Below are 64,061 nucleotides of genomic sequence, written 5' to 3' on the forward strand. Positions count from 1 at the left end.
AAAAGTAATTTTTTTTTCTCAAGCACAACATTGATTGGTAAGACGTTCTCTTTGAAATATGATGAGGACGAAACTTTAACGGTGTGTATTTATTTACTGTTCTATCATGAGTCTGGCAGTAATATCAGAGAATGCAACATAGGAAAAGTAAATTACACACAGACACATAAAGTTAGTATTTATCCTCACTGGAACGTGAATGTTCTTGTTAGAACAGACTATACTGTGGTAGATACCATGAGAGAAACTCTATACTGGCTTTTGGTGCTGAATGCATTCATATTTATATCGCTAGTGAATAGTGAATTCGAAATTAATGTTCGAATTTCTAAAGAGGAAAGTGTGTCTATGTTCCCTCCACCGCTTTCAATATGCTTTAAATGAGTTGATAGTAGACGCATTTTATCTCCAGTTAGAAATAAAAGTTTGTGTGAGTAAGTTTGATAGGGGACAATTAAGGATCTTTTCGGTTTGAACGGCAGTTTTTTCTAGTGGTGTCATATGAAATTGTCACCCATAATTATGACCCTAGTATCGATCTATTGCATTTCAATCTGTTTTAGGATTAGGGTTAGTTAGGGTTAGGGGTGGGGGGGAAGGGTATATTTTTTTCTTCACAAATGTAAATAAACCCAATTTGTTTCTTAAACGAGGGACAGGATCTTTTCGGTTTGAACGGCAGTTTTTAACATAATTTCCAGGTAACTAAAAATTTTAAACTTCGTATACTGATAGAATGTGTTTATAAAACATCTTTTTCTCTTGGCTTTATTGAGAAAATTCTATAGTTTGTAAGATATTTGTTGTTTTTTTTCTTCAATTTCTGCAATTTCAACCAATCAATGACTTCTATTGAGGTAAAAAAAACATTCTGTGCCGTATGAGTATGTCCCTCGGGATCTTTTCGGTTTGAACGGCAGTTTTTTCTAGAGTTTATCTATTAATTATAGTTATAGAATTTGCCACATTAAATATGGAAGCAGAGGTGAGAGAACGAAATTTTCTTAGAAGGTACAAACCCAGGTTCAAAATTTTTATTAACGAGGCTGATTTTTTTTCTGTCTTAATATCAAAACAAACACAGGAATCTCTTACTCTTTTACTCTTTTACTTGTTTCAGTCGTTTGACTGCGGCCATGCTGGAGCACCGCCTTTTAATCAAGTAAATCGATCCCAGGACTTATTCTTTGTAAGCCTAGTACTTATTCTGTCGGTCTCTTTTGCCGAACCGCTAAGTGACGGGGACGTAAACATACCAGCATCGGTTGTCAAGCAATGCTAGGGGGACAAACACAGACACATAAACACACACAGACACACAAACACACGCATATATATATATATATATATATATATATAATATATATATATATATACATATCTACGACAGGTTTCTTTCAGTTTCCGTCTACCAAATCCACTCACAAAGCATTGGTCGGCCCGGGGCTATAGTAGAAGACACTTGCTGCCCAAGATGCCACGCAGTGGGACTGAACCCGGAACCATGCGGTTGGTTAGCAAGCTACTTACCACACAGCCATATTTGTACATTAATCAAATCAGATAAATCCAATAATGAAAAATTAATGTATCAAATCAATCCAAAAATGTTTATACGCTCGTTCGTTTTTTAGGAGGATGTTCAAAGCGTTTTCATTGCCCCACGGAAATTTTAGTGGGTGCGCTTGCACCCCACTTTCTGAGCTTATATATGGAAACACTAATTTCAATGACATAATATTTATATACATATACATATATTTTTTTCTTTCTGTTGTTTCAGTCATTAGACTGCGGCCATGCTGGGGCACCGCCTCGAAGAATTTTAATCAAATAAATCGACCTCAGTACATTTTTTTCTAAAGACTGGCACTTATTCTGTCGGATCACTTTTGCCGAACAGCTAGGTTACGGGGATGTAAACATACCAACACTGGTTGTCAAGCGGTGATGGGGGACAAATGACACATACGCACACACACACACACACACACACACACACACACACACACACACACACACACACATGACGAGCTTCTTTCAGTTTCCGTCTAACAAATCCGTTTACAAGGCTTTGGTTGGACTGAGATTATAGTGGAAGGCACTTGTCCCAGGTATCACGTATGGGACTGAACCCGGTACCATGTGGTTGGGAAGAAAACCTTTATACACACCCATACCTGCGCTTATAGATGTGTGTATTGCGCGTGCGTGTGTGTATATATATACATATATATATATGTGTATTCGGATCTTTTCGGTTTGAACGGCAGTTTTTTCTAGCGGTGTCATATGAAATTGTCACCCATAATTATGACCCTAGTATCGATCTATTACATTTCAATCTGTTTTAGGGTTAGGGTTAGTTAAGGTTAGTCAGGGTTAGGGTTAGGTGTGGGGGGAAGGGTATCTTTTTTTTCTTCACAAATGTAAATAAACCCAATCTGTTTCTTAAACGAGGGACATATGCATACGGCACATAATGTTTTCACCTCAATAGACGTCATAGATTGGTTGAAATTGCAGAAATTGAAGAAAAATAACAACAAATACCTTACAAACCATAGAGTTTTCTCAATAAAGCCAAGACAAAAAGATGTTTTATAAACACATTCTACCAGTATACGAAGTTTAAAAGTGTTTAGTTACGTGGAAATTATTAAAAAAAACTGCCGGTCAAACCGAAAAGATCCATGTATTCATACTCACATTCATATACGTACATATGTAGATCGTACTTTCGATTCTCGTACGCGGATTTTTTCCCACGAGAGTTCCGGACCCCAGTAACGAACTCATTTGCATACAGCCAATCAGAGCTCACCTTGACCTTGCTGTCAAGCTAACAAACACACTACCAAGTAAACTGAAGACGAAGAACGGTGTTGTAAATCAACCGATCGTCAGGTTATGCCTGATTTTAGAAGGAGACTAGCAATAAGATAGGTTTGCATCTATGCCTATTATCGGATTTTGTTAGGGCTTCATATGGTAAAGATGTGGATGGGAAACATGTGGGCAGAGAGTGATGTGCTAGCAACCCTCTCCCCTTACTACTTTACAAAATAAACAACAACACAAATAACTACGCAGGGGCAGCCAAGGTTGAAACAGGAACAAGAACGACAAGCATTCTTAAAAGAGAAAAGAAGCATGGTCATTCCTTATCCAAGTGACCTTATCACTTATACGCTCATAAATTAGTTTGGTAGTTGAGCTCTGATTGGTTATATGCAAATGAATTCATAACTGGGGTCCGGAACTATCGTGGAGAAAATATATATATATATATATATCATATAAATGCATGAACATTTAAACACAAAAGAGGTATCCAGAAGGATAGATATATCATTGAGAACAATAGATTTAGTTGGTGGTCTTCCTATCTTTATTCCAGCTTTTGGTGAAGCAGAAAAGGTTAGAAAGGGTCAAGTGGTGAAAACATTATTTCGGCCTAGCTAAAGGCATCTGGAAAATGTAAAACTGCTGTCAGAGGAAAACCATTGTTCCACCATGGGAACAGTTCTGCTAGTTTAAATTTGGCCATGGTGGATCGAATCCACTTCATGCATGCAAGATTCACTACATATATATATATATATTATATATATATATATATAATATATATATATATATATAATATATATATATATATATATATATATATAAAGCTAGGCCGAAATAATACTTTCACTTCTTGACCCTTTCTAACCTCTTCTACTTCACCAAAAGCTAGAATAAAGATAAGAAGACCACCAACTAAATCTATTGTTCTCAATGATATATCTATCCTTCTGGATGGTTATATAAGCAAGCACATCCCAATCTTTTGTGGTATGCGTTTCAAAATTTTATTTATTCTATATGTTCACCCATAACCATTTCCCTAGGTTTTCAGTACCAATTTTATAAAAAATTAATCTAAACAAGTGCAAATGAAAGAAATTATCTTGAAAATTATATTCGGTTTGCATCTGTGTTGCACTAGAAACCTGATGTAGAAGCACTCCGATGCGTAATAATTCATAAGACTCTGAGCAATGATGTAATGCGGCTCCATTCACCCAGAACGTCAGCTGACATCCTGCTTTAACTGGTAAAACTAATGAACTCTTTTAATCGAAAGTTCCTTCATTTAGACGTTACTGAGATGGACAGAAGTTGATTATTTCATCAAAACTTGTTGCAGTATTGTTTTATGTACAAGCACAAAGTCTGAAATATTGCGGGAAGGAAGCTAGTCAGTACAGCGATTCCACCACTTGATTGATAACGTTACATTTGTTGTTTGGGGTTGGTAAAACGAAATTATATTTCGTTGGCTGCGTGAATAATAACAAAAGCAAAACCTACGAACATTTAACTGAAATATTTATTTATCATGAAATATTTATTTAACAGACACAAGAGTATTTGTTGTTGGCCATTTACAATTAACAATATTAATAATTACGTTGTGGGAGAGAGACAATCGCTCTGAAATTACAGAACGCTATCTGTGTGGTAATATGCAGTCGGGTCAAAATATACGAATTACACGGTGCAAATCTCCGTGGCAACAGAGGTCCTTAGCTGCCTGTCTTAGGCCGTCTGCGTTGGCCTTCTGTAAAAATGTCTGGAACCCTTAGATGGCAAGAGTAGAGGAAAATATCGCTCAACCGCCTTTCAACACTCTGCAAAGACTTCAGGCACCAAAACTGCTTTTTATAGGGTACAAGAACAGTCTAGAAAACAACATTTTCACGCTGATTGGTTGCTTAAGAGACCGATCACGTGAAACTATAGAGGTTCGCTCGTGGTATCCGACCGGTTAACTAGAGGTTAGGTTTCGAATCTCAACGTCAATGCTTTATTTCATTGCCTCTACCACCCACTGGAGATGAAAGGCAAGGTTGACTTCAATTAGATCTGAACTCAGAATGTAAAGAGCCGGAAAAAATACAGCAAAGCATTTTCCCAGCACTCTGGCGATTTTACCCGCTCACTGCCTTTGTCGAAGCATATTATGAACTGATCTTGTTGATTGCAAGGAGCCCTAATGAAAGTCATGATACAGGAGTAACTCTCATCTAGCCGAGTTTATTGCCAGCATCGGAACTAGTTTTTGGTTAGGATTGTGCAAATACACTTTCGCACATTACTCTGTCAAACAACACGGCCCAGGACAGGATTGTCGAATTGTTTCTCGACATCGAAAAGGAAGTTCTTGATCAAGTAAGAGCTGCTCCTGTGTTTGCCATTCAACTGTATGAAACCATTGATATCGCCCAGAGCTCGAAGCTAATAATCTTTGTTCGTTTCAGGCAATTGTCCAACTGGTACACCGTCTGTTACGACGACTAGGGTTCCAGCTGATTCGACCAACGGAACAGCCTACTCGTAAAATTAACGTGCAAGTGGCTCAGCGATCCACAGACACGCCTACATTTAACATAGTCTCGGACAGATTCAGTGTGACACAGAATGTGACCAGGCTGGCCCTTGGAAATATAGGAAATTTTGCCAGCTGAGTGGACTGGATCAACGAGAAATAAAGTGCTCATGGACACAAAGTGCCACCAGGTATCAAACCGACGACCTTACGAGTGTGAGCTGAATACCCCTAACCACTAAGCCACGTGCCTTCACTAGACAATAATCATAAAGCTGAAAGACAATTTTGTAATTCCGTAGACCGTTTTGCAAATTTTTCAGGCAGCTACAATTCTTTTTCAGGAAAATTAGTTTGCATGTGACTCGTTTGTAGAGGTCTGTACAGTCGAAAATACACTCTTCATTCTTCATGGTGAAGCACTTGCACCCAGAACTCTTCCTGATGAATTATATGTCGTGAATATTAAACTGGTCAACTTTATTAAAGTTGTATCCTGAAGAAACAATCATCTCTTTCAAAAATTGTGTAAAGACATGGAATGTGAGCGTCAAACACTGCGTTTTAACACAAGCATACGAAGTTAATATGCTTAGACAAATGTATCAAAAATGAAAAGCGGTGGCAACATTCCTAGATGATAAGATAATTATAACAACAACAACAACAGCATGAGGTCTCGCAGGTCAGATAAAATTCATTGGATCAGAATCTCCACGGCTGGATGCGCATCCTGCCCCCAACACTCACCTGTTTCCAAGTAGAAAATATTTAACTTGGTCTTTCAAACACGAACGGCACAATGGCCAGTGATAATTTCACCAATGAACAACAGCAACATTTGTATGAGGCTGACATCCGTTTACAATAAGCGTGCTAAGTCAAGACAAGGAAGCAGGAACACACACACCAAAGCACACATACACTCATATATACACATACATGCATACAAAGTGCATTCCAGAAATTTTCAGATTTTTTTCAGGGGAAAAGTAGATTACTTTAATCTCCTTCGGAATAAAATCCTCTGATTTCAATACTCTTCTTATAGCGCTCCAGTCACTCCGTGACAGCTCCGTCGAAGCCTTCCAAAGTGAAGATGTCCAGGACCCTTGTCACAACCTCTTTCATCTTCAAAACAACTGCCTCTGAGGTTCTCCTTCAGCCTGGGGGACAATTAAAAGTCACAGGGAGCAAGGTCTGGGCTGTAGGAAGATTGAGGGACAGTTTTGATGCCTTACTCTGTCAAATAGTTGGTTACACAGATACTCGTCATTTAGGACCTAGTAAACAAACTTTGCATAGATTTTTGCACATGTTCAAATCTTCAGGAGTAATTCTGTGTACTGTTACCACACCGACTCCAGGCTGTATGCTAATTGTTCTTTATAGGCATATGACAATCTTCATTCAGAAAATTGCGAATTTTTTCAACCAGTTCTGATATTCTGACATTTCTCTCTCTCTCTCTCTCTCTCTCTCTCTCTCTCTCTCTCTCTCTCTCTCTCTCTCTCTTTCTCTCTCTCTCTTTCTCCTACACCTCTCATAATTTCCTCTCTACCGTCCTTAAACCTCTTGTGCCAGCAAAAATACATAGGCGCAGGAGTGGTTGTGTGGTAAGTAGCTTGCTTACCAACCACAGGGTTCCGGGTTCAGTCCCACTACGTGGCACCTTGGGCATGTGTCTTCTACTATAGCCTTGAGCCGACCAAACCCTTGTGACGGAAACTGAAAGAAACCAGTCGTATATATGTATATATATATATATATATATATATATATATATATATATATATTATATATATATATATATATATATATATATATATATATATATATATATATGCATGTGTGTGTGTATACGTTTGTGTGTCTGTGTCTCTCTCCTCAACATCGCTTGACAACCGATGCTGGTGTGTTAACGTCCCCGTAACTTAGCGGTTCGGCAAAAGAGACCGATAGAATAAGTACTAGGCTTACAAAGAATAAGTCCTGGGGTCGATTTCCTCGACTAAAGGCGGTGCTCAAGCATGGCCACAGTCAAATGACTGAAACAAGTAAAAGGGTAAAAAGTATGTATGTGTATGTTTGTATGTATGTGTATATGTACATATATAAATAGTATAGGACAGAATATAACGTGAAGTGATTTACCTAGAACATATTTACTCGTGCTTCAGTGACAATTACATCATGATATTGTAAAATCAATTTTGTGTTATTTTTTTAAAAATTAGCTGTTCCTTCAAGACACTATTTATCCTTACTCTATGACCATTATAGCATAAACACCTGTAACATTAAGTTATCCGCATAATAACACCATTTCTCAATCCTACCATCGTCATGTATTTTGGAGTGCAATAGAATTGCTGGATTTCTAACTCATTGATTATATGCCGTACCTTTAATAGCACACACACACACACATACACATACATGCATGCACACACTCACAAATATACACATACACGTACATATACACATACGCGCACGCTCATAGATTCCTAGCGGTTTGCGACGTGGCAGTACTTGTTTGACCGACTGAGCTATCTACTTACCGAAATAAAGTGGATGTGGGGAGTATTCCTCTGACACGTGTACTCTTAACAACAAGGGAGACAAGATTGACTTCTAAATTACTGGTATAATCCATCCGACGGACTTCCGAACAGTTTCCGTCTACCTGACTTAACTCACAAAGATTGGATTGGCTCGAGACCATGGTAAAAAAACATTAACAATGCAACACGTGGTAGACATACTCCAAAAATCCTTAAGTATTTTAAAAACATTTTATTTTCTGGTAAAACCTTAATGCGATTGATTGATAATTAGTCGAGAGATAAATCGGTAGGTTTTTTTTTCTGTTCTAAGAATTCTTGTACGGTTGTTTAATTGATTGATTTACAAAATTATCGATTTGTTGACTTGTTGGTTAGCTGATTGGTTTACTGATTATTCATTTATTGGCTTGTTTAATTGTTTGTTTTACTAATCGATCGGTTCACCGGCTTGTTGGTTAATTGGTTCGTTCACTTATTGGTCGATTGACACTCGATTGACTTACTGATTGATCGATTTATCGGCTTGTTGTCTAATTGATTAGTTTACTGGTTGATCGATATATCGGCTTATTGGTTAATTGATTGGCTTACAGATTGGTCGGTATATCGGCTTATTGGTTGGTTACTGCCTATGGGATTGGTCATGGTCTGTATCACCAAAAATTAGTCAAAATAATAGTTCCAAGAATATCAATGTTTGACTACTTTACTGCAACCAAACTTATAGCTATTTTACGAAGTGCTATCTGATATTTTGATCCCTTAATTTTCAACAGAGAATTGAAGACGAAAGAGTTGTTAACCTTGTTAAACTTTTCACAACTGATCTTATCGATTATCTTCGAAGTCTTCTTTACTTCATTTGTTGCCTGATTGTTTGGTTTGATAGTTGATTGGTCGTATGGTTAACTGCTTAATGTGTTGCTTTAGCGATATCTGGGACGGCTAGTTGGTTGGTTGGTAGATATTTTTGATGATGAATTAGTTTAGTAATTGGTCGATGTATTTGACTGTCTGGTTGATTGGTTGGCTGGGGGCATGGATGTTTGATTAGTATATTGACTGGTACATATTTTGGTAGGTTGTCTGGTTTATTCGCACATAGTTGTGTTGGTTGGTACATTGGTTAGTCAATTGGCTGGTTAGTTCATTGACTATTACACGTGTCGGTTAGTTCATTAGATGATACAGTTGTTTGGTTGATTGTCCGTTTGTTTCGTTGGTTAGCTGGTTGATTGATCGGCTGTTTGGCTGGTTGGTTGATTGCCTGGATGGGTGATTGGTTGGTTGGTTGATTGGCTGGTTGGTTGATTGGTTGGTTGTTATATAGGTTGGTGGTTGATTGGTTAGTTGATCGGCTCGTTGCTTAGTTCGTTCACTGGTACATATTTTGATTGTTTGTCTGATTAGTTCATTAAATATATTTGTTGGCTGGTTACGCGGTGCTTATGCATTGGTTAGTTGGTTGATTGGTTCGTTCATTGACTAGTAGATATTTTGGTTGGTTCATTGGATGTTACATTCGCTGGTTGGCTGGCGTGTACATTGGTTGATTGGTAGATTGATCCATTGATTGGTTGGTCGGTCAGTTTGTTTGAGTGCCACATACTTTGTTTGGTTGACCGGTTGGCCCATTGAATATTAACATTTGAGGGTTCGTTGCCTTGTACATTGGTTGACTGGTTCTCTAATTGGCTAGCTAGTTCATTAGATGATACCTATTTTGAGTTCGTATCTAACAGGTTCATTAACTGGCATATAAATCAATTGGTTGCTTGGTTGATAATTTGGTACATTCCCTAGTTAGTTCGTTGGCTAGTAATATTCTGATTGGTTATTTGATTATATAATAGGTTGGGACATAAGCAAGTTGAATGGTGGGTCGGTTAGTTTGTTGATTGGTTAATTAGTTGGCTTTTTAACTCATTGGCTTGTTGATCTGCTAATTCTTTGATTGGTTCATATACTGGTTTGTTGATTGGCCGATTGTTTAGCTCATTGACAGATACATATATTACTTATTGAATGATTCTCTGAATACGCTTCTGAACGTGTCCTGGACAATTAGAAAAAATATACCGTAAATCCTCGAGTATAGTCCGCCCTAGAGTATAATACACAGGGGATTTTTAGGGGGCTGTACTTCTGAAAAACCTAAACCTTGTGTATAATACGCACCCCTTCTCTAACTTGAGTCGTGCGTAATTAAGCCAGCAGCACCTAGTCGAACAAACACTTCCGCGCATGCGTAATACAATAATGGTGATGTTCTTAACTGTTATATGGGAATGTAAATATGTTTGCAAATTGTTTTTGTTACATGTTATTCTGTGTTCTGAATACTTTTATTTTAATAAATGTTGCTTACTGCAAGTTATGGATGATTCTTTTATGACTTCATTGCTTTTAGGCTTAGCTTAAGGTATTTTCGCACCCGACATCACAAAATGCATCTGAATAAACATTGCCAGACTGCAAATAGAGTCTCGGACATTGCTTAGAAAATATTTTTCATTTTTAACCTCGTATATAGTACACACTAGGAATTTTGACGTTTAAATTTTGGGAAAAAAATGCGGATTATACTCGAGGATTCACGGTATGTAAATTAACCATTGGATTGCTGATAGCATATTACTTTCTTACATAAACACAAAGACTTGCATTTACTGGAGTTCAGCACTTGTAGTATAATTTATTAAATTCGGAAGAGAGAACGAATGGGGTTTGACATTAGATCGAAAAGACATTTTCACCGACACTACCAATTCTGGAAATTTGTTGTCCTTGATAGTTAACGTATTGGATATATATTAGAATTATACAAACGCAATAAAAAAGTGAGATAAAAGTGAGAAAAAAGAAGGAATAAGAGAGGGGAAAGAAGGAGGGACAGGAAAAGAAGAGAGGGTAGAGAGAATGGAGAGGAAAGAGGAGAGAGGGAAAAGATGAGGAGAGGGAAGAGAAAGATGGTAGCGAGGGGTAGAGAGGGAAGAGATAGAGGAAAGGGAAGAGAGAGAAGGAAAGTGAAAGGGTAAGAGGGACGGGGTCAGAGAAGAAGAGCGAGGGAAAGAAAGAGGGAGGAAAAGAGAATGTGAGAAAGAGTGATAGAGAGAGGGAGGGAGGGAAAGAGAGATAGAAGAAAAGAGAGAGAAAGGGAAAGAAAGAGAAAGAGTGAGAGAGAGAGAAGAGAGAGAGAGAAGAAAGTGAAAGGGTAAGAGGGACGGGGTCAGAGAAGAAGAGCGAGGGAAAGAAAGAGAGAGAAAGGGAAAGAAAGAGAAGAGTGAGAGAGAGAGAATGAGAGAGAGAAGAAAGTGAAAGGGTAAGAGGGACGGGGTCAGAGAAGAAGAGCGAGGGAAAGAAAGAGACAGGAAAGAAAGAGGGAGGAAAGAGAGATAGAAGAAAAGAGAGAGAAAGGGAAAGAAAGAGAAAGAGTGAGAGAGAGAAGGAGAGAGAGAGAGAAGGAGAGAGAGAGAGAGAGAGAGATATTTAAAACATTCATATAGAATACCTGATTCACATGGTCGAGAAAACTTTCTTCCGTGACCGGTCCTCGTCTTTTACTCTCGTCCAGGTAATAAATAGCCAGAGTGATGAAATTGTTCCATCGCTGTTTCCAGTCCTCCAGAGCTATTTCTCGTTCAGCAGCTGGAAGGGAACTAAATCTAAAAAGACCCAAGTATAATAGCATTAATGAGGCCCTGCTGGGGTACCTCTTTGAACAGTTTTCCTTGAACAAATCAACCCCAGCAGCTGGAAGGGAACTAAATCTAAAAAGACCCAAGTATAATAGCATTAATGAGGCCCTGCTGGGGTACCTCTTTGAACAGTTTTCCTTGAACAAATCAACCCCAGCAGCTGGAAGGGAACTAAATCTAAAAAGACCCAAGTATAATAGCATTAATGAGGCCCTGCTGGGGTACCTCTTTGAACAGTTTTCCTCGAACAAATCAACCCCAGTATTTATTTTTAAAGACTCGTATTTATTCTACTCTTTTTTGCCGAACGGCTAGGTTACGGAGACATAAACAAACTGACATCGATTGTCAAGCGGTGATGCGGGACAAACACAAAGATACATAAACATACATACATGCATACATACGTACACACGCACACGCACACACACACACACATAACACGCACGCATGCACACGCACCCCACATATACATGCACACACGATACGATGGACTTCCATGCAGTTTCCGTCTATAATAGAAGGTACTTTGCCAAAGCGTCGCGCAGTGGGACTGAACCCAAATTCACGTGATTGCAAAGCAGGCTTCTTAACCACACAACCGCACCTCTTATATCGACTTTAATATAATATATTGATAGTGATATATTGATTATAATATATTGATTTCTTTAAAGTGAACATGTTGGTTAATCTTCCAAATCCACTCACAAGGGTTTAATTGGCCCGAGACTATAGTAGAAGACACTTGCGCAGGGTGCCATGCAGAGGGACTGAACCCGGAACCATGGGATTAGGAAGTAAAAGTTTTACTACAAAGCTACGACTGCACCTATATATTCGTTGGCTGTATAACATTTGCAATCTGACCATCTGTCACCCCCTTTTACCCTCTATTCGTATTCACTCTCATACTTACCTTCTTGTACCTTAAGAGTACACACTGACGCCCTATCACCTTATCTCTGCCCTCATTTCTCTCTTTGCTGCTGGAGTAGCCATCTTTCTCTTCTCCAGCAAGATCCTCTATTATCCTGTTCTTGATCCTCTATTATCCTTTAACCTCTCAACGTCGGACTCAAAGCCACCTGCTTTAATACGAGAGCCCCACTCATTTGAGGTGCCGTGTCTTGCGAGTTACTAAGTGACCGCATAAGTTTCGTGTATTGACACTTATCAAACACGAATTTGTCCATTGTCACTCTGTAACTTCTGACGAAATAACTTCTAAAATGCAAAATTTTGTCAAAAACGTTAAGGGTAAACCCTGTTCTATATGAAACATTCTACCAGTATCGGAAGTTTGAAAGTGTTTAGTTAAAAAAAAAATAAAATAATCTGTACGTCTAATTGAATAGATCCGAAATGGATGGAAGGCAAAGTCGACCTCAACAGAATTTGAACTCAGAACGTAAAGACAGACGAAATACCGCTTCTAAAATACAAAATTTTGCAAAAAACGTTACGAATAAACCCTGTTCTATGTGACAAATTCTACCAGTATCTGAATTGTTCAAGTGTTTAGTTAAAAAGAAATAAAATAATTGAATAATCTGTTCATCAAATTCGACCTCGGCGATTTTGAACTCAAAGCATAATGACAGACGAAATACCTATTTCTTTACTGCCCACAAGGGGCTAAACACAGAGAGGACAAACAATCGGATTAAGTCGATTACATCGACTCCAGTGCGTAACTGGTACTTAATTTAAGGATGAAAGGTACAGTCGACCTCGGCGGAATTTGAACTCAGAACGTAGCAGCAGACGAAATAACTCTAAGCATTTCGCCCGGTGCGCTAACGTTTCTGCTAGCTCACCGTCTTCGAATAAAAACATTCATTTTAGAAATATATTCTTTATTCTTATTGCCTTAGCGTTACTTCTTACTTCCTTACTTACTGACATTAAATTTCGTAACATTTTACCTCATAACTGTTTTTCTGCTGATTTTTGTTCAATGCGACTAATGATTCTGAATTTCTCATGCATTTTCTATCATTTGAGCCTAAGAAAAATACACTTTTAATTTAAAGTTAAAAAAATTATGTTAATTGAAGATGAATATCTGCCTTACTTTACTTATTCGAGACAACGAATAAGTAAAGAAACTCTCTTTATTGCAAAATACAGGCCACTTCTTAACGGGTCTACGACAAACAATTAATATACCTCAACTTTAGAATAAAAGAAATATTCACACACAAATATTACATTCCAAAGAATCCATTACTAATCACAGCTAAAATCACAGCTATAATCCATAACATGCCAACTTCAAATCATACAACACCTCACTACTTTAACCCATTCATATTCTCCCCTCTCTGTTTTTTTCTTCTTCTTCCTCTTCTTCTTCATCATCATCATTATCATCATCATCGTCGTCATAATCATCACCACCATCACCATCATCGTCATCTTCTCCTTCTCCTTCTTCTTCTTCTTCTTCTTCTTCTTCTTCTTCTTCTTCTTCTTCTTCTTCTTCTTCTTCTTCTCCATCGTCATCATCATCATCAACATCGTCATCTTCTTCTTTTTCTTCTTTTTCTTCTTCTTCTTCTTCTTCTTCTTCTTCTTCTTCTTCTTCTTCTTCTTCTTCTTCTTCTTCTTCTTCTACCTCCCCACCTTCTACCCCTTAACTTTGTCACTAATGTTTTTTAGTATAACACCTACGCAAATTCTATAAACAAGCCTTTCAATAGAAATATTCTCCTGAATTGAACTGCGACTGCCAGCCGCCACTGACCATTCAAAATACGACCATCAGGGCACTCCCAGATTCTCCCACCCCCTTTCCTCATCAGCTTTCTTCCTCCACTACCCTACCAAGAACTCACAACGACCTCCAACACACAAGTGCAAACAAGGGAGTCAGAGAAAGGCAGAATGCCACCTATATCTGAACACTACTATAGAAATATTCCTTTAAAAAAACTTTTCTTCTAATTTTTCTAAATTTAATTATTTAATCGTTACAGTTGAAAAGGTCTCAAAATGACCGAAACCGGTACTGAAATGTTCACTATAAAATTATTTTAGCATTTTCTATTTTCGACTTGTTTTTTCATATATATATATATATATATATATATATATATATATATATATATATATATATATATATATATATATATATATATATATCTAATATATATATATATATATATATGTATATCTATATCTGTCTGTCTATCTATCAATCAATCTATCTATCTATCTATCTATCTATCTATCTATCTATCTATCTATCTATCTATCTATCTATCTATCTATCTATCTATCTATCTGTGTGTGTGTGTATTACATAGACACTGCTACAATTAGCTATATATATGCTCCTTACACTTTTCTACCTGTATCGCCTCTCCTTTGCCTACCCCTTTCTCTTTTTTGCTCTATTTCCTTCTCTCTCCTTGCTCTCCATGTCTTACTCTCCCATATTTTTCATTTTTTCGTTCATATTTTCCCTTTTCTCTCTTTCCTTATTTTCTTTCCTTCTGTTTTTCTCTCTCTCCCTACATCTCTCACCCTCCCTCTCCCTATGTGTGTGTGTATGTGTGTACATCTATCTATATATTTATATTTACACACTCGCATACATATGTATGTATGTATGTATGTATGTATGTATGTAACTATCTATCTATTTATCTCTCCACCTACATTGTGTTTGTGTGTATGTATATATATAATACATATGTATCAGTGCGGATAAGCATGCATTCATATATGTATATATGTCTATGTATAAGAATATGCATACATATGTGCATGCGAATGTGTGTGTGTGTGTGTGTGTGTCTGTGCAATGTAGGAGTACACAAACACTCACATACAGATAACTAATGTTTCAACTGCATTTACTTCACGAATATATTTTTAATGGAAACGAACCAGTGTCATAAAATAGCAACGGTAAAAAGGAAATTATGCATATTACTTCCTCACAAATAATTAAATAGGTTCTAACAAATACACAAAAGTACTATTTTTGGAACTAAGCCAAATAAATGTATTCGTTTTGATGGATATAATTGCATATTGCTTTGCTCTCCCCCTCCGTTACAGCTTATCACTTCTGACATATAACTGCGTAAATGTTATCACGTGGTTCAAACAGTTGAGATTTGCAAATACTTTCATGATAGGGTATCAGCAGCCATTTTGGAATTTTTGAAATCATCGTTAGTGTTGATCTGAACACCACAACACTTTTCATCCGCTGAAACTATAGAATTTTTTTAATCCTTTCATCAAAAAGAAATCAGTAGTTTCCTCTTCTGCTATGTCTTTGCGTCTCTCTCCAACACTTCCTACCACTGGCCATAATTATGCATTCAAACAGAGGCTCATTTTTTGATGTCATCCAATCAGCGCTTTCTCCCCTCCTTATTTCCTATTCACTCCAAGACGTGTGTACTGAAGTTCTGGGCTCTGAAAACATGCCCAAAATACTGAAGCTTTCTCTTCCCGATGGTTGTCAAAAAATTTCTTTCTGTTCTCATTTCCTCAAGTATTGTCTGGAACTCCCATCTTGTCCAGAATATTGATCTATTGGAAGCTATCCAGAGACTTGCAAACAGACGAATACCTTCTGTCAGTCACCACATCTTGAATGTATTGTTTCTTTGAGCATCGACACGCTAAAGCGTCTAGCAGCTGAATAAACTGGTTACGTTGGTTGTTAGCTGTGAGAACATTGCATCCTTCGAAAATTCCTCCATCATCATCTGGTCAAACTTGTCTTTCGATTGCTAATTTCTCTCTATGGTCACAGGTCCTATAGACGATTGCAGTGCCAGTCAAACTGACGGGTTTCCCAGACCAAGTAATTTGTTCTGCAAAGTGGGAAGAAATCCAAAGACAAAGTATTTTGTCTCTTGCATTCCATTCCCTACTACAATCGTATATTCCATTGATAGGGTGGCTTGCGAGTGCTATGCCTTACCAAAGGGCAACCTATGATCTTGTTGCCTTTTGGTAAGGCTTATTGAGTATTCACAGCTAACCTGTGTATCTACAAGCCATTTCCCAATTCGCAATCTGGGAACCCAATGCATGAAAGTTTTCCTCACCACACCATGAAAAATTCCATGCTTCCTGAAATTCACCAACACGACGTGCCTATGTACATTTTCCTCATTACGACGCTTTTTCTGTTCATTGTTCGGTCTTTTTGTGTTCTATTCTGTGTTTTGTACTTCTAGCTCTACGTCTATAGAGTTTAGAAATCAGCACGCAGATCTCAGTTTAAATTTTTAATTCTGAAAATTATTTGAGCAGTCGTAATATACTTCAAAGTGGCAGTGTGGGGAGCTGACAGAATCGTTAACACGCCGGGCGAAATGCTTAGCGGTATTTCGTCTGTCGTTACGTTCTGAGTTCAAATTCCGCCGAGGTCAACTCTGCCTGTCATCCTTTCGGGATCGATTAAATAAGTACCAGTTACGCACTGGGGACGATGTAATCGATTTAATTCCTTTGTCTGTCCTTGTTTGTCCCCTCTATGTATAGCCCCCTGTGGGCAATAAAGAAATAAATATACTTCGAAGTGGTTGTGTGATTTAAGCCATTCGCTTGAAGTGTAGTAAGTTCGATATAGGCTGCAGGTGTGTTGGGACGGGAAACCTTATTTTTCGCTATTTCGTTCATCTTTGTAACCTTATTTTGTAAAGATTAGCGTTCTAAACAGGGAGAGCTGTTCTTTTTTTATGGGTATTACATTCTCCATATCAGAATAACAACTCTCTTAAGATTTCTATGATTCATTAAATGATAAACATAGTACAAAGAAAGAAAGAAAGAAAGAAGCAAACAAACTAATAAACGGAAAACTTACTTGATGGAGTTGATTGCAAGTTGCTTTAGGACTCGAAGATCCGCTTTCATGGAAACCATCCCCATAAAAGTTAAATAAAAGTCGTGAGACAATCCAGATGCTTGCCAGACAGCTGGGTCGTCACTACTGATGACCACCGGGTAATTATTTGCAATTAAATAATTCGCTGGGTGGTTCCTCAGATCATGCACGAAACCTAATACCTAACAAGAAAACAAAATAAAATAAACACAAATTTGTACACATATACATACATACATACATACATACATGCATGCATACATACATACATACATACATACATACATACATACATACATACATGCATACATACATACATGCATACATACATGCATACATACATGCATACATACATACATACATACATAAATACATACACACGCACACACACACACACACACACACACACACACACACACATACATAGCCGTCTAAGAATCCGTAAGTCAGGAAAAATGCACTCGTATATTTGTCAGTTGAGCGGGTATATTAATTGAAGTGTATAGCATTATATATCCATTACAGACGGTCTTATCGATCGGTTTCGCACTAAGGGTTCAACGGAGTGTTAGGTAACAGTCCAATTATGTAACCTTGCGCTTTTCAGAGAAGGCACTCTGAAAAACGCAGGATTGCATAATTGGACTGCTACCTTACACTCCGTTGAACCCTTAGTGTGAAACCAATCGATAAGACCGTCTGTAATGGATATATAATACTGTACACTTCGATTAATATATATATATATATATTAGGGTGGAAAGAAAAATACAACTTTCGAAATTGGTAACCAAAAATCGATATTTTGTTGCGAATAGGAGTTAAAAGTACGGTGTAGAAAAAACTTTTGCGGTTAAATATATTTTCATGTTCTGCAACGCAACTGAAAATTTAAAAAATCGCTACTTTTGGTTGAATTTTGGATTTCATGGATTATAAGTCGTAACGAATACATATTTCTATATAGTAGAATGCTAAACAGTAAATATAGTATTCTCAAGAGGTTGCATATTAAGTTCCAATAGAATTGATTAATATCTTGAGATTCCGTATTGACTATAAAGAGAACGGGAATGTGAACGCGTCTCCAGTGCCGCTGCAATGGTCGTTGCGCGTGGACGTAAGTCGTACGTGTGTGAAGTTTTCTGCTCTGTACCTAGACTTTAGGCCAGTGTATTAAAATTAGTGATCGTGTTAAATTTAGTGTTGTATACATTTAGTGATGACTCATAAATCAATAGCACGTTATGATAATGAATGCCCAGCATTTGGTACTCCACGTAATCTTAGCGAGAGAGTTTTGCCAACTTACAAGGACATACTAAAATGTTTTATTTCAACGAGAAAAAGAAAAGTATGTAGTTAAGAAAGATCCTTCAATTAAACAAATTGTCAAGATTGTAGATAATTCTTCTTTGGCAAAAGGCATCCAACCCTTGTGTTACGATTGAGTTAGTTAAACTGAAAATCTTAAACTTTTATCTTTTAAAGACTCCGCCGGTTACGACGACGAGGGTCCCAGCTGATACGATCAACGGAACAGCTTGCTCGTGAAATTAACGTGCAAATGGCTGAGCATTCCACAGACACGTGTACCCTTAACGTAGTTCTCGGGGATAATCAGCGTGACACAGAGAGTGACAAGGCTGACCCTTTGAAATACAAGTACAACTCATTTTTGCCAGCTGAGTGGACTGGAGCAACGTGAAATAAAGTGTCTTGCTCAAGGACACAACGCGTCGCCGGGAATCGAACTCACAACCTTACGATCATGAGCCGAATGCCCTAACCACTAAGCCACGCGCCCTCACAAACTTTTATCTAAAGTACCAAACATTACTAAAATCTGTGAAAAATAGAAAAGGCCCGGTATATGTATATATATATATATATATATATATATATATATATATATATATAATATATATATATATATATATATATATATATATGTATATATGTATATATTATATATTAGTTAAACCGAAAATCTTAAACTTTTATATATATATATACTGGGCCTTTTCTATTTTTCACAGATTTTAGTAACGCTTGGTACTTTAGATAAAAGTTTAAGATTTTCGGTTTAATTAACTCAATCGTAACACAAGGGTTGGATGCCTTTTGCCAAAGAAGAATTATCTACAATCTTGACAATTTGTTTAATTGAAGGATCTTTCTTAACTTTCTGCCGCTATGTTCCGAGTTCAAATTCCGCCGAGGTCGACTTTGCCTTTCATCCTTTCGGGATCGATAGAAATAAGTACCAGTTACGCACTGGGGTCGATATAATCGACTTAATCCGTTTGTCTGTCCTTGTTTGTCCTCTCTGTGTTTAGCCCCTTGTGGGTAGTAAAGAAATAGGTATTTCGTCTGCCGCTACGTTCTGAGTTCAAATTCCGCCGAGGTCGACTCTACCTCTTATCCTTTCGGGGTCGATAAATAAAGTACCAGATGTGTACTGGGTCGATCTAATCGACTGCCCCCCCCCCCTCAAAAAATTCGGGCCTTGTGCCTAGAGCAGAAATGAATAATAATATACCCACTCTGTTACCAATGATACGTGTTTCTTTTTCTGTTTCTGATTTCTTAAAACTTATAGGACAAATCTTTCTCTCGCTCCTTCAACCTCTCTCCCTCCTTCCCCCTCTCTCTCCCTCCTTCCCCTCTTTCTCTATCTACATTCTTGCTTGTCAAAGAGGGTATGACCATGGCTATCGTATACATAATCAATATCTGTGCGGCGCCTTGAAAAGACTATAGATACTGACGTTTGTATTAGGAAAATACATTCCACAAAATCATTTTATCTTTACAATGAGAGAATGAAATTCATGTATCACTGACCCCCCACCCTTCAAAAAATGAAGCACAGGTTACGTACCTGGTTGGATATAGGGCAAACTTCAATCGGAAGATTTCGTTTCTGTACTAATTTTAAGAGTGCTGGATGTTTTACTAAGGCATAGCCATGACCTATTCTCTTTGTTCCAAGAAGAATAGCATCCACAAGATTTTCATCAATAGGTGATCCTTGTTCATCTGAAATCATATAAAAATAATTGAACAACTATCAAACAAAAAACAAAAACCACAACTGAAGTTTTCTGCCTGGCTTACTTTTCAAACTGATGAAATTGAAAAAGCCAACGTTTGATTTCAACGTCTGGTAATTGACATCTACAGAAAAACAACATGGACAGAGAATTGTAGTGTCATGACGAAAAGATTTAGTACATTGGTCAGTTTGGAACCCGGAGTGGGGCAAGACACAGTGAAAGTTATAAGATGTATCACCATTCTCAGGTGGAGGTGATATGTTAATAGCTAGGATTTTTGTGTTTTTGGTGAGCAGGACATGTTTACCTCTATATGTTAGTAATTACAGGATTTAAATGAGAGTAATTCACACTGGTAAAAAGTAAAAAACGAATTCAATAAAAACATTGTTAATTAAAAACACAATGACATGTTCTTTCATTAAAGTTCTTTTTGAATTTCATGTGAAGTAGTATGAAAAAAAATACCGCTGTGGTAAAATTTAAGAGAATATACGTAACCCGACAGAAATGATAGAGAGCAACTTGACATCTTGCTGCAATAAAAATACTTTATGCGTTGAAACGAACAGAACCATTTCTGTTATGATTCAATAATGTTTGAAGAAAGCGCAAGAACAGCTTACTCCAGTAATGATTGTTGAAAGAGTAAACAGTTGTGGTTTCTGCTTAAATACTCAATGTCTAGTTGAGGGGTAGCGTCCTCAAATTGGTCCAATCAAAGGATGAACACCAAAACTTCACTTTCTTGGGAAGCACAAAGTTTGTTGTAGATGCAATCAAAAGGATTTTCAAAATGATAAAAGAGAACGTTGTGAGCTAGATTGAGGCTGGAGAGCGAATATTTGGTGAGTGAATATTTGCCAATCAAATGATGAGTTTCTTTTGGACGTCGGATTAGTACCATATCAGATGTAGGTGTGGTAGTTCTGAAGAAGAATAGTCTTTGGGGCATAATTATTTCCTATGTGTGAATCTCCAGGAGATTTTTATCGGCGATTGTGAGGTCTAACCTTCGTAGCAAATCTGAGGATTGTAAGTGCGTGACGTCCAAGATTGCGAAGAGTGAGACAGACAATTTGCTGGACAGAAATGAAATGATTGCATATTTGTACTGTTGAAGGAGTCCCATTAAAGAAAACATCTGGGAGAATGTTTCCGAGGTTGCTGTTCAAGAAGGTTGAATAAATTTGATGCAAAGGTTCTAGGTTGCATGTGCATGACGTCGATGTGTGGAAGGTTAGGGAGGAGCATGGGATTGCATTATGTGAATACGAGACGGCATTCTTACAAGTGACAATAGAATGGTCGGTAATGTACAAGAAGAAAGTATTTGGGTGAAAAAGGTGAATCTTGAGAAACAACAGAGTTGATATAGCAGGTATTCAGAGAGTGAAAGAGAGAGAGAGAGAGAGAGAGAGAGAGAGAGAGAGAGAGAGAGAGAGAGAGAGAGAGAGAGAGAGAGAGAGAGAGACAGACAGACAGACTCAGTTGTGCGTGCTATATTAGTGCGATCTGGCTAGAAGCTTCTCATCCAATAGACGTGAGATGACCAGAGCCCATAGATGTCCAGTGTAACCAGAAGGTTCTTATGTTGACATGATCAGAGGTTTTGCCGGTATCATGTGTAATGACATTGATTTTAGTAAATTTGGGAGGAATTTGGAGAGTGGTAAAAGAAGTAGATGAATTTAGATAAGACTTGGTTTTAGGAAAACGGAGACATTGTTGTTAATGAACAATATTATGAACAACATAATGAATAACGAGAAAAATGGATTGTACATACGCGCAGATACCTCCTTTCAAAGCAAAGTTGGAATGTAAAATATGTACAACGGAGATATCCAGTAGATAAGAGGAAAACTCACAATTTAGAGAGTAGCATGGATAGTTTGTGTGTTAGTAGAGCTAATAGGCAGCCTCAAGGCCGAACGGGAGTCCACGAAATATTTTATTTTATATATAATAATATATAAATTAAAATATTTCGTGGACTCCGGTTCGGCCTTGAGGCTGCCTATTAGCTCTACTAACACACAAACTATCCATGCTACTCTCTAAATCGTGAGTTTTAAGGCGGCGAACTGGCAGAAACGTTAGCACGCCGGGCAAAATGCTTAGTGGCATTTCGACCGTCTCTACGTTCTGAATTAAAATTCCGCCGTGGTCGACTTTGCCTTTCATTCCTTTGGAGTCGATAAAATAAGTGCCAGTTGAGCCCTGGGGTCGATGTAATCGACTTGCCCCCACTCCTGAAATTGCTGGCCTTATGACAAAATTTTTAACCAATATTAATACCAACGGAAAGGTGCTGGGATGGCAGAATCGTTAGCATGCTGAAAAAAATGCTTAGCAGTATTTCATTCGTCTTTACGTTCAAATTTCGCTGAAGCCGACTTTGCCTTTCATTCCTTTGCGGTTGGTAAAATAAGTACCAGTTGGACACTGGGGTCGATGTAATCGACTTATTCCTCCTCCGAACTTGTCGACCTTGTGTCAAACTTTGATATCATTATTTTATACATTATTTATATTTTAAGTATCAATTCCATTCTGGAAATGAAACAGTCGAAGACAAACAAATTAATGGTGTGTTGTAAGTACAAATAGTTCACGAATGAAATACGTTTGTTTGCAATGAAGCATTCTTTCCTTACGGTAAACTAACATTCCACTTTGTGAATAGTATATATTCTTAAATTAGATGTTTGTCTGAGTAATCGATTCGCCTATATATTGATTCTGCTCGAGAACGTCTGTGATTTTGTTAGCTTGTATCTTTTCTCTAAATATATAAATACAAATGGCCGAGAGAATTCTAAGATAGCTTTATGTGTGTGTGTGTGTGTGTGTGTGTGTGTGTGTGTGTGTGTGTGCGTGTGCGTGCGCGTTTATGTGTGAGTGTGTGTGTGTATGTGTGAGTGTGTGTGTGGATGTACGCGCGTGCGTTTGTGTATGCGTGTGCGTGTGTGTTTGTTTACGTGTATGTGAGTGTTGTGTTGACCTCCTCTATAATTTTCCTTAATTTTGCAGTGTGATAGTTTTCTTCTAAACATATTCTACACGAAATTGATCCTTTATAAAGTGTGATTACCAACTATTTATTTCCTTGTTTGCTGTATAAATATCCTTTTCAAAGACTAATTTCCAACAGATTTAAGCTGGAGAGAAGATAGCTGCCCCCATTTCAAATATTTCATTCAAATATTATTGAATGTTTGTACTGTGTTGAAACTAACGCAAAATATTTACAAGCTGATTGTATTTGAGAATTGGTATAAGGAATTCAAACATTGTCGTTGTTGTCATTAACGTCCGTCTTTCATCCTGGTATAGGTTGGACAGTTTGATATATATATATATATATATATATATATATATATATATATATATATCTTTGTGTGTGTGTATGTATATATATATGTGCGTGTATACATACACGCACACGCATATATGCATATATATATAATTATAAGTCGTGTTATGAGCATTTACAGAACACGTATACTATAAAAACTCAACAAACAATTAAAGATGGAGAAGAGAAGGTGTTAAAATGTTTATAAAATTTTAATCCGTGCATACGATCGTTTCGAACGGTAATATTAACATGGAAGAAACATGGAAAAAATTAAAAGTTATTTTAATTATAATTATAATTAAATTAATTACATATTACCGTTCTCCTCAGTGCGACAAAAGAATACATCAAAAAGAATACATCAGAAGAATATTATATTGCAACAGAAGACTAGATGGAGTGAGTGTCATATAATATATTCGGATATACATAATATTATTATGAAAGATGAAATATAAAAATATGCTTAGGTAGTGTTGAGTCTAGTTGTGTAAGAACTATAACTGATGTAGCTAACGGATATTTGGAAATATAAGTGAAAAATTGTTTAAGAAACATTCTCTCTTTATGAAGGTAAGTAATTAAGTGATATACATTCCCTATAAAACATTTATCATAAGAAGTAAAATATTATACAATATAACATTATATATGTGTGTGTGTGTATATATATTTAAATAAATAAGCGTCCAGTGGGACAGCATAGTTATATTTAAATTTATATATGATTTGACAGTTATAAGTAGCATACAATGGAAATAATGAAAATAAATTATGATGTATATTAAAAAGAAACGGTTTAAAAAAATTCTTAGAATAGGAAATACAAGTAGTTAGTATAATTATATATAAAGTACTTGAAATTCAAATGACCAAAAAAATTAGGGTTGTGAGGGAGTAATTATTAGGTTAATATAATGGGGAAAAAGATTTATTATTAGTTAAAAAGCATTATATGTATTTGTGTGAAATAAGTCTTAGGGGAAGGACTAAAAAAAGAATAGTTGTTAATATTACAGAATCTAGAAAGAAAGAAAAAGAGTCTTTTTCTCTCTCTTCTCTTCTCATGTGACCGCTGGCCAACTGTAGCCCTTTCACTTCGGACCGCCGTCACGATAACACCGCTTTCTTCGTCTGCCGGAAGGCCTTATTTTTCAAATACGGTAGCTGAGTTCAATTCGTCTCTGGTCGAAAGACGCCTGTTGTTATGTCCTGTTATTATTATTATTATTATTATTATTATTATTATTATTATTATTATTATTATTATTATTATTATTATTATTATTATTGTTTTTTGTATTTATATTCGTATTTTTTTTGTATTCATATTCGTGTAACATCGTCCGTTTTTCTGTCCTTGTTTCGTATACATTCGATCCTTTTTCCAAGAAATCTAATGCTCGTAGCTTAGTTTTTCCTTGGGGCTGGCCAGATTGGAGCAATCTCAAGATTAATCAGCCGAAATTGCGAGGATGATCCGGTTCTTGACTGAAGATTAGAGGCTTCGAATGATCAGTCCGTGTTTTTTGTATCGTCTATTTGAATGTTTTGCGATCTTGTCCCATTTTATATTTATATATATATATAGCAGCGTACGTACACCTTGTTTATATATATATATATATATATATATATATAATATATATATATATATATTAACAAAAACTACCTCTCTTAACTATCCCAATTTTTATTTCTTAAATTTTTAAAACTATTTTGTTACAAATCTACCTCTATTAACCAAAATCTTACAGATCATATACGATTATACTTACAGTATTTCAAGTGCACAAAAATCACTTCCATAAAATGCACACACCCTCATAGATATAATTTTAAAAATCTTTTTGGTTATGCATATAAATAGATTTATAGTATTTCCACCATTTTTCTCTTTTTTTTGTATTAATATCATTTTTATTTACCTATCATAATAATTATTATCACTACTAGGCGCAGGAGTGGCCGTGTGGTAAGTAGCTTGCTAACCAACCACATGGATCCGGGTTCAGTCCCACTGCGTGGCATCTTGGGCAAGTGTCTTCTGCTATAGCTCCGGGCCGGCCAATGCCTTGAAACTGAAAGAAGCCTGTCGTATATATGTATGTGTGTGTGTGTGTGTGGGTTTGTATGTCTGTGTTTGTCCCCCTAGCATTGCTTGACAACCGATGCTGGTGTGTTTACGTCCCCGTCACTTAGCGGTTCGGCAAAAGAGACCGATAGAATAAGTACTGGGCTTACAAAGAATAAGTCCCGGGGTCGATTTGATCGACTAAAGGCGGTGCTCCAGCATGGCCGCAGTCAAATGACTGAAACAAGTAAAAGAGTAAAAGAGTAAAAGAGTACTTCTAACGTTTTTTCATTATACATTATATTCTAAACATTATATTCTATATTTTACTTATAAAACTTATAACATTTATACATATACGTATGTCATATATTATACATATTATTATACAAAGGTATGTGGATGTATAAATTTCACTTAACAGTTCAACAGCACTTTTCTCATGGTAAAACAATAGTTTTTCTGTGAGTGACAGCAGTTATAGAGCCACAAGACCATTTCTCCCTCCACTTCGAAGAGAGTCGGTAGGCCACCGGGCATTAGGGTCTGACGAGACGTATGTAAAGCCAAGCGCTTTATAGATGCGTAAGTTATGAGGAAATAAGCAGACAATCTTCCAAACTGCAGTGGCCAAAAGTTAAGGGTCACTCGGAAAAAAAACCGAACTATTAACCGAGGTATTTGTTGTTTAGAAGACTGTTAATGGGCTAACAGTTATTTCTTATGATCTTACATTACTGGAACATTCAACTGTCAACATGGAGGCTTGTGAGAGACGACTGGTGTCCTGTGATGAAAAACAAAGGATTGTGTGTCTTCACCAAGAGGGCAAGTCAAATTCTGTGATAGCAACTACTCTAGGAAGGTCTAGAAGTGTTGTGCAACGAACTGTAGCTCGTTTTAAGTCATCAGGATCGACAGATGCTAAACCCAAAACCAGCAAAGAAACCCCTGATCTCCAAGAAGAATCAAAGAAGCCGTCTTCGTTTCGCTCATGAACATGTCGTTTGGACAGAAAAACAGTGGCCACAGGTTCATCTTACTGATGAATCGAAGTTTAATGTGATTGGTTCCGATGACGGGATGTACGTCTGACGAAGAAGTGCCGAAAGGTTATCTCGTGCATGTGTGAAGAAGACAGTGAAATATGGAGGAGGCAGTGTAATGGTATGGGGAATGATCTCTGCTGCTGGTTCACTTGTTCGCCTACAAGGGACTGTCAATGCTGAAATCTATAAGCAGATTCTTGACACCATACATTTCCACATCTCCGGACCTCGTCTTTTTAACCGCCTATCTTCAAGCAGGAAACGCTCCCTGTTACACTGCGAAGAGAGTCAAAGATTTTTTAGTGATGAAGGGGTTGATCTCATGGACTGGCCACCTCAAAGTGCTGATATCAACCCTATAGAAAACGCTATTTATAATTTCTGCGACTCTACTCTCTGTTTCCCTTCTTTCTTTCTTTCTTTCTTTCTTTCTTTCTTTCTACCCCTCTACAACCCTCTTTATTTTCCGTTTCTCCCTCTCCTTCTTTGCTGTCCCCTGTCTATCTTTCTTCCGCCCCTTACTATCTTTCGTTCCTTATCCCTTCTCACTCCCTTTGTCTCTTTCCTTCATCCTCTCTCTCGTCTCCCTTCTCCTCTGCCTGTTTGTTCCCACGTGACTACAGGCCATTTTTTTCTCACCTATGTCCTTTCAGGACGCGATGCGTACTTAGCTAGACGTCATTTTTCTCGCTTCCAGACATTTTTTCTCTCTTTTTTCTATTCTACTGTTTTCTTCACTTGTATCTATTCTATATTCTTTCAAATTTCTCCCAAGCTTTACCCATTACAATGCGTCGTGGCCTAACGGTCCTTAATATTTGTCTTCGTCGATAGTTTACTCTGTACTTTCACTCTGTCGTTGTTTGTTCGTTCAAAGCTCTAACACTCCATGAATTTTATATTAAAAAAATTTCTGGATGCTGTTGTTTTATGAAGTTTTCCTACATTGTCGTTAAAAGCTCGAAATAAGGAGTAATTAACAGTCGACAACAGAGGAACGGTTAGACCTATTTTGGTATTTTGTCTCGTACTTGTCTCTTATTATTATTTTTCGCTCGTTGGTGATGTCCTGTTCTTTGCTCATGCAGTTTTTGGACAGCAGCCATGCTGAAGTACCGCCTTGAAGGATTCAGTCGAACAAATCAACTCCAGTACTTATTTCAAGTTTAGTACTGACCCATTTGGTCTCTTTTAATAGAACTGTTAGGTTACAGGGACGTTAACAAACCAGCAGCGGTTATCAAGCAGTATGGAGAGGAGAAATACAAGCACAAAGACACATATACATAATACATACATACATACATACATACATACATACATGCAAACTTACATACATTTAAGGGGAGAGGATAAGTCAATTCCATCAACCACAGAGCTCAACTGGTACTTGTATTATCGACCCCAAAAAAATGAAAGGCAAAGTCGACCTCAGCGGAATTTGAACTCAGAAAGCATAGACGGACGAAATGCCGCTAGGTATTTCTCTGGGCGTGTTAACGATTCTGCCAGCTTGCAGTCTTCATGTCTGCATATATTAACGTCAAAAAAATTTCACATCTTATAAAACCCTTAAAAAATAAATGATTTTTAAAATTTTGTTTTTGCTTTTCAGTCTTGTGAATTATAATAAATTTACAGAACCTTCAGATACGCTTCTCAACTAAATTAGGGAGGAAACGACAAATTTATTACTTACTGGTTTCTCCGGCATGAAAGAAGAATGATATATTTTTGTTTTTCAGTATATTCATTAAAGTCTTCAGAGTTTTTCCCGTATCTTCTTGACCCACTAAATCAAAACCAGCAAAGTATTTTGGGTACTTTTGGCTGATGCTTATTGCGTCTTCTAACCTCTGCGAGATGACCGAGTCTGGTGCATTTCTAAGCGTGAAATATACAATATAAATAGAAAGAAAACATCGATTTAGGCAAATTTCAGTCAAAGTTTTTGCTTGTAGTTATGTCTTGTTCAGAATTCATACAGATTTCCCACCTATTTATCTGTCAGTCAGTCTGTCTGTTTTTCTGCTTGTCTGCCTGCCTGTCTGTCTGCTTTACTGTCTGTACACACACCACATACAATATAATTTTTGTAGAAATACATGATTTCATTGAGCCATGGATATTACATTTTTTGATCAGCAACAAAGGAGAGCATAACATACAACCAGCCTTCACATTCATGAACATAAATATAGCACAGAGTGAGAGGGAGAGAGAGGGAGAGAGAAAGTGAGTGAGAGAGAAACAGAAATACTTGGAGTCAGTGGCGGCTCGTGTATAGGAACTGCGGAACTGCAGCACCCGCTATTTCCTCTCGATATCATCGATAACATCCAATATAACGAGTCCTTTTTTCTTTAACTCTTTCTTTATACTTGTACATTATATAATCCTTAAGCTTAATGTCAGTAGCCATCCCCTAGTTTATGAAAAAAGATACAAAAATCCTTGTATAAAACCGTGCGCTTCACTTTTGCTTGGCTGTTGTGCGCATGCTCACATGTCCGAGATAGGAATCTTCACACTAGGGAGAGAGAGCACTGCGTGAACGACAGTGCCGGGTGAAAGGAAGTGTTTCTTTTTGACTCCGCGTGTGTTGTGCTTAAAAACGTGTTTATATTCTTGAATGTGATAAGGTATAGAATTAGATTATTATCCTGCTTCCAGCTTCAGTGTTGCTGCCAGGATGTGAAAAATAGGACACATTCCCGTTTATTTTGTGATTTAGGGGGTGGGATTTTTGAAAAACAAGGAGTAATTCACGGCGGTGTTCAGTGAACAAATTAAACACACTACCCGGCAGTGGCTAAAACGCGAACCGATCAAGTTTATGTATAAATTTTCTTTTTATGTTTGTTTCCTTTTACACAATATTAAAACAACAGCTAAAAAATTTCCGAAGCAGCACCCCCACTAATTTTAACTGCGAGCCACCATTACTTGGAGTTATACTGGACATCTACACAACGTTCATAACACATATCGAAGACCGAAAAGAAATGACTGACAAGCATATATGAAACAATCAGAAATAGAGAGGACAGAGGAGAATGGACAATATGTCGAGAGTATCACATTGCATCTCATAAGATTAAGTACTGCAAGCTAGAGTGTGCAGTATGGTCCTCTGTTAAGCAGGTATCTAGTATAATGGGAAAGATTGATCAACGAATTGCACTTTGTCGCTTGAGCAGCGATCAGCGAGCCGTAAGACTGCTTGGTAGTGGCCGACTTGGGACCACAAATCAACTGGTACTTATTTTATTGATTCAAGAAGGATTAAAGGCGAAGTTGGCAGAATCAGATGGGAACTTAAAGCTTGAAGATCCGCAACTAAATACCTCAAAACAATGTGTCCGATGCTCTACCGATTATGCTATCACTGTTTTATCACTGTTTTAAAATATACAGTATTTAAAAAAAAAATTATTATTCAGTTATTTCCATCCATGAACAGTGACAAATAGTAAACAGATTTTTGTTGCTACTGTTGTTGTTGCTTAGCTCTAGCTTAGTTCTGATCGAACATATCTGTCACGAATGAGTATTCCAAGTATGACCATCCCATCTTTCTTTTCCAGTCACAGAGTATCAAAGACTACATTCACCAATATGTCCTTCAATTTTTAAGACAGTAGGGTGTGAGTTCACGTAGATTTCACTGTTGTTTTTAACAGGCCGGGTGACCACACAGAGCTTCCCTGTTAGCTTCACATCCCGCCTCACTGTCTCCCACATGGCTATGATCAATAAACATTAGAAAAAATTTAACTGAAGTCTGTTCTCAGAGCCTCATTTCACCAACAATTGTTTCGCTGTCACGAATAACTTACATTATGTTTTTATGAAACAGTTAAAATGTTTATTGTGTAGAAATATTCTCGTGAGAAAATTCTAAGTTTATTGAATGGAAAAAAAAGCATAAAATTATCCGAGGATGACCATAGATTTTCTTTTGTTATAGACGAACATGCTTTTGCCATTAAGTGACATATCTACAATGATAATGTGTTGGGCTGTTCTAGAAAGGTAGCCTGATGACAAATCCCTGATAATACATTACTAATATCATAAATTTATACCTGCATGAGACACTCCATCATGTAACGAATCACTAGGAGGTAAGCCATCATTTTTCATGGCAATATAGTGCATTGTAAAAAGTAGTCTAGTCCTATTTGTTTGTCACGACCTGAGGTTTGTCATGAACCTTAGGAACCTAGTCACCCGGGACGCCGGTCGGACTATGTTGATTTAGGAAGTAAAAATGTCATTCAAAAGTAGAAGTTTGTTCAATAATACCAAGAGAAAATTAGTCATTCTGATCTAATTTCAACATTCTTTTTATTTTTCATTCATAAAGTAGGTATTCTCATGAGAATGAAATAAATCACGTTCAAACGTTTTAACTGAGTTTTTCCATCTCTTGGGAGAAAAGGTGTGTTATTAGCCCCAGAAGCATGGACACAGAACATAGACCGGGAGTGAAACAATGGTGTAAAGGGGGGATGTACGAGGTGTAAACTGCATTGAGCGGCCATTTTATATACGCGTGTTTGACGTAGGCCAGGGGTCAGTAAACGTTTCCTGTCTTATTGACCCCTTCGAGGAATTTTTGATAATTTTATCGATCTGCATGAAATAAATTTCTAACATATAATTATAAAGGATAATTTCTAAAAGATACCTTGATTTGAAAACAATAATTCCCTCGTTCTTTTATGCGATTCCGGATTTTTAAGAAGAAATATTTAAAGAAATTAAATAAAAACACTTAACCAAATTGATAAAGAACAATAAAAATTTAGTTGTACCATATTGATATAGTCGGAATATTTAATGTGAAATATTTAATGTTTGGTGAATATTAGTTATTGCATCAATATTTGGTTGGAAGTTAATGAGTTTTAGCCTTAAATGACCGTGTTATTCCAGATTCAGTTAACTAATAATTCACCCTCCTTAGCGCTCGGAATCGTTTCATGTTTTTTTAATGACCCAGGGGTCAATATTATCTTTGCAGAATCCTGACGTAGACGAAAAGACGATACATTCAAGTTTCGGGGCGGGCCATTGGGTTCCGAAACGCTTAAGACGCGTCTAATTGTCACTTAAAAAAACCGAACTCAATAACTCAATATGTATTAGTCATAGCTCTTTGTAACAATTGTCAAGCTTCAGTAGACATTTCCGATATATATATATATATGTATATATGTATGTATGTATGTATGTATGTATGTATGTATGTATATATATATATATATATATATATATAATATATATATATATATAATATATATATATACATACATATACATACATATATATATATGTATGTATATATATGCATACATATATATGTATGTATATATATATGTATGTATATATATGTATATATACATGCATACACACACACACACACACAAACACACACACACACACACACACACATATATATATATATTATATATATATATATATATAATATATATATATATATATACATACATGTATATGTAAATACAGTGTACATTTAAACATATAAGAGATGAACATCATAGGACACCTAGCAGGCTAAAAAGCGTAGCCAAAATCCAAACCACTGTTGGGGAAAAAATTTCGAAATTATATATATATGTGTGTGTGTGTGTTTAGGCGCAGGAGTGGTTGTGTGGTAAGTAGCTTGCTTACCAACCACATGGTTACGAGTTCAGTCCCACTGCGTGGCACCTTGGGCAAGTGTCTTCTACTATAGCCTCGGGCCGACCAAAGCCTGTGAGTGGATTTGGTAGAGGGAAACCGAAAGAAGCCTTTCGTACATATGTGTGTGTGTGTCTGTTCGTCCCCACAACATCACTTGACAACCGATGCTGGTGTGTTTACGTCCTCGTAACTTAGCGGTTTGGCAAAAGAGACCGATAGAATAAGTACTAGGCTTACAAAGAATAAGTCCTGGGGTCAATTTGCTCGACTGAAAGCAGTGCTCCAGCAGGGTCACAATCAACTGTTTGAAACAAATAAAAGAATAACAGAAAAAAGAATGTATACATACACACACATACACGCGTACACACACGTGTGTAAATATATATGTGTGTGTGTGTGTGTATGTATGTATATTATATTACATATATATATATAAGGATAAGATCGTTAATTTAAAATAACGGTCTTATCAAGTGGCCAGCATGGAAAAAATAACCTTCAAAGGTAATAATTATTAAAATTATAAATTAGGGTATTTACGAGATACCACCATGCTGAAAATAGCAGTCAGATCATTGCTGCTATTTTCAGCATGGTGGTATCTCGTAGATACCCTAATTTACAATTTTAATCACACATATATATATATAATATTAGGGTAATAAGAATTATAGAGACTTTTATTACCAGTGGCCTGTGGCCTAGCACACTAGCCTCAGTAAATATATTTTTACTGGAATGACTTAGAAACCTTGGTCTAGGAACTAAATTAAATGGTAAACGTTTTTAATTTTCAATCCTTTCGAGAATTTATCCATAATTAGTGGTTTGAGTTTTCTACTGCTCTTTCTAGCACAAGGTTTCCTACTTGGAAGCCTCTTAATGTGTTATAATGAACACGATATTTTATATATATATATATATATATATATATATAAAACTGTAGTTGTGTGAGTGTCTGTCCCCTTCGATTTAGATTCCTAACTACTCCCACATTTTGCGGTGCAGTTTAACCAAATTCGGGTATCTTATAGTCGTGATTCATATCGAGCCCGTCTGAGTATTAGCGCGCGTCTACGATGAGTCTACGATTTTAAAAATAATTTAACATAATTTTTTATTCCATTTTAATGCATAATTTTTCGTGTGTCGATGGCGGCGGAGTTGGTGTCCATGCTCACACCTGCACCTGTTTGCTTCTCCCCCTTCTTCCCTCCCTCGTGAAGCTGTGGGGAAGGGAGTGTAAGGAAATTAACGTCGTAAAGCGTTGTCAAGGAGACCAGCGTTCTTTTAGAACAACGACTTCATGGCTTGAAGACACCAAAACAGAAATGGCTAAGAAAGCCCGAATTGGCATCTATAAGGGAAGTAACTCTCTAAAAATGCTTATATAGTTATTTCCCTTACAAACCCGAGCAACGCCGGGCGATACTGCTAGTATATATATATATATACATCTATTTATCTACCTATGTCTCTCTCTCTCTCTCTCTCTCTCTCTCGCTATGTATATATATATATATATATATATATATATACTAGCAGTATCGCCCGGCGTTGCTCGGGTTTGTAAGGGAAATAACTATATAAGCATTTTTAGAGAGTTACTTCCCTTATAGATGCCAATTCGGGCTTTCTTAGCCATTTCTGTTTTGGTGTCTTCAAGCCATGAAGTCGTTGTTCTAAAAGAACGCTGGTCTCCTTGACAACGCTTTACGACGTTAATTTCCTTACACTCCCTTCCCCACAGCTTCACGAGGGAGGGAAGAAGGGGGAGAAGCAAACAGGTGCAGGTGTGAGCATGGACGCCAACTCCGCCGCCATCGACACACGAAAAATTATGCATTAAAATGGAATAAAAAATGATGTTAATTTATTTTTAAAATCGTAGACTCATCGTAGACGCGCGCTAATACTCAGACGGGCTCGATATGAATCACGACTATAAGATACCCGAATTTGGTTAAACTGCACCGCAAAATGTGGGAGTAGTTAGGAATCTAAATCGAAGGGGACAGACACTCACACAACTACAGTTTTATATATATAGATATATATATATATATATGTATGTATGTGTGTGTGTGTGTGTGTGTGTGTGTGTGTGTGTGTGTGTGTGTGTGTGTGTCTATAAGGCATGAATCACAACATCACAGCAGGCTTTGAAATGTGACCGATAACAATTCAAATGGACGTAATTTTCGTTTCTTTTTTCTGTTTACCTGTGGCAAGTGACGATTATTCGAACAGTACAGTTCGAACATTCTTCCCTTCTGAACGAATTGATTGCACTAACCAATTGCTCTGCTACGGTTAGGGAACTGGACCGATTTCCATCAAGTTGGTATGTCTAACAGTTACAGAAATAGAACAATGAGTCAATAGTTACATTAATGAAACAAGCGTTATATAACACATTCTCTCTCTCTCTCTCTCTCTCTCTCTCTCTCTCTCTCTCTCACTTTCTCTCTCGCTTTCCCCCTTTTCTCTCTCTCTCACACATATACCCACACTCTTTGTCTAAACGTATGTATATTACTACATAAGTGTATACATACAAAGATGCATGCATTCATATGAATGTGTATGTATGTATTTGTGTGCGTGTGTGTCTGTGTGTGTATGTGTGCGTGTGTGCATCTGTGTGTGAGTGCGTGTGTGTGTTTGTGCGCGTGTGTGCATCTGTGTGAGTGCGTGTGTGTGTTTGTGCGCGCGTGTGTGTGTGTGTGTGTTTGTGTGTGTGTGTGTGTGTGTGTGGTGTGTGTGAACGTATGTGTGTGTTAGGGTGTCCGGAAAGTCATTGCATATTTTGCATCTTTCCCGAGGAATAAGGCTTGACACAGTTTTCAACATCTTTGTTTTTGAAGCTTCTGCTGCGCATAAGATACTCTACTGATCGAAACACGTTATAATCCGAAAGTGCTAAAGTCAGTGACTATGGGAAATGTGGAAGATCTTCACATCTCAACGGCCTCATCTTTCTTGGGTTCGTTTTGTACGTTGGGGCCTTGCGTTGTCTTACAGAACAACTTCTCTGTTTACCAAACATGGACATTTTCGATGTGATGCTTCATTTAGACTAGTGGTTCTCGACCAGGGTGCTTATGACCCCCGGGGCTCCATAAAAGATCTTTTGGTGGGGCCACACTAGTAAAAAAATAGGTTGGTGATCCACAGAAATATTTTAGGTGTCCATGCAAAGCTTTTATTTAAATGTATCTATTGTAAGAAACAGCTAGGTTTCTTTCTCTAACGTTTTACCTACGCAAGTCAATGAAAGAAGTCTCAATAAAACTAGTTTTTAAACATCGAATGGCTATGGTTGTCCACAAGAACAAAATAGTAATCAATGGGGTTTACAGATAAAAAAATGGTTGGAAACCACTGATTTAGACTATCAATTTACAGGAAATAAGCTCTCATAGTATTATAAAAAAATATAAATCCGCCCTTTTAAAGCCTAGCCAGGCTCATGGGCCCGGTTTCCCGGTTTCTATGGCGTATGTGTTCCCCAGCTGGACGGGATGCCAGTCCATCGCAGCGTTACTCATTTTTGCCGGCTGAGTAGACTGGAACAACGTGAAATGAAGTGTTTTGCTCAAGAACACAACGTGTCGCCCGGTCAAGGAATCGAAACCACAATCTTACGATCATGATGCTGACACCCTAACCACTAAGCCACGCGCCCCCACTCTCATAGTAATGGTCTTTCTTAATTTCAGTGATACAAAATGAACAACATTTCCTGTAACATTTGATGCATAGCATCGTGTTTTGCAGATGAAGTCTTAGCTTCGGTGTTTGCACTGGTTTCTCATTTACTTATAATCGTTGATGTTTTTTGTCTTGTTCTGTTGACATGCTGGATCAATTTTTCATCGCAGTTTCCAAATAATGCAGAAAATAGATATTGTTATTTCCTGTTCAAGAAACGATGCAGATGGTAGAACGTTGAGTATACGAGAAAGCCAAATCCTCTCTTTGTACACTTTCCAATTCTTGTGAGACATTCGTGGACAGTTGAACTCAATGCATTCAGTTTATGCACCAAATCTCTCATGCTTTAAAAAAGATCTGATTCAACAGTTTCTCTCAAAGCGTAATTCCTGTTGTTGATCAGAAAAATCATAGCTGTCATTTTGAACTTTTTGAACTCATAAACAACACTAACAAGCCTTCACTGCTTCGATATATTACTCCGCAAATGTTTTTCATTGCCAGTGTAACAATTCTAATCATTCGAAATTCATACGGTAAACAAAGGCGGATATGCTGCTCTTTAATGTCATCTTTATCTTCCAAGGGATTAAGCATTACTATACGTTATAATAAACATTACTGGATAAAAAATGTTGATAAACGAGAACTAGATACCTAGTTGTCGTTTTCTATCATTTAAGCGTCGTCATCCCTTAGTTGGCCGACAAATTTATTGCAGTGAAATACGTAATTACCTCCCGAATAGCCATTTATGTTATCTCTTATTATAAAAGGCAGATTTTATCTGCCTCCCTTTGGGAGTTATACAAATCTACAATATAGCATTTCTTCAATTACAATTTACCTAGCAATTTTAAGAGTACAATGCATCGCGTCATCCCAGGTCCAGTTTTTAAAATTTAAACTCCAATTAAGCATAATTTACAGAAAACTCACATTCTGGTGTGTGTGTCAAATGCTTTTCTTAGTCTGGTTTACACCACACGCAAACGCACACACACAGTGGGCAACGAATAAAGTGAAACTAGATGTAATATTTGTTTCTCTCTATCACGCTGATAGATACATGAGTAAAATGTATGGGAAGCTAACACATAAGTGTGAGTGAAAATGTTCTTGGAAGAGAGTAAATAGCCAGAGATAGTGATTTGAGGAACACTCATACATACATACATACATACATACATACATACATACATACATACATACACACACACACACACATACATACATACACACACACATACATAATACACACATACATACATACATATACATACATACATACACACACACACACACATACACACACACACAGTATTGAAGCTTGAGAACAATCAGATACATTTGCAACACATCTGTTGAAAATATTATTGTTCACACAGATACATATACATATATACATACATACAGACAGACAGATAGACACACACACACACACACATGATCCAGCATGGCCACAACCTCATGGCTGAAACATATAAAAGAATAACAGAATATAAATGTGTGCATGTGTGTGAGAGAGAGAGTGTGTGTGTATATGTATGTATGTATGTATGTATGTATGTATGTATATATATATAATAATGCGTTTTTTTCAACAGCTTGAACTAAAAGTCAGAGGGGAATGGGATAAACTACTTATATTAACTTGCTATAAAAGCAGGTAGTAATTTTATCTTGTCCTTATTCATAGTGCAAGTTTTGAAGAGTGCATTTCGATTTTAACAGCTATTTTTTTCAAAGCTATATTGGAACAGCCTAGAAGACGAGCCTCATCCTGAAAGATCTGTAGAACTCGACAAGGACATCCTGAAAACCCTGGTGGAACAAAATCTCATCGTAACTGTTGAGGAACTAGCAGAGAAGCTTGGATTTGGTCATTCAACCATTCATTGAGACCTGTGTGCTATCGGAAAAGTCAGCAAATTGGGTCAATGGGTTCCTCACGAACTTTCCGAGTCTAATTGCATGCAGAGAGTGAATGTATGCTTTTCTTTGCTGTCACATCTCACCACTACTGCGCTATGTATATCTATATATATAAAACTGTAGTTGTGTTAGTGTCTGTCCCCTTCGATTTAGATTCCTAACTACTCCCACATTTTGCGGTGCAGTTTAACCAAATTCGGGTATCTTATAGTCGTGATTCATATCGAGCCCGTCTGAGTATTAGCGCGCGTCTACGATGAGTCTACGATTTAAAAATAATTTAACATAATTTTTTATTCCATTTTAATGCATAATTTTTCGTGTGTCGATGGCGGCGGAGTTGGCGTCCACGCTCACACCTGCACCTGTGGGGAAGGGAGTGTAAGGAAATCAACGTCGTAATGCGTTGTCAAGGAGACCAGCGTTCTTTTAGAACAACGACTTCATGGCTTGAAGACACCAAAACAGAAATGGTTAAGAAAGCGTCTACATGAGTCTACGATTTAAAAAAAAATTTACCATCGTTTTTTTCCATTTTAATGCATTTTTTCGCTATTATATAAGGGAAGTAACTCTCTAAAAATGTCTACGATGAGTCAACAATTTTTCAAAAAATTTACCATCATATTTTTTCCATTTTTAATGCATTTTTTGCTATTTTTTGGCTATAACTCTCTAAAAATGCTTATATAGTTATTTCCCTTACAAACCCGAGCAACGCGGGCGATACTGCTAGTGTATTATATAAAATCCGTTCTGTGTGTATGTGTGTGTGTGTATGTCTTCTAGGATCTCGGGCATCCTCCATCCGATTGCGCTCAAATTTGATATGTAGATACCGACGGTATCAGGGCGTGTATAAGTCTTGAAAAAATTGCAAAAATTAATTCCAGGTGAGAATGCGATCGATAAAGCCGTGGGAACGTGCATTTGTATGCGCAAGTACATCAGCTGTTGCGATCGATACTACGCGTACGCGAGAAAAATGCACGGTGTCTCAAATTTAGGTTAAATCAGTGTTTTTACAAAGGGGAGGCCTATGGGACAATCGGACAAGTTGTTTTGAGAAAATTTGGCTTAAATGTTTGACAACTCAGCGCCGTCCATTGGACGGGGGCGTTTTGCTCGTGTGTGTGTATATATATATATACACACACACATATATGTATACATATGTATATATCTATATAGTTGGTGCATGTGTATGTGTGCGTGAATGTGTGCGTGCGCGTGTATGAGTTTTGTAAGAGAGATAATTTGTGTTAAACAAAGTAAAATGCTCTCGTCCAAATTGTTACCCGCTGAATATTCAGGTTTATATGATAACTTCCAAAGTTTCAAACGCTATAAATTGTCCATATTGATATTAAATACAATTCACGAGCAATTGTTAAATTTATAGAACGTAAAATATTAATATACGTGCTTATATATGTTAAATGGATAGGTAAATTTTTTTTTCTCAACTCTGGTGTTACGTCACACAAAAGCATAGACAGACTAAAAAGTGGTCGACATCTCGTTGTTTATGGGTCTATGAAAGATTTCAATTGCAGTAGCAGTTGTAATGTAAAAGAAAAAAAAAAACGTTATTTAAAAAAATTGGCGCAGGCGTGGCTTTATTGGTGCAGGGACGGCTTTATAGGCGCAGGCGTAACTTTATAGGCGCATGTGTGATATTATAGGCGCATGCACGGCTTTAAAAGTGCATGGCTGGCTTTATAAGCGCATGCAGAGGTGTGTGGTTAAGGAGCTAGTTTTCCAACCTTGGTGACTTAGATTCAGTGTTACTGCGCAGTACCTTAGGTAAGTGTCTTCCACTATAGCCGCAAGCCGACTAAATCCTTGTGAGTAGATACAGGGGACTGAAACTCAATGAAACCGGTTGCATATATATATAAGGACTAAAAACAAGACTAGTCAAAAGAGCTGTTGAACCTAATGTAGGTTCAATGACTATCCTGTAATAACACGAGTTCTCAGAACTTCCTGGTTGGTGTTCGGCGTGCTGGAAAACCACTGGGAGTGAGGTACTCATGAGCTTTTGTTAAAGCATGTCTCTTGGAGAAAGTCACTCTGATATAAAACCAGGAATGTATGTGAATGGTATTCGACACTTCTGGGATCATGACGCTCCAAAATTCCTGAGTCTGACCCAATTTGGCACTAGATACTTGTCCTAACTTGTCTCTGAATCATGCCAGTAGGGTAGAAAGGGCTGTGAGATGCTGTGAAAGCCTTATTTAACCTAAAATTTGGGGTTGCACAATCGCCAGCGAGGTCGAGTAGGAGGGCGCTACAGGGAGCATAAAAGTCGCGGGTGCGAGCCCGGGTGAATTTGACCACGGGTGCCATACGTTTATGCACTGGAATTGCTGACATTTTGCATGGGTAATGGTCAGTGGTGGTTTTTCTCGGTCACGAGTGGATAGCCATCATCATGAATGTGTACGTGTTTGTGCTTGTACCCCACCACCGCTTCACGGCTGGTGTTAGTTTATTCGCACAAATTAGTAGTTCGGCAAAAGGGGCCGATTGAATAAGAATCAGGCTAAAAAAAATTAGCACAGGGATTAATCTATTCGACTAAACCCTTCAAAGCGTTGCCCCAGTATGGCTGCAGTCTCATGTCTGAAACAAGTTAAAGATAAAAGCAAGAGAATAGGTGTATGAAGTTATAGTGGAGAATCATTTAAAATGGCATTTCTTTAATGTTTTCTCGAAACTATTAAAGCCATTTCTTCATTATCTTACCATTAAAATTTCAAGGGACGGCTGATAAGCAATCAGTTATAGAGTGTTTTAGAAGCCTTTACTATCTTCACTTTAAGTCCACCGTTTTTCACATGACTAAGCGAAATACTAAGCTTTCTTTAAAAATCCTTTCCTGCCTAGGTTTTCGCTTAAATCACAAACCTTCAGTAGTTTTCATTGAATTACAATCACACAAGCATCACACAAACTTCATTCACCTATTTGTTTCCCGCTCGTTCAGTTGTGTGCATGAGGAATATACTTAATTTTGCACACCTCCATTCATGGCTGAGTCGCTGTGATTTAATACTGAATCATCTGAGTGTACCTTTGTATGTGTGTGTATATGCGTGTGCGGGTGTGTTTGCTCGTGTGTGTGTGCGTGTGCGTAGGTGCGTGCCTGCGTGTGCGTGTGTGTGCGTGTGTATGCGTGTGCGGTGTAGTGCTACGTTCTATCTCGGGAAAGAGATTTGTCTACCATCTGCTTAACGTCATGAAATGGAATTAAGTTCTTGAGACTCTCAATTTCCGGGAACATTTACATCAGTCTTGCTGTTTTTTTTTTGGGGGGGGGGGGGTAAATAAGGGCTAAAACTCATCACTTCTGTTCAGACAGCTGAAGAAAAGAAATATAAAATTCACTGGTTTATAGAAAACAAAAGAAAATAGAATCATGTACTTACTGATGACAAAGAGATGCGTATTTCAACGTGTTGGATATTGTCTTTTAATAATTCAGTTAAACCATGATGAATGTACTTTGAGAATACAGGTTTATAACGAATCAGGTTTCTCGTAAGCGAGAAATATTCTTCAAAAGTTTTCCATATTGCAGTTTGATTTGATGTGACTGACATAAGTTTATCGCTGTTGAATATAATTGAGTTGATCAACCTTCGGAGAGAACAAAGACAAAAAAGAAAAAGTTTCCAAGTTTGCTAGAAATAATCAAACATAAAGATTGCTTTTATTATTTGTGAAAAGAAATACATAACTAATTCTTCACATAAACTTACACACACAAGCATGCGCTCACACTCACTCACACATAAACTCATACTCGCGCACGCAATCACCCCAGCGCATCCTTGACGTTGGTCCTCCCTCACCATACACCAAATTCAGAATAAGTCAGTACTCGAGTTCTTTCAATCCACAAAGAGACGGCGGGCATTTCGTGGCGGCGAACGGCGTATATACGCACGTCTGTAACAATAAAGTAGCCCCACTTCTGTTGGCCTCATCACACAAAAGGTGTAGCATAGGCAAGAGTAGTCAAGAATCAGTGGCCGTTTGTACTTCATTCTCCGTTGTTGCAGTGTGAAAGAGGTGAAGCCTTAGACATCTTTGAAAGCGAAGAAAGAGTAACAGAGTGCAAGCTTTACATACTCGCATATATGTAAAGCTAATACTCAGAAAGATGTCACCAACTCACATCTGAAATTTCAGGGATGATAATATTAATAGTTATAAAACTGATCATGTTCTATAATGATAGAACATGTATTTCTTTACATTAGAGAATCCAGGATTGGTTTTTGTTTCTTAGAGAAGTGTAACATCGTATTGGGGCATTTTGCAATTTTAAACAAAAGATCAGAATTAGTGAATTCCTGCAGATATATCCATTGATATTTATTGGAGAATTTGCAAATGCTAACTGGCTAAAATAGTATATTTCCTACCACAAAGAGTGCCATTCTCTGAAAATGGCGTCATATTAAAACAACAACAACAACAACAACAAATCCTTCAGTTGTTCATCAACACTAAAACTGCACTAACACCAGTCACTTGTATTGATTTTGTGTTTTACATATGAGATACAAAAGGCATGAAGCTATCAAATATTTTAAAATGTGAATGGTGAGTATATCACGTGTTCTACATTTAAATAATGAGTAGAGAACACTTGACATAAAGAATATTTTGGTAACTGGTCAAAACTCAATGACCAATCATATTTTTGCCTGTATATTGTCATGCTACTTCTCTTCTTCAATCGTTTGAATTATCGGCAACGGGAGACTCAGATGCAAGAAACTTCAGTTTCTAGGAAAATTTGAAAGTATATTGTATATATAGGTATTTTTCTTCTTTGATAAACATGATCGTTCACTAACTCATCCTCTCTCTCTCTCCCCACCTCTCTCTCTCTGTATGTATGTAGATGTATATATACACACGTGCACACATGTAAAAAGCATACATACATATACAAATGTGAGTAAATATATATTTATACAGACACACACACATACACGCACGCTCGCCATGATAGATCGTTAGCCACTACACACATTTTTTCTCTTCTTGTTTCTCTCCTTGTTTTTTCTGTGTCCCTTTCTGTAGAAGAGCGTAGGCTCGAAACGTAAAAGACTTTTTCTATTCCTGAGCGTTATACTAATACATCTGCTTGTTTTGTACACCACCTGTCTTCGTCTTTTGTTTTTTCGTAAACTCTCCCTATATATATATATATATATTATATATATAATATATATATATATATATATATATATATATATATATATATATATATATATATATATATATATATAGGCGCAGGAGTGGCTGTGTGGTAAGTAGCTTGCTAACCAACCACATGGTTCTGGGTTCAGTCCCACTGCGTGGTACCTTGGGCAAGTGTCTTCTGCTATAGCCTCGGGCCGACCAAAGCCTTGTGAGTGGATTTGGTAGACGGAAACTGAAAGAAGCCTGTCATATATATGTATATATATATGTATGTGTGTTTGTTTGTGTGTCTGTGTTTGTCCCCCTAGCATTGCTTGACAACCGATGCTGGTGTGTTTACGTCCCCGTCACTTAGCGGTTTGGCAAAAAGGGACCGATAGAATAAGTACTGGGCTTACAAAAAAAGAATAAGTCCCGGGGTCGAGTTGCTCGACTAAAGGCGGTGCTCCAGCATGGCCGCAGTCAAATGACTGAAACAAGTAAAAGAGTAAAAGAGTATATATATTATACATACATATATGAAAAGGATCGTTTTCTGGATTCTTCGCCAAGAATCAAAACCTTAGTCTATATATTTCTGTAAGCTCCTTTCTATTGTTCTTGGCATTCGTACTGGGAAATTTATGAGAATCAGCTGTCATACGTAGATAAGTACTTTATTTTTTAACTGAATATCTGAGATTAAATTCACTTCAACACTGATAAACACATTCACCATCTTCTGTTATCTCCACTTGCTTCTAAATTTCGCACATGCACAAATACGGAAGCCAAAGAAAAATCTCTCTCTTTCATTCTGTACCTTTACCGAAGAAGTACTTCTCTGTTTCAGTTGACAACTCTGTGAAGGTGCATGCTCTCTCTTTCGCTCGATACCTTGCTGAAAGAACTATTCTTTTGTCTGGCATCTCGGTAAATGAACATGATGTCTCTTCGAAGCACTTACCCCTGATGCAAACATTACCAAAAGTATTCGAGCCTTGTCGTTACTAAAACCTTCTTAACACTTAACACAGCAGACTGATGCAGCCTTTGTATACTATTCCTAACGACGGACTGTGACGGATAAATAAAATCTTTAAGAAGTAACTGTTTTACTTTCAATTGATTCATTTTGTGCACACTGTGCCACAAAGTTTAAATAATCTACCAAAATTAGCAACAACTACATCCATTGCATCTATAACCAACATTTAACTGTTGCATTTATATGTATAGTGCATTTGTGTATAAGTACATGTGTATAGAGTATATACGGTAGACTCACCCATCGAAGACGGCGTATGAGTGTTCAGCATTTTGCCGAACGATCTGCATGAATGATTTGTTTATAGTGATCAAATGTATGTGCCGTACATTAGCTCACTCCCGCCATCAAATCGACGTTGTTTGAACAGGTGCACGGTCTACCACGCATCAGGTGTCGAAGTGATCACAGAACAACGTGATATAAAGTATCTTGCTCAAGAACACAACGGTCTAAGAATAGGGAATACAACTCCCTAACCACTAGGCTATATGTGTGTGTGTGTGTGTGTGTGTGTTTGTGTGTGTGTTACACATCTGAATGTCGAGTCCGTGTAACATGAGAAGTAAATAAACACGTAAACAATAACAATGGCTTTCATTTGGTTGTCTATCCCATTAGAACCCAAACTACGCACAACAGTGTGTGTAATGAATAAGGAGAAAATGGAGTGGTAATTAATAAAATACTATTTATTAATTATAAATTATGAAAACCTCTCTGACAGCAGTTTCGATTCAGTAATCTTTAGATAATTAATTTATAAAATTAAAATCATTCTAAGATGAATCTGTTAAGAGGTAGTAAAGATATACCGATTAGAAATACTTGTTGAGATAAAGGCTACAAGATCGTTAACTAACGATTGTTTATTAATTGCCTCTCCATTTTCTCCTTATTCTTTTAATACATAAATATATGAACCACGGTTTATATGGTTATCTTATAGTTGAACTTTCTATAGATTGGTAACTAACCAGTGTTTTCATTGGATTTATGATCCCTTAATGAGGTTTATTACCTTTACTTGATTACATATATATATATATATATATACACATACATACACACACATATATATATATACATACATACATACATACATACACACACACACACACACACACACACACAACACACACACACCACACACACACACACACACACATATATATATATATATATATATATATATATATATATATATATATATATACAGGGTTAGTCAAAAGTAGCGCCCAATTCGTGTTTTAGGGTTGATATGTATGACTTCCCAGTTAGGAGATTCCTTTGACCTTTAATCCTTGTTTTACAGGTTGGGCTATCAAAGTATATTAACGACGTGATACATGATCCAAAGCTGTCAGTAATAACCTGAAAAAAAACAAAGAAAGTCATGACTTCCTAGAAACTGGGTACTACTCAGCCTGTATACACACACACACACACACACACACACACACACACACACACACATATATATATATATATATATATCATTAAAAACATGATACATGATGCAGGTTTAGTAGCTTTCAAAGCAAAACAACAAAGAAAGGCATGATTTCTCAGAAACTGGGCGCTGCTTTTGACTCACTGTCGTTACTGTCCTGTTTTTGTTACCATCTTTATCCCTCCGCAAAAAGATCTCAAATTTTATTTAATTTGCTTTTCGCGGGAAGGAAAGTTTCTATCGAAGATGCGCGTCGCCTTCACCTTCGAAACGCAGAGTAGATGAAACCATGGCGACTGAAGAAGGGGAATTTTCCTTGTGTTATTTGTCCTGTACTCTAATTTTTCGTTGTTTAAGAAAAATGTCCAGTTCCTTGGTTTTGTGTTTATGTTTTCGTTTCTCATTGTGTTCGACGTTTTTTTTGTGTCCTGTACCCATATATGCATGTATATATACATGTAGAGGTAGGTACATACATATATGTATGTATATATGCATATGTTTTATTTATTAATTTTATATATATATATATATATATATATATATATAAGCATGTATGTATGTATGTATGTATGTATGTATGTATGTATGTATGTATGTATGTATGTATGTATGCATGTATGTATGTGTGCGTGTGTGTATGGTTGTGTGTGAATATTTATCTCGATGTGAATGTATAATCTGTGGTTGTGTGTAGGCGCGCGGCTGTGCGTGTATTTGTATCAGCGTTCGGTCGCACAATCCTGCAGTAGAATATCGTTTGTTTTGGTTGTGTCTCTTTCATCCTAAAAAAATTGAATAAACTAAACGACTAGTTATGATATCATCGGTTAAATTCATATAAAGCAGTGTCCCAGTATATCGACCTAAGTGCTGTAATTGAATTCTGTAAATCAAAATAAATCTACTTACATCTTATCGAAAGCTTTCGCACCCTCAGTATAATACTTTCTGGCGTAGCAGACACGTTCCCAGCTACAACCTAAGATATAAAACAGGAAATTAATGTTGCTTTCATGTTTATCATGTTCTAGAGCAGTGCTTTTCAATCATTTTGCTGGAGCGGAACCCCAAGGAAACATTCCACTGGCTCGGGGAACCCCTGTGCAATAATTTAATAGTCTTCTGCACAGGAGAATTAAAAATTACTGCCGATTTTAGCAGTTTTGTAACTTCTTGCGGAACCCCTGAACTGTACTGGCGGAACCCTAAGGTTCCGCGGAACCCTGGTTGAAAACCACTGTTCTAGAGGGCATTGTTAATATGTAAGTATAAACAAATCTGTCACCGCCAATTCTCCATCACTGTCATTGGCGCCTATTTTCATTTCGCTTTGGAACCATGTTGCTGAACCTTCGAGGGAACCTCTACGTGGTCATTTCATTTGCTAGAAGTACCAACCAAATTTTCTCTCAAATGATATAACACTGTCTTGAAACGGCAGGTACACATTGAATAACGTAGTTCTAAAAAAATGTAGATTCTCCTGTCGTAGACGACAGATTTTCTGCAATATCTTCCTGGACAACCTATACAGGTAATTTGCTTATAGTGATCAGATGTTGGGACTGTCCATTTGCTCATTCCTTCCGTCAAGTAAACCTTACCTGTACAGGTGCTCAGTGTACCACACGTCAGTTGTTGAAGTGATCGCAGAACAACGTAAAATGATATTTTGTTGAAGAATATAACGCATCATACGGCAATCGAAACCGCAATCTTGCGATCAAGAGTGCTACACCATAACTACTAAGCCACCTGAATGCACTATGTTAACAAAGCAAGATGGCCATGAGTCTATTAAATCAGATCTGATTTGGATCTAGACAGAAACGTACAATTTTTAAGTAATATACACATGTTGACAAAAGACGCGCTCACACACACACATACACACGCATGCACACACACACACACACACACACACACACACACACCACACACACACACACACATTTAACACGCACTACACACACAAAATAGGACAGCGAAAGGCCTTGAAAATACAGATCTATGACATGTAGCAATTAAATCTTCTACCAACGAATTGCTCACTGCTTTCTACCATGAGAAGTAATACGTTTAAAATAGGCATGCATCATAGCGGAAGAGATAAACACCAGGCGGATCAATAACCAACTCGACTTCGATCCCAAGTTGTAGCCTGGGATATATATATATATAAGTTCAGCAAAATTTAGATTCAGATGAATATGGTACTTAAGTCAGAGGCACCAGAATTTTGTATGGTATTATCCATATAAATCCGTGGGATGATTATAATCAAAATAAGCAACAAGTATATCTGAGGTAATTTGGTACAATCGTTTCATGCTACTTCATTTTATTAAACATTGTAAACTGATGTAATATTTACACTGTTTAATAAAATGAAGTAGCATGAAACGATTGTACCAAATTACCTAAGATATACTTGCTGCTTATTTTGATTATATATATAAATGATAGAGCAGTGTCTATTTGCAGATGTGCGACAATGCTGCACAGGGTATGAATTATGAGCAGCTCTAATAATGCAAACATTATTGATACCAGCAAGTAGAGTCTACAGTATTTGCATTTTTACTACAAACCAGCGATCACAATTCCTTCCAAGTTGACTCGGGAATAGGGTGTTGAGGAGCTGCAAAATACAACGAAATATCGATATCCACAGTTTTCGATCATTCACAGAGCGAGTTGTCTCACCTGGTTTGAGGTATTCAGTGTTTTTCAACATTCAGCGTCTTAGCGGAACATTCCACTTGCGCTATCCCGCAGTTAAGGAGAGCATAAACAAAACACATACAGTATGTGTGTATGTATGTATGTATGTATGTATGTATGTATGTATGTATGTATGTATGTATGTATGTATGTATGTATGTTTATATATATATATATATAATTATTACAATTTTGGAATTTTACCAATAGGACCACAACTTCAATTTCAGGACAACCTCATTTTCTGGAGTAAACATGGAAAGTTATATCCAAAATACTAATCTAATAATATAAGCATTTTAAAGCCTACTATAACGTACAATAAAATAAAGTACAATAGAATTAATGAAAAATTATTTAAACATATTTTTTAAAAATATATATACCCGACCTGTTATTAGTCTGTGGGGAAAGAAGATAATATTAATCAACGCTACACGGGTTTCTGCCCTGGTGGTTTGTTTTACCAGGCTATACCTAATACATAAATCCACCAGTGCGTCCTCAGGCTATTTTTCTTTTTTTTTTTTTGTTTTCATTATTGTCAACGGATCCAACTTAATCCTACAAATTCCAAGATATCTTAATTAATTAATTAATAATAATAATAATAATAATAATAATAATATAATAATAATAATAATAATAATAATAATAATAATAACTATAGCCCATCTTTTATACCAATACATTGTTTTGTCTTGGTATAAAAGATGGGCTACAGCAAATATTCTGCTCAATACCACAGATTTGCTTGTCAGTTGTTTGACTTTAACCAGTTGAGGATGTCCCTTAGTGGCTGACGATATGTGCATCTCTGATCACGAGCAGAAGTAATGGGGGAGCATCATAGCCATGTGTTGAGAAGGATTCTTTGGGGTTTGAATTAAAAATTCATAAAAATTTAATAAAATTAAACACCTAAAGCTACAATAGCGGTATATATATATATATATATATATATATATATATATATATATATATATATATATATATATATATATACACATATATATACATATATATATATATATATATATATATATATATATAATATATATATATATATATATATATATATATATATATTATATATATATATATATATATATATATATATAAAGTGCTAAACATTAAAAAACCCTCATCGACTATTTTATAAACACGTCAAATTAAACCTCCTATCTATATAAACTTTACGGAAATTAATAATTTATTGTGAAATTTACCCCTATCGATACTAGTATATATTACCATTATTATGTCAAACGTAAGTTAATAATATTTAAAAAGTCTTTCATATTTAGAGCTTGGTGAATTCAGCTGTTGACAGTTAAATGTTTATACCACAGACAAATCTGTTGAATGTGACGGAATGTTGATCCTTTAGAACACCACAGATTTAGTTACCTAAGATATAAAAAATGAGTTTCGTTTTTCATTTTTCTTATTTTGAAATCTAAATCAACGGACCGAATATTTTGCAATAAAAATCGAGTATCCACTACTAGAAATGTTTAAGTAGTTACTTCTTTGGATCAACATTCTCTGCATTATAGACCTGTTTAAGTGGGACTGACTCGAAAACAAGAACAAGCAACAACTATAACAACAACAAAAACAACAACTATAACCATCACCGGAACAACACACGCACACGCACACGCACACACACACACACGCAAGTGCATACATAACGAGTGACCGAATGTTAGATAGACTTGCCACTTACCTTTTGTCGGTTTTGGTAATTTCGGGCAAAATAGGAATTTGAAAACTATTTCCCTTTGCCGATCCCAACACATGTAACAATTCGGCATGTAAGTGACAAATGAGACAAGCCAGTCAACACTAGTCATTGCAGTGCCGTGGACATGGAGCACACCACCTAATAATAATGAATAATAATAATGATGATGATGATAATAATAATAATAATATAATAATAATAATAATAATAATAATAATAATAATAATAATAATAATCCTTTCTACTAAAGCACAAGGTCTAAAAATTTGGGGAAGGGTTAGGGTTAGGATTACATTTTTGAAATCACATTCAGTTAATAAATATTTCTAAATGATTAAAATATGATTAAAATATTGTGTATGTTAAAAAGATGACGTTTTGTTTTTAGTGAGCGCGAAGACTTTGTGTGTGTATATGTCACAGATAGCGGACGTGTGTTTGTGCTGATTGACACGCCATGATATTCATTATATATGTGTGTATTCTGTATGTGTGTATGTGTGTTAACATTACAGAAGCGATGTTTTTTTTCGTCAAGAAATAACAAACAAAATTGTGTTTAATCGTTTCTCCTTAATAAATAGAGTCCCAAATATCACAAAAATTTGCACTGCACTGCCGAAGGTAAGTATGAAAATAAATATGCAAAAAACAAAAGAAAAGATAAAATATACTATTTCTGAGATATTTCGAGTACACACAAGCATATCTAGAGTTTTAGTATTATCAAGATTGTAATGCATTGTTTCTTCGAATTAGGGTTGGAGTTGAAAGTCGACTAACTGTAGTCTAAGTTGAACCATTCAAACACGTTTAATTTCATATCCTTGAAATCCACCTTATCAGTATATTTCATAAATTGTTTTGACTATTTCTCTCTCTACATTGCCCCTCACGACCCTTATATCTTCTTCTATAAAATTGCTTTATGAAATGTTCAACTTCAAACACTTTTTTCGCTTTAGGGAAGTGTTTGAAACATTTCCTTTCTAAATTGCATTGAAATATGCTGAGTTTATTCTATAAATTCTTGATCAAGTCAAACACTATGTCAATAGATTTCCAAAACCTTGCTCTTTTAATACTAAGTTCACGCAGTAAGCAATAACAATTTCGTAAAAAAAAACATGATTTTACTAAGAAAAATGATTTAATTGAAGAAAGTCCTGTTCAATGCTTTCCATGTATAAAAATTGACCGATTTCATTCAAACACTTAATGAAACGTCCAAGTACTTGATTATGATTCAACAATGGTTTGTAGAATGCTTAATTCTATAAACCATTGTAAACAGAATCGACTTCATTTAAAAGTAAATTGAAGTTTCATTTGTGTAAAACCCAGGCAGTTGTGAAATTGGTCATTTTTGTCACGACTCTCTTCACGCCATCGAAATACACATCATTAAAATCTTTAAAAATTCACTTTGGCGCACAGTACTTTGTTTTGAATAATACAATTATACAAGAGAAATAAATAACAGTATGACCCTGAAAATTACTTAACAGAAATAACATTTTTGTCTTTCTGTTTATGGTATATCATCAGTCGCAATCAAAATTGTCTTTGAGAAATCTATGTCTCACACGAAACATTTTAACAACAAAGCTACGTATTTCCCTGGTGTGTTTTGAGGCAAATTCATTTCATCAGTTTCTCATGCATAGAATCTCGGTGAAAATATCATGAAATAATGACTAATAGAGGCTTTGATGTAATATCAGTAGAAAAAAAAAATCTTGCAAGTAATTAAATGTTCTTGAATTTTTTAGCATTTATTTTCATAACACTGTCTTTAATAGTATATTTTGATTACAGCAAACTCATTCATAAGGTGCATAAAACGTCCTTATTATTGCTATCAAATAAAAGGGTGCTCATTTTTTTTAAAAAAAGCGCATCCTTAGTGATTTTTCCGTGAATAACAATGGTGTGAAATACTAAAACTTGTAGCTACTGAATAGAAAAGTCCTGCCAAGAATTGAAAAATAAGCTCTCTGATTTCAAGTTCTTGCGCTTTAGATTTTGGGATACATATTCGTTGTGCACTTTAACAGTCTTCTTGTTCCAGGATGGACTGGGGCGTAGTGTCAAAGCACCAACTTTTCTACATCACCTCCCAACTAGAACGATGTTAATCAAATTTATCAACACTGTTGTTCAGTTCGCCAATCTTGAAAATCGCACCAACTCCCATTTTTCATAGTTTAATTTTATATTACTCGCTGATTTCGCGGTGATTGGTTTGAGAAAATAGAAGGGAAAATTTGAAAAAGAAAGCGAGTTACATGAACTTATAACATCGTGTTAGCTTGTGCAAGTGGCTAATGATGATGAACACTAATTTGTTAATGTAAGCGACTTTTAATTAATGAGTTGTAACATAAAGAATTGTATTAAGGCGGTGAGTTGGCAGAATCATTAACACGCCGGTCAAAATGCTTAGCGGCATTTTGTTCGTTACGTTCAGAGTTCAAATTCCGCCAAGATCGACTTTGCCTTTCATTCTTTTTGAGGTCGATAAAATGAGAGGAAGCTGAGTACTGAGGAAGAAGTAATCGACTTAACTCCCTCTCCCGAAATTACTGGCCTTATGTCAAAATTTGAAACCAATACAAAGAACTGCATCCTAGATATCACTAAAATACATTAAAAAAATACTAAAATGTTGAAAGTTTTAAAATTCTTGGTTTAATCTAGAATGTTCATTATATAACATGAAATTGTTATATTTATTTCAATATCTATTGCATGTCTCCTAAGAACTTGTGGCATGACACTGCTGATCTGAAATACTCTATGCAAGGATCCCATGATCACTCTACAGCCACATTGTTTCGGCTCCAGTTCCCTTGCGTGGCACTTAGGGCAAGTATCTTTTATCATGGCCCTCGGACTTTGTCAATGAATTTGGTCGATGAAAACTGTGTGGGAGCCCGTCGGGTAAACGTAATTCAGACACGCGAGCATGTCTTTGTGTATATCCCTCTACCGTTTGAAAACTGAAGTTCGTTTGTTGACGTCCCCGCCCGTTACTCAATGGTTCTTCAATCAAGAGAGATTAAGCAGTAGAAATGAACAAAAAATACTGGGGTCGATATTTTGGACTAAACTCTTGAAGGCAGTGCTCCATCTTGGTCGTAGTCTAATGACTGAAACAAGTAAAAAAAATAAAAGTATTTATCGAATTTTTTATCGAAACTTTTCTGCTACAAACTTCAGACCTCTTGTACACATAAAATATGAGTTTACCGTATGCATTACTCTATTACAATCTCATCCTACGACATTATAAATTAAAAACTCATACTATAATAAAGAAATAATCTTTATTACAGACACAGTTGAATTACATCACGAATATCTCACCGACTTTTTCTGTTACAAGCAAATAGAGTTGCCTCCCCTATACTCCACCCTCGTCCTTAAACATATCCATTAAGATATTTTAAATATAATGAAATTAAACTAATGGTCTGTATTTTGCTACAACAACAATTCTTTAGGCAATGCGAAAACCCCTACTTTCTTTGTCTGTAATTTCTTGCCGCCAATTTACCTTTATGTCGTTTCTTCAGTTAGGATATTTCGTTCATTTTTATATTTCAAGCGATCTAAAAAATTTTTTCCAGTACTTCTTCGAGTTGCCTACTAAGTGAAACGATTGGTTCCCATTATTAGTACAAAAAAAATATATATATATATTTATCGCACGTTACTAAACTCGTATTGAGTCCTTTACAACAGTTTTACGGTTCCCTTTGTTTTAACGAACGAAAACATCTATCTATCTATCTATCTATCTATCTATCTATCTATCTATCTATCTATCTATCTATCTATCTATCTATCTATCTATCTATCTATCTATCTACCTACCTACCTACCTACCTACCTACCTATCTATCTATCTATCTATCTATCTATCTATCTAAACATACATGCGCACACATGCATACTCACATATATGAATATGTACATACATACATACCTACACGTACATACATACATACATACATACATACATACACATACATACATACATACATAAACACACACACACACACAGATATGCATACATACATACATACATACATACATACATACATACATACATACATACATACATACATGCGTAAATACATACTTCGTTAATCGTTATTCCCTTAACATTAACTTTTTATTGAAAAAGGGATAACTACAGTTTAGTGCCCCATCGATTTTGTTGTCCCATAACTTCCAGAAAAATGAATACTTTTGAACGAAACTTTCACCAAACAATCGCTTATATTCTGTAAATTGAGTAAATGTAAAGATTTGTTTCGTGGGGTTGGAGAGAGGAGTTTCGAAACATTCACAGGACACGACATTTTCCCCTTCATAACTTTCTGGAAAGTAGGAATTTTAAAATGAAATTTTATACAAATACCTTTCAAACGGTGTAGACTATTACAAAGAAATTTGTAGGCAAATTTTTTGGAAGGGGCGGAAAGGGGGGAGAGTTTCTGGAAAACGTAGTTTCGGATCAGACGGCCCACGTAAGTTGAAATTTCTCCGTTTTGACGGGGATTTTTCCCAATGTTTTTCACCGAAGTCTTCAGAATGGTAGGAAACATCTTTTCACGTAAAAAAAAAGAAAATTTGAAGCTTTGTTTTCTTTTTCATTCCTGCCACCCCTCACCATCCCTGTCCAAAACGATTGTGACCATTTTCTTAAAACCAGTGAGAAACATTTTCGGTTTTAAAAAAAATTGTTAATAATTTCGGAGGAAAATGTGTGATTTAAGGGAGATCTGGCTGTTGTTTCTAGTACATCCCAAAACCTCCCTCCTCGTATCTTTCTCACTCACACATCTATTGATATTTTTCAATATTTTTCTCCCCATGAACAAATTTTATGGAATGATGATGTCAAAGTAACACAAGTCTAGTACCAACCGAGCGAGGCCGTGTTATGCGTGTGTATAAGGAAAAAACCCACCTAAAAACATCTTTAGTGTTCATATTAATCTGTCAAATGTAATATTTATTTCACGTTATTTTGAATTATTTAGGTTAAAAAATGGTGTCCACAATATTTGCTGTAAATTTGTAAATTTTTTACATACAGATTTGAAATTTTGTCAGTGGATGCTTTATATATCACTGGTTTATAGTTACGTAATTTTAGCTGATCTTGCAGAACAAATTTGACTTTTATGGGCATGTAAATTTAATTAACAGGTGTAAAAGCAATAACGTTATGGATAAACACTACAATTGAAATTCTTAAGGCACCTTACCTGTTTGATTTGTTACTAAAATTATCCCAGATGACAACCGACAAAAATTTTGCCACTTTTCAAGATGAGGTACACTAATTTGAATAATTGGTACAAGATTTTATTCTTTCGGTAAATATTTCGTACCTCGGTGTGGTGTAATTATTTTTCAGTTTTTTACGAGTGCATTCAATGTATTTGACCTCCAAATCTGCTGCAAGCCACTTTTTTCCGGAAAAGAAAGGTGGAAAGGGTGGTGGGGACCTCGAAGTTTCCCACCAAGGGAGTTTTGTTTCGCGGGTTTTTTTTCTTTTCCAGGTTATTTTGCTCGCTTTCAACGAATATGACATCGAAATCACGCGTAAACGAGTCATTTTTCCAGAAAAGGTAAGATGTGGCTGCTGTTTCTAGCATGCCCTGCTACCACGTAACAGCGTTCACACCGAAATATTTACCAACTTTTTTCCTTCCATTTATTTTTTCCACTTTATGGAAGTCAATATTTTCTCTGTTGGCATCCACCTCAGTTATTTTTGCTTTTCTCCCAGTTCTGTGCTTTCTGGAAGAAGAGCCGTCACATTATCTAAAAGATTCAAGATTTCACTAACGTGTTTTGTTTATTATTTAAAAAGATTTCGTAGAAGAATTAGATACAACGGGTTTTGGCCAGTTTAAACACTACAAGTGCCTGAATTATAAAATCATCTTTTTTGGCTTTTTTGAGGTCTTTAGAACCCCAAAACTATAGTTTTTCTTTTCTTTTTTGCTTTAGAGTTTAAAAATGCTGATTTTATAGTTTAAATTTTAAAGGACCTAACAAAAAGGCTGATTTCATAGTTTTGGCCCTTTTATAGGTTTTTAAAGGCTTTTAGAGCCAGAAAAGTGTAAAAATGAAAAAACCCAAATGAAATTAACTAAAATTTGAAAACAATGGAAACTTTAAAACATTTACTGGTTTTTATGAAATTTTTGTGTTAACTGACTTGAAAAAAAATCTTGAAATACTAAAGAGTAAATTTATTCAATAAAATTGGCATTGGCTTCAAATACGGCCTCCAGACAGCTTCGGAATCTCATGCAACTCTTCTGGACAGTCTCTTTGTTTAAGTTGGTGAATGCTGCCATAATCCTGCATTCAGTTCATCTTTGATGTTACAAGGATTTTATTGGTCTCTTGCTCAACTGCACCCCACACATAATAATCAAGGTGGTTGCAGTCTGGGGAGTTGGGTGGCCAGATGTTAGGGGTGATGTTGTCGCAAAAATTGTCTGACAGCCATGATTGGCTTCTCCTGATTGTGTGGCATGGTGTAGCAGCCACCCTCTTCACCCAGAGCAGCACAAATTCCTCCAGGCACTTGACGTAGGCCTCCGCGTAGAGTCTGAGGCCGTGTGGGAAGATGAATGGAGGCATAACGTCGCCATCACTAGTAATCACCCCAAACACCATGATGTTGACTGGATGTTTGATTTTTATCATTCTCGGTGCATGTTTTGGGGACAGAGTAAGCCAACGGTTGTTCCGTGTGTTCACCATCTCATCCTGGCAGAAAATTTTCTCACTTGAGCAAAACCAAAGCATGTTCGGTTGAAGGGGATGCTTGAGTTTGTTCAAAAGCTTCGTAGCTTGGCATTTCCGCTTGTCCTTGATGGCTTGGGATAAAAATTGACCCTTTCTCATCTTGTACGAGGAATACCGAATGTGTTCGTGCACCACTTGCCTGATAAATTTAGACACTCTCACGTCTCTGGTGGCATCGTTGTCAATCATGGCTTGGATCTCACCAACAAATTCAGGAGTTCTTTTCTCTTATCAGAGTGAGTTTTCCGAGCTGCCGAGACTTCGAAATCACCATTAGACTCATCCAATTCTTTCCGAATCTTCTGCATTGTCCTCAGATTGACACCCAAACTCTCTGAAATGTTCGCAATGGAGATTCCGGCACGAATGCCAAGTAGTACAGCATGTCGTTTCCAAAATTAGCTGACAGAGTGAATTGCGTCATAATGCTGTTTTTCTCACAGACAGTACCCAGCTGACCCCACTATACTTTGTAGTCGACAAAATCAAAAACAAAAAATTCGCATGCGCAAGATGAAAATTATAAAATGGTGACAATTTACACACACGCGCGCGCACACACATCTTTTATTTTTCTTTACTTTCTTCAGTCATTGGACTGCGGCCATGCTGGGCACCACCTTGCAGGGTTTAGTCGAACAAATTGACCTCAGTAGTTATTTTTCCTTTTTTAAGTCTGGCACTTATTCTATCGGTCGTTTTTGCCGAACTGGTAAATTACGGGGAGGCAAACAAACTAACACCGGTTGTCAAGCGATGATGGGTAACGAACACAAGCACAAAGATAAACACACATATACACACTCACATACATGCACGCATATATGTTACGCTCACACACACACACACACACAGTTCCCTTTGTATCCATTTTCTTTCAAGTAGACGCCGAACTGTAGATGTTTGGACTGAACATTGGTTGCATTGATCTTAACAGCTACGAGACGGCTTGCAAAGATGAATGTCACTGATCCCGTATGAACAACTTCCATTAAAAACAAGCTAAAATTATTTAGAAATAAACAATGTTGCTCACCTTTAGGCATCTTCTGGAGAAAATGAAAGACTTTGCTCTGATCAATTTGCTTTTTGGCATCAGTAAATAGTATGGATGAAGGGTTCAATTCCACTCCTGACATGTATAGTCCCGTCTCTTGCTCTTTTAACTTCATCAAATGATCACTTATTTGTTTTTCTTCGCGGTTCAAAGTCAACTCCGATCCTAAACGCTGGTCGTTTTCGTTGTTTATGATTTTACTGCGTTCCTTTTCGTATGTTTCATCAGTAGAAGACAGTATAAACATTGGTAAAATACAAAGCATCGACAACAATGTAATGCAACTGGACTGCAAAATTTTCATATTTGTAAATTTATGAAGAAACACAACTACAAAAACTACGATTAAAACCTATATAAAAACAATGATATCTATGAAATCTTAATTTTTAACGTTCCGTTTGACGACACTGAATTTACTCAATGAAAGAATTCTTAGTTTCCTTGGATTCTGCTGTACGAATGTATGTAATAGTGACAATACTACACAAATTCATAAACAAACGCTGCTACGAATTCTGCTGATGTCATTAGTCGTTGCTAAGAATTCATGTTAAGTTAACTTACATCTAAACCAGAATTTGTTTTCTATTTTTCTAAAGCTATCTTTTTTTCCCAAATATTCACTGTATGATGTGAAAAATATTGAACTTAAAAATATTAAGTTTCTGTTCCAACTCTCTCCAAGTAGTTAATATCTCCCTGTTAAGAATGTTTGTCAACTGGCATTATATATATATAAATCAAGCACTGCTTAGAAATTTATCTCTCTGCTGCCAATAATAGCTAAGAAATCGTAAAACAATGATACTAGTCCTTTAAGTCTACAAGCAACAGTAAATGTTTTTATGAGTACTTAACAACGAAGCTAGAAGAGAAATGGTCGAGAATATATTGGGCAGTAAAATAATTTATTCTGACCCCCACTGCAGCAGATGTTTAGGTTTGTCTAGACAGCACACAACTCAACGTGACTTTGTTTGAACAAAGAGAACCCGCTCATGGTCGCCCGACCTGTTTGAAGTAACAAATAAATGCCCTTGAAAATGACATCTGTCGTACAGGTTAGCTACGACTAGAATGTTTTTTAATTATATATTTGCTCAATTAGAGATCATTTGGTAGGGGTCAAACAACTAGCTCATCTTGAGCCAGTGTGGGAGCTTGTATGCAAGGGAGAACCTTTTTTGAACAGAGCAAACTGCAAGTACATAAAAACGCTTCGTCGTAAAAAAATATTAAATCGTTAATTTTACAAATTTTTAGATATGTGACATTAAGTATCTGCTTTGGTCTTATTAGGCCAGTAGCATTTTTTGTTATCCACGATTTAAGGAACTTATTCAGCAAAGCCGTTCACATTTGAATGCAGCTTCGTTCTTCACTGCCATTCTGCATGGTTATTCAATCAGTTTTAGCATAGCAGCAAAATCTTACTCAAATCGCACCGTAACCTTTAAAAAAAATGAAGGGTATTTTTATTTATTTATTATTATTAGAATACCTGTCTCGTGAGACAAGTGTATATACGTAAAAATCTACCGGAAAAGTGTACAGAATTGGTGGTGGCGCAAAAGTGTAAAAAATGAAGTCTTTTGTACGAAAATTTCTTTTCTCAGACGGAAACAACCATCCGATGTCTTGCTCTTTTTCTTCTCTATGAAGTATTGCTAGCTATTTCGAAAGTTCGCCAATCAGAGTTTACGACCATCTCACGAGACAGGTGTAATAGTATATATTTACTAAATGAAGGGCACATTCGATAACCTAATCTTGGATATAGTACGTTTTAAGAAAAAGATGTGTTAGATGTCATTGGAACCATTTGATCAGATATTCTGCTTTATTGACCTGTGGCTAAAACTACATTATCGGCTTAATTAATTCAATTGGAGAATATTGACTATTTTCATGTAGAAGTTTTATATGATGGGAAACTATCGTTTTACCCAGAGGCACTTTGTTCTCATTCGTTTAACCACGAGTACCTGGAGCAGGTCATTCTGGATAATCGGATTACTTTTCCAAACTTTAACTGATTCTTTTACTTATATGCACACCACCGTTTTCTCTTTCGACTATTGAATAAAAGGAATTCTAAAGTTTAGTAATTTTTAAGACAACAACTAAGATTTTTGGCCTATTATCGCAACTGAGGGATGTTGTTCAATGTATCAATTTAAACAATGATGAATATAAATAAACCTTACTAAACATAGACACACATAGAGGTATACACATGCGCAAATGAAGACACATACAATAAAAATACAAAGTACAAAATGGCTGACCGTTAGCAAGGAGAGACACACAAATAAGAAAGAAGAAAGCAAAGGACCTCTGATGCGGTCACAGGAGTGTGACGAAAGAACTCTGGCCGAAATAAGATTAAAATTAATGTAAAAAATAAATAACGCTGAAGCAAAGTAACACCATATATATAGTGCGTGTGTTTTTATTGGCTAAACTGGCAAAATGACCATTCATAAATACAACAATATAAATAAACCATTCTTCTGAAAATATAAGGCTGACTATCATTGTCAAAATAAGCATCAAATTTTGTCTTTAAATGTTTAGAAGACATTAACGGTAAGTTGTAAAATTTATAGATTTTATTTCTCAAGACTAGATATTAGTTATAGGTGCCGGCATAGTTGTGTGGTTAAGCAGCTTAGGATCGTTTTGGTTTGAACGGCATTTTTAAAAAATAATTTCCACGTAACTAAACACTTTTAAACTTCGTATACTGGTAGAATGTGTTTATAAAACATCTTTTTCTCTTGGCTTTATTGAGAAAATTCTATAGTTTGTAAGATATTTGTTGTTTTTTTTCTTCAATTTCTGCAATTTCAACCAATCAACGACGTATATTGTGGTAAAAAACATTTTGGGCCGTATGAATATGTCCCTCGTTTAAGAAACAGATTGGGTTTATTTATATTTGTGAAGAAAAAAAGATACCCTTCCCCCCACCCCTAACCCTAACTAACCCTAACTCTAACCCTAACTCTAACCCCAACCCTAAAACAGAATGAAATGCAATAGATCGATACTAGGGTCATAATTGTGGGTGACAATTTCATACGACACCGCTAGAAAAAACTGCCGTTCAAACCGAAAAGATCCGCAGCTTACTTCGCAACAACACAGTTTTGGGTTCAAATAAACTGCGTGACACTTTGTGTTGCACCATAGCATCCGGTCGACCAAAGTCTAATGCGTGAAATTTGTTGGACAGAGGCTATGTGAAAATCCATTGGAAGGATAGTTTCTGTTTTGTTTTTGTGGTGGGTTTAACCGGTCGCTTGGTTTAACATCTCCACATGCCGTTTGGTAGCCTTTAGCAGAGTCCACTCTAGTGTAAACTTTCGAGCCAAATCTCCGACTTGAGGGCAACTTCCTACCTTTATCTCATCTGTCTAGAAGGTACTGAAAAGAGATTATGGGTGCTGTCCTTTCTTTGATTAAATCATGTAAAAGAAGAGCTGTAAAGTAACTGAAATCGAACAAAAATAGGGGATAGCGATAATCAAAACACATTTCAACGATATTAATAATACAAATAAGTTGGGTTCGTTTTCATACACAAGAAAACGAACATGATTTTCAATATAGATCTATTCGAAATGTAAAATTTAAATTCAAAATAAGTTTGCTTTTTGTAATAATTTTAACATATGTAAAATAATTAATATGCTTTAATACAATTCTGGTTATAATAATCTTAATCAATAGAAATATCGAGATGATAGCTATAGTAAATACGAAGAATTTGTCGTCAGATCTAACAATCTTAGACAATTTCTCTGGGCAAATCCTCCGACTAAATCAGGTTATCTATTCATTAAAGAACACGGAGAAAACAAAGGCGAAAACAAATATTTCAGTCATTTGCAGAAAATAACCTATATAAGCAGATTTATATGGGGTAGGTTTATTTTCCATACGATTACGGTGCATCAAATACGGTCAGTTAGTGCGATAAAGTCAGCGCTGGTATAAAGTTGTTAGTTTATAAATTTTAATTACGTAAAATTACATTGTTCATGAAATAAATCCAATGCCATTTTAATTGTATATTTAGGAGCAATTTTCTTTATTAGATTACACACAATTCACTGCGGCCTTCCAATATGCACTTGGCTAAAACAAATTAGCATTGTTATCGCTGTCTTACTCAATACAAGACAGCCACTTCATAGATGTATGTATGTATGTTTAATGTCGTTTAAAGAAATGGACGGTCACATTATCTGTATGTTTTTGTTGTAGGCAAAGGTAGAACACGTTTAAGGAAGGGTGAGGCCACTTGTGTTTGCTGTTACGTTTACAGAAAGGGGAGTTGCCAATCTAGTTACCGCACTGGGTGGTCGAAACTCCCGCTATGTTACCTATTTCTTTATTACCCACAAGGGGCTAAACACAGAGGGGACAAACAAGGACAGACATAGGTATTAAGTCGATTACATCGACCCCAGTGCGTAACTGGTACTTAATTTATCGACCCCGAAAGGATGAAAGGCAAAGTCCGATCCAACATTCCTTTCCATGGAGTATTTTCTTTATTCCTATATCAAACATGATTTAATCAAACGCTGTTTTTTTTTTTCGATTTTGTAATCAAGCGAAGCATGAACGATTCTTTCTTTTTCGTTTTCGTTTTCGCACTTGAGCATCGTCTAGCACCAGCTTGTTAATTATGCCGTGACAAATCACTCCAGGTATCTCTAACAATTCGTTACGCATCACTGTGAAAATGTTTGTAAATTTCCTGAAGATATGTAATGGAGATCTGTCAATATATATTTTTATTTGTACCTCTGGTTAGAATTACCAAAGCAAGTGACTGGAAGAATTGCCAAAGCGTTGGAATAAGACGCCTTACGGCATTTGCTCATACTCTCAAATCCTATAAAGTCAACTTCACTGCTCATCCTTGATGTGGTGGTGGTGGTGGTGGTGGTAGTAGTGGTGGTGGTGGTGGTAGTAGTGGTGGTTGGACAAAGTGCATTGTAGTTTTTGTCTGGATACTCCATGTTCTAAGTTCGTATGTGACGACACGGGTACCAAGTGACCATCGGTCCTTACCTTTGAGAACACATGTCTATTGTCTGATCTTTCCTATCGAGCCATTTTACACTATATTCTTCACAATGGGGTATGCCGACAATGTTCGACATGGTGACGGGTACACTGACAATGTCCGACATGATGATGGAGTGCGCTGGAAAAAAAAAGATTGACAATCTCTGCTGTACAAGATGAGTCAACGAGAGAGCATCTTACGTAATCGTTTAACCGGCTAAATCGTTAAATTACACCTTATCTTTTTCAAAAGTGATACTCTAGATAATGTAGCATTCGATGCACACGGCGCAAACACACACACATACCAAAAATTCTTAAAGTAAATTGAAACAAGGTAAAAAATAACTAAACCACGGAGAGTCCATTTACAAACAAATATGCTTTATTTTTATATTGCTTTACAATTCTTGCTTTGTAGCTGTTTTAAGTTGCCAGCGCCTTCATTACCGGTTAAAAATGGATACATAGC

General features: G+C 36.4%; 2 protein-coding genes across 3 annotated transcripts in view; both read right to left on the minus strand.

Moving 5' to 3' along the window:
• Nucleotides 1–9,709: 9,709 nt before the first annotated feature.
• LOC115214471 (adenosine deaminase 2-A-like) lies at nucleotides 9,710–58,993 on the minus strand. The gene is made up of 11 exons (XM_036504412.1): nucleotides 58,481–58,993; nucleotides 50,577–50,739; nucleotides 48,719–48,768; nucleotides 47,037–47,106; nucleotides 41,853–42,063; nucleotides 34,986–35,113; nucleotides 28,748–28,932; nucleotides 20,387–20,544; nucleotides 17,482–17,684; nucleotides 11,453–11,606; nucleotides 9,710–9,997 (listed from the first exon to the last, which is right to left on the minus strand). Exons 1-11 carry the CDS (start codon nucleotides 58,803–58,805, stop codon nucleotides 9,956–9,958), a joined length of 1,689 nt encoding a protein of 562 aa, XP_036360305.1. The 5' UTR covers nucleotides 58,806–58,993; the 3' UTR covers nucleotides 9,710–9,955.
• Nucleotides 58,994–63,952: 4,959 nt separating this feature from the next.
• The window catches only part of LOC115214207, a 34,627-nt gene continuing 34,518 nt past the window's right edge, over nucleotides 63,953–64,061 (minus strand). For both annotated transcript variants that reach the window (XR_003881886.2, XM_029783314.2), the window contains one exon: nucleotides 63,953–64,061. This exon is cut by the window's right edge and continues 4 nt beyond it. The gene's annotated coding sequence lies outside the window, so the exon portion shown is untranslated.

Source organism: Octopus sinensis, linkage group LG7 (assembly GCF_006345805.1).
Source record: "Octopus sinensis linkage group LG7, ASM634580v1, whole genome shotgun sequence".
In the NCBI taxonomy this organism is placed as follows: domain Eukaryota; kingdom Metazoa; phylum Mollusca; class Cephalopoda; order Octopoda; family Octopodidae; genus Octopus; species Octopus sinensis.

Excerpts from the sequence above, each read along its gene's own strand:
- LOC115214471 (XM_036504412.1), bottom strand. The coding sequence starts at position 58,805 with ATGAAAATTTTGCAGTCCAGTTGCATTACATTGTTGTCGATGCTTTGT. Across the intron at positions 42,064-47,036 it reads GCGAAAGCTTTCGATAAGAT|GTTGATCAACTCAATTATAT; the intron begins GTAAGTAGATTT and ends TTCTCTCCGAAG. Across the intron at positions 9,998-11,452 it reads TTCTCGACCATGTGAATCAG|GACACGTTCAGAAGCGTATT; the intron begins GTATTCTATATG and ends CTAATTGTCCAG.